This window comes from Camellia sinensis, chromosome 11 (genome assembly GCF_055761805.1).
Source record: "Camellia sinensis isolate YWXY chromosome 11, ASM5576180v1, whole genome shotgun sequence".
Classification (NCBI taxonomy): Eukaryota; Viridiplantae; Streptophyta; class Magnoliopsida; order Ericales; family Theaceae; genus Camellia; species Camellia sinensis.
Genome location: NC_138971.1, coordinates 172,998,205 through 173,070,293, shown reverse-complemented (window position 1 = coordinate 173,070,293; position 72,089 = coordinate 172,998,205). Strand labels below are relative to the sequence as shown.

The following is a 72,089-nucleotide window of genomic DNA, read 5'->3' as shown; positions in this document are numbered from 1 at the left end:
TATGTTAGAGATCCCAAATAATCTACCAAATTTTTTATCAAACCTCTTACATGGGTGTGAGACTCACACACATATGAGTTTGTGTGAGTCCCACACCTATATAAGAAATTTGATAAAAAATTTAATAAATTATTTAAAATCTATAATATTTTTCTTTGTCTTATTAATTAAAGTAACTAATTTTGTTTTGTTTTGTTTTATTTATTATTATTATTTTTTTTATACTTTTAAGTGTTAGTTGTCACTCCATTTATTATGCCCCTAGGACAGAATGTAATGAATGCAAAATTTAATACATACATCCAAAAAAGGAAGAGAAAGTTGTAAATTGCTCTGACTTCTGATATCAGTTTACCAACCGGCAATTTTTGATTTTTTTGTGGGCAATAAATATGCATTAAATACGTCATTTGACATAGATCCAACAACCATACATGTGACCGGGAAGAAAGTCAAAAGAGTAAAAAAAATTAAAAACATAATTTTTAATCAACTCTCTAAATGACCTTATGGTGGTGGGATATTTGTTTCACTTTTTCAAAGTTACTTTATAACTTTTAATTTAAAAAAAAATTATTTTGAATTGTTTGATTAAATTTATTTCAAACAGTTTTTGATTCTAACAGTTTATTTTAACTCAAAAAAACTGATTCTGAGAAGTTGTTCACCTTTTACTTCTGATTATCAGCTTTGTTATGGACATATTAATTTATGGTTATACTCTTAGATTTTTTTATTTTTTATTTTTTTAAAAATAGAAAAAGACCCAAATGGACTATAGATTATTATTATTATTTTTTATGAGAAATGTAGATAAACAAAAAATAAAAATTAATTGAAAAAGTTATTTCACAGCTTATTTAACAAACACTACTCAGCAACTTAAATCTATAATCTAACAGTTACACCAAACAGATTAACAATTTCTGATTAAAGTCATAATCTATAATCTGTTAAGGTATATTTTATAAGTTGTTTTAACAGCTACACCAAACGGGGACAATGTACACTCTGTAATGAGTTTATAATTAAAAAATAAGGTAAACTACTAATAGGTCCTAATAGTTAGACTTAATTCCTATCAAGTCCTATTGAAAATAAATCTTTGTAAAATTATCGCTAAAAATAATTTTTTTGTGATAATTTTTTATATATGTCGTTAAAAATTGATAATTAGTGACTTTTTTTTATCATGATTTTTATAAATTGTCGCTAAAACTTACAATTAGTGACTTTTTTTATGATAATTTTTTTTCGTAAGACTTATTAGACAATAAATTCACTTATTAAGACCTATACGTAAGTACCGCTAAAAAATAAAATGAAATAATTTTAATTTTTTGAATTGTAATTAAAAAATATATATTATAATTAAATAAAAAAATAATATAATTGTAGATGAATATTGTACAATTTTTTTAATGGAGTGTATATTGAAATTTCTCCCATTTTGAACGCAACATACAGTTGACCTTGTATCAGCCGGTAAACAAAAGGATCCAGATGGCGTCGGCACCTTAGTGGATCCTGATTTAGGTCTATTTTTGGCGACTCACTATTATAGTTAAAAAATTAAAAAATTATTAAAAAATCAATTTTTTTATACATTTTTTTTTTGGTCATAAAATGTCAAATTATTATTAAAAAGTTGATTCACGAAACAATTCTTGTTGTTTATGTTGGAAATGGTTATGAAATTTTAGGTAAAATTAGAATTTTTTTTTAAGTTTGGTCTATTTTTTAGGTGGGTTTCGTGCGTCGATTTACGCGGGTCAAAATGGTAACGCGTTCTATGCCGCGTTGTGATTCACGTGATATATTTGGTTGCTCAAAACCATTACCGAGTGAATGGGAAATTGAAACAAAAGTGTACTCCATGGAAATGGAGTTTTGGAGGTTGTAAAATGATTTGTCCCACATTGATTTGGTAGGAGGTTTTGAATGGGTTTATAAGGCTTAGGTTTAGTACTTGGGGTGTACCCCAAAGGGTACCCAAGTGTTTTAGAGGGAGAGGTTATGGGTAAAATGAGCTAGACCCATTGGATCCAAAAATCACCCACACGCGCGCCGCAGCCGTCCGTCTGGGCGCGCGGGTGCGTGGTGTGAGGTTGGGTTGGGCTTGTTCGGCCCAATACTAATATTTTTGGGTCAAAAATATTTGAATTTAATTTTATTTTGTATAAAATAAAATCCAGAATGCAAATAAAATCAGAAATAAACTGGTTTGATTTTACTGTAAACAAGTCTGATTTTTAACATACATCCAAACAGGGCCCTTCCTGTTTTTGTATCTGTTTAATTTATGAACCCAACAGATTCAAATCTGTTTAAATTCAAAACCAACAGGTTTCATACCTGTTCAATTCAAAACCAATAGCCACCTTTACATCTATAAATAGACTAGCTTCCCATTTGGATTTCACTCCAATTTTCGTACTTCATCCTCTGCTATAAATCTCTGCATTTTGCTGCATTTATTTTCTGAAAGAAAGAGTGTGAACACTTAGTGTGTTCGTAAGACAAACAATTTGTAGTGCTGCTATTGTTTGTAGTAGATCATTTCATCATAGGAGATAGACGTCCAAATTCTGAAATCACCGTGGAGAGGACGAATCTGTCTTGAAGACACAGTGTCAAACATTGGACTTGATCAGATTATAATTTGAAAAAATTAAATCAAGTAAGTTATTTAATTTATTTTCAGTCTTTTATTATTTATTTAAATCAGATTTTAATTTTATTTTTGTAACAAAATAAAATCTATTTTTATTTATTTATTTTTATTTTTATTCCGAGTTCGATTTTTGTAATCAAACAAATTCTCTCATTTCCTTTATTTCTTTATATTCTGGTTGTTATTTAGTACACAACATAATTTAATTAATTTAAATACAGTAAAAATTGTCCTACAGTTTAGATTATTGACCAGAATTGTAATGTGTGTTGTAAATTGATTGAGTATTTTGTAGACTTTATAAAATAAGTTTGAGCCACATGTAAAAAAAATTGATTGAGTATTTTGTAGACTTGTTTTGCCAACTCAGCTAAAAATTATTTTTTTGATTTTTTAACTTTTTAAGTCATATGACTTCTCTATTTGTTTTTACATATTTTTGTTAAAAAAAATCAAAAAATTAACTTTTAACTTACTTCTCAAATCAAGCCTTAATAACATTGCTTATTTTGAGAATTTGATTAAAAGTTGACTTTTTAACTTTTTTTTTTAAAAAAATAATATATAAAAAATATGAGAGATGATATGATTCAAAATAAATTAAAAATTAATTTTTTATTTTTTATTATTATTTATTTTTTTAGCTCTTCTCAAAGAGCCCATTATTGGTAGGCGTTCCAATAGTCGAAGAATAATTTTTGGACTTAGGCCTTATTTGGGAATATGTTATTTTAGTAATTTTTTTAATTTTTAGTTAAAATATAAGATTAAAAAAATTAGTATGTTTGAGATGACTTTTTAAATTTTTACGAAAAGATATGTAAAAAATAGAGAGAGAAGAAAATATTTGACTTTTTAATATAAGTTATAAATTTTTTAATTTTTTTAATAATTTTTTATCTTTTAGACTAAATCAATTACTTGCCAAACGAGTCATTAAGTACAACCCGCGAATGATGATGAGTACAACCCGCGAATGATGATGAGTATGACCCTGAATTACTCTGGCACTAATGATAATTCGTGGTGTCCCGTATGTTAAAAAATTAATAATATATTTTTATATAAAATAATATAAATAGTTAAATTTTTTTATGCTAATTATGAAATTATGAAAATAAAAAAGATTAAAATTTACCATTTAAGTTTCACAATTTTATCACAATTTATTTATTATTTTTTAATTTTTCACAAATTTAATCATGTAACTTTCAACCTCCCTTGTTAGAATTACAAACTTAAGTGAGTTCAACCCATGCAACTTGAGTTGACGCTAAAAATTTATAAAGATTAAATAACATAGTTTTTAATTACGTGATGACCTATGCAGAAATTTAAAAATACAAATTAAATTTGAGTAGACTTCAATAGAAACACCAAATAACTTGAGCAACCAAATTAAAATTATATATGTAAATATATAAATTATTCGCTAATTTATTTTTCAAAATAATAAATAAAATTAATTAAATATTAATGAACAAAAGAAAAAACAATATACTTAAGATTTCCAATAAAAATTTTCTTAAAAATATTTTAAAAATACACCTTTTAGAAAGGGATCATCGAATAAGGGGTTGTTTGGAAAGTGTCATATTAACTCACTTTTTTATCTTTTTATATTTTTTGCATCATATCACATCTCTACTTTTCTACACATCTTTTCATAAAAAGTAAAATTATATATTTAATTATCTTTTTTGGATCACATTACATCTATATTTTTCTATACATATTTTCTTAAAAATTAAAAAATATATACTTATTTTGCACTTTCCAATCTACAACTAAGTTGATATTAAAAAAATGGGTTTTTTTTTTAAGATCCCTGGTATTATGATTTTATAGCATAAAGGACACTCAATATTTTTATAATGTCTAAGATCCCTCAACATTAATCCAGAGAAAATTCAACCAGAGAAAATTCAATCCAGAGAAATTCTCTGCTTCAAACCAGAGAAAATTTAATTCAGAGAAATTCAATTCTGTCTAAAATTTACCTCTCATTATAGCCAAAATGAGGTGTACAGTTCTAGAAACCACATTCCTTGGTGGAGAGTGATGGTTCCCAAGGGTTCTGATGAAGTAATGAATGAAAGCAAAAGGAGTGACTGAACTCATTCTGCACTCCAATGCATTCAATACCAAAAGCTTCATTCTCTGAATAACTTTGCTCTCAAAGTTGCATTCCAATTGAAACTCTGAGGGTGGTGGTACTTTGTATTCCTCCATCTTCGTTGCCAAAGACAAGCCCGCCATTGATAACAATTGCATCACCCACCACTTGTCACTCTGCTTTTAATTATAATAACCAACAATCAACCAAAAAACTTTAAAATTCATAATCAAAATTAAAATTGAAATCAAACTTACATCAATAGCTCGCCTCGAAAGAAACCGGTCAAAATGAACCTAGAGAAAATTCAAATTTCTCTGGTCCATTACTCTCTTCACTATTGCACCATTACTCTATTTGTTGCTGCTGTGACCGGAATTATGAGCAACCTCATGACATTTGGGTTCTTCTTCTAACTCAAACATTTAGGTTCTTCTCCTAGAGAAATTTACTCAAACTCAGAGAAAATTACCCTACAACCCAGAGAAATTCACTGAAATCCAAAGAAAACTAGAGAATTTCTCTGGTTTCAACCCAGAGAAAATTCAGTTAAAAAACCAGAGAATTTCTCTGGTTTCAACCCAGAGAAAATTCAGTTCAAATGATCATCTGAAGAGCCACTATCTAATGTTTTTCTTCATCACTCAACTTACTGGTTTCAGTGTTTCGGCCAAAGATCTCTTCAATCATGTTCCCAGTTGACACAAAATCAAAATCTTCAAATGGACTCATTAGGTACCTGGCTTCCCAAAGTTTAGCATCACATGGTTCTATCAAAAAATCGGGGTTCAACCTGTCACTCGACCCATCATCAATCATGAAAAAACCCAGACTCACCAATACACAGGTCGCGGAAGTGCAGATAGAGAATCTGCACCCAATAGAGCTGAGCACCATGTACATGAGTGCGAGGCCGTAGACACGCCGTCGGCCCATACGATTGCCGAGGTATCCGAAGATTAGCTGACCGATGACGGTCCCTAAGAGTGCGATGGCGACCATAGCGGAGGTGATGGCGATGGGGACTAAGTTACGGTGAGAACGGCGGCAATCGATCTGAAGATTAGCTGACCGATGACGCATCTCATCTTCGACCAATCGATCCACAATGTTTAGTTGGGAGAGAGAACCTGGAAGTTGAAGCTGGGAAGAGGAGGGAGGTCGTTGAGGAAGAGGAGGGTTTCTTGGAGCTGCGACGCATCTCATCTTCGACCAATCGATCCACCTCTTCTTTGACTTCGACCAAATTTCTCTGATACATGTTTAGGGACCTTAGACATCAAAAAATAATTTTATGGATCTCTTCCATTACGAAAAGTGGGAGAGGGACCCTAGACTAATTTTCTCTAAAAATTTACTTTTTTATAATGGCATAAATAATTTAAATATGATTTTTTAGAAATTCTTTTTAATTTAAAAATTACAATAAAATATTAAATAGAATAAAAATAAATTTCTTACAAAATAAAAGTATTTGAATAAAAAAATGTAAGAAGAAAATTTAATATGATATTTTCATTTAATCTAAAAATAATTATAGATGAACAATAAATTATCACCTATAACCCTCTCTCTTTTTTTAAAAAAAATAAAAAAAAGTTTAACGAACTATCACTTTTAATAAAACAATTATTGTTTCTTTCTAATTTATTTTAGCAAAAGTAATTGTTTAACAATTTGAACCAATGATATTTTTATTCTTTATTTTAATTTCTTTAATTGACAATTGAGATTAAAGAAAAAATCTAACAAAACCCACCATGTTTGATTAGTACTAAAAGAGTTATATTTTTTTTTGTTAAAAAAATAATTTATGTTAAAAAATATTATTGTTCAAATCCTTATAGTTTAGAAGGATATAATTTTTTTTATAAAATTTAAAACAAAAAAAAAAGAAAAAAATTAAGAGCTATTAATAATTTGAACACATGTATTTAAAACAAATTATATTTAGACCAACAATATTAGGGGCTTTTCCCATATTAGGCCTATTTTGTATCTTAATTCCCAAACTAGGCTAAAGTGCTATTACAAATCGCGCTTTCACTGTTTGGAACCCAAAATGTGCTGAATAGTGAAAGTGCTATTGCAAACCACGCTTTTAATTAAGAAAGCATGGTTGCAAATCACGCTTTTAACATAAAAATTTTTTCTGAAGAAAGCGTGGTTAACCACGCTTTCACTGTGCATATAAATTATTTTTTTTCCTGAAGAAAGCGTGATTGTGAATCACGCTTTCACTGTTCTTATAATTTTGTTAAGAAAACGTGATTCATAATCACGCTTTCACTGTTCATTAATGAAAGCGTGGATTGAAACCACGCTTTTACAACTTATATAAAACACAGAAAAGCCCTCATTTGCAATCACGTTTTTACACTTATTTCCATCTCAGGCAACTCCTCTGCTTGCTCGAGCTCTCCCTCTGCTCTCTGATTCGCACTCTTGTTCTCGCTGTCCCTCTGCTCTCAGACTCTCACTCTGCTCTCACTCTCTGTCTCTGCTCTCTTTCTCACTCTCTCTCCATGGTATGGCATCTATCTCTCTGTGTCTCATTTCAATCTTATTTGTTTATTGTGTTTGTGAATGTGTGGTTTTGAATTTGAAATTAGAAATTAGGGTTATGAAATTATAAATGTGTTAGGGTTTTGAATTATGAAATGTGTGGTTAAATATGTTAGGGTTTGGAATTATGAAATGTGTTAGGGTTTTAAATGTGTGGTTATGTAATTATGAAATCATAAAATGTTAGGGTTTTGAATTGTGAAATCAGAAATTATGATTAGGTTGGTTTATTGTTAATGTTTGGAACAAAATGAAATTATAAATGTGTTAGGGTTTTGAATTGTTAATCAGAATTGTTAATGTTTGGAATTAGGGTTTTGAATTGTAAACTGTTAGGGTTTATGATTATGCTCTATGGTTTTCAGGAATTTTTTTTAATTAAGAATAAAATTATGCGACTTGAAATTCATATAATTCAGAATTGTTAATGTTTGGAATTAGGGTTTTCGATTTGTTGAAATTAGGGTTTGGAATTGGGGTTTTCAATTTGTTGAAATTAGGGTTTTCAATTTGTTGAAATTATTGTATATTTTTTGAAATTAGGGTTTGGAATTCTGTATTGTGAATAAACCAACCTATATTTGTTGAATTGGAAATTTTATAAAATTTCTTGTTAATAAAAGGCATTTTTTTTAATTAAGAATAAAATTATGCGAATTGAAATTCATATAATTCAGAATTGTTAATGTCATATTATGAAATTCATATAATTGAGAATTGAGAATTGAAATTCATATTATCAAATTCATGAATTGAGAATTAAGGTGGATTGGCAATTTCAATTCGAGGTCCACATGCTTACATATATATGATCATTTTATTCCAGAAAATAAGACTGTAAACTGTATGATTGAATTCAAAATCTGAAAATTGAAATGAATCTGAAAAATTCAAAATTTGAGAGTTTTGATAATAAAAAAAAAAAGATCATGTTCTCTTAAAATCAATTTTAAAAAAAGAAATCATGTTCTCTTAAAGTCAATTTTAAAGTCAATTTTATTCAGTATTTTACCTTTATTCAGTGTTTAGAAATTGGATTAAAATCAAGACTAAAATAGTCAATTTATTATTCTCAAACTAATTAAGGGATTAGTGTGAGTGATCTATTCCCTTTTGAATGAATTATTTTGCATTTGATTTTGGTCTAATCTGTTAATAGATATTATCCGTTGCACGTAATTCATGCATTGTGTAAAATTAAAGGATAAAAGTTGATACAATTAGAGCTTCAAGAATCAAATTGATTTGAGACAAGAAGCAAACTGCACAACTAGGGATTCAATTTTCCTTTTATTACAAATGAAAATCATCTACATTTTTTTTAGGGGAAAGATCCGCATCAAACCCAAAAAATTTATACAAATTTTCTCAGTATACATCGCTGCTCTATTAATTTTTTGTTTTTAAATTTAATCTTCAATATCAATTTTTGTTTTTGTTTTTCTTAAATTTTAAGGAAGAAGTCCTAATAATTGGGTTAATTACTTAAAAGTCCTATTGGGAATGTTCATGTTCCATTAAGTTCTCTTTCTTTTTTGTTAACCCATAAAATCTTATTTTAAAAATATTTATTTATATAAAACTCATCTCTTTATTAAAAGAAGAAGGAATTGTGTCAATTCCTTGAGTGTTAGTAGAAAATTATTAGGTGTTACAAGTGCACCACATGACAATATTATCCACTAATCACCAAGCATTATACCTTATGCCCTAATACAAAATTGTAGGCCCCATCCTCCCCATCAATCATAAATATTTTGAAAATCACCTAACCATGCCTCAAAATTATTAGATATTTTCTCTTATTCAAATAGTATTGCTGATATGGAATTTTACTTTCTTTTTTTTTTCAAAACTTACAAATTTCATAATTTTTATTATACACATTTATTTTTAATAAAATATATATTTTTGGAGTCTACACAATGAGATTTAGCAAACATGACCGATATTGAATATAAAATTTCACAAAAATATCTGCCCTTTATTTTTTTAGTTATACAAAACTAACAATTTCTCAGTTTGCGAAATTATCTAATTATGTAATAGAAAACCCAAAATTGTCAAGTCACGTGACTTGGTACACAGTATTTGCTTTTCTCTGTTTTTTCATTCTAGTGACAACTCATACCTTGTTCGTATTTGTGGGATTGTGATACAGAGGCATCTTCCTAAAGCCGTTCATAACCAACTATATAAACGACTAAAGGTGAAGACACAACCTTACAACTCATTTCGCCCTACGAAATTATCATTCATTTGTTTTAAAAAATTAGCATGGCTACACGATTCATGGGAGGGAGTGGGAATCACAAAGGTGGTAGGAACTTGCAAAGGGGTGACAGTTCACGACGAGGAGGGGGAAGCGGACGTGATGATGCTGAAGACAATTCATGGGAGGTTCATGTTTTAGATTATGCTTGTGGTTATCGTGATAGGTTTGGGAAGCGACATTTTTTGATGCCCAAGTATTATCCAGTTCAAGGAGGTTCATGTATGGAGCCAATTGACAATCAAACAGGATATGGTTTATCTGACGCTGCTCGTCTCAAGTGGCCCGCACTATTTATAGAGCGGGTACAGCTGGAAACCTTAAGTCGGGAAAATCAACTTAAGGTGCCAAAAGCACGTTCTGTTGAGATCCAAAAGGAAGATCCTGATAATGTTGATCGACTATGTGAAAGACTACAACGTGAGATTTCTCAAATGCGCCGTAGGTTACTCCGCGATATGCAGCTATACATAGTTAAGAAGGATGCCCAGAAGAACAAAACAGAACCAAATGTTGCGGCTATTAAGGGTATCATTGAGGATCCTGAACTTGTCTCTGACGCTGAGCTTTCGGATTATTCAGACTCTGAACCACCTGTCGATTTAAACGCGAATTAGGTGTTAATGTCTACACTTCGGCAATATTAGGTCATGCATTAATATGTAATGTCTGTGTTAGACTAAGTGTTTCCGTAATGAGTTTGTCAGATTGTCTGCCTAATATTTGTCCGTCTAACTGTTATGTGTATGTGTTGTGTGTTCAGTTCAGGGTGTCCAGGATGTATGTAATATGTGCTCAGTTCATAGTGTCCAGAATGTATTTTTGTGGGAGACTTATGTCTGTATTATCTATGTAACTGAAAACTGTTACATTTGCAACTTCAGTTGTGTTGTTTCATGTCTGTATGAGTATTTAGTAAATTAGTGACTTCGTATATTATGTATTAAGTTTTATTACAAAAATGTTGACAAAATTTATTTTAGGAGCTCTCGCGGTAGCCTTCGTCTTCTTGGCCTACTCCGCAGTGCTCTTTGCGTCTCACCCTTCGTCGTTGCTCGTCGAACTGCACAGTGTGTGAGTGTGCTTCGGACTGTAGAGCATGCATATCACCTTTTAACCCAAAACAAATACGAAAGAATTTTTTTTTTTTTTATAATGAAAACGGGTACAAAACGGTTTTACTAAACTGATTTTCTGAATTACATTCTCACCTTCTAACCCAAAACAAAGACAAAAGAATAAATATATATATTTAAATGAAAACGGCTTTAGTAAAGCCAAAATAATTTTCTGAATAACACCTTCTAACCCAAAATAAAGACAAAAGAAAAAAAATTTTTTACATGAAAACGGCTTTAGTAAAGCCAAAAAAAATTATTAATTACATTATCACCTTCTAACCCAAAAAAAAGACAAAACAAAAAACAAAAAAAATTTACATGAAAACGGCTTTAGTAAAGACAAAAAAAATTTCTGAATTACACATTCTAAACCAAAACAAAGAAAAAAGAAAATAATAATAATAATAACATGAGAACGGCTTTAGTAAAGCCAAAAAAAATTTATGAATTACATTATCACCAAAACAATGACAATAGAAAAAAAAAAATTTAAAATAAAAATAAAATAAAATTTAAATGAACAGTGAAAGCGTGGTTTCAATCCATGCTTGCTGTACTGAACAGTGAACGCATGAATTTTGTAAATGAACATGATTGGCTTAATAATATCTAAATGAACATGATTTTAAAATTCTATATATGAAAAATATTATGCAAAATTAATATATGAAAAGAGGCTTTTCCCATAAAAATTTAAATGATATATAAATTGGCTTAATTCCCAAATGCTTGGTAATTAGTTAAAAATATTATGTAAAATTAATATATAAAGAAGAGGCTTTTCTCATATTATGTAACACAAATTAATATATGAAAATAAGAGGTTTTTCCCATACTATGTAAAATTTCTGAATTACACATTCTAAACCAAAACAAAGACAAAAGAAAAAAAAAATTAACATGAGAACGGCTTTAGTAAAGCCAAATTTTTTTTATGAATTACATTATCACCAAAACAAAGAGAACAGGAAAAAAAACAAAGTATTAAAAAAAAAATGAACAGTGAAAGCGTGGTTTCAATCCACGCTTACTGTAGTGAACAGTGAAAGCGTGGTAACAATCCACGCTTCTTTAGCTGAACAGTTTCAGAAAAAAAAAATTTATATGCACAGTGAACCACGCTTTCTTCAGAAAACGAATTAAACGAGATGCATAGTGAAAGCGTGATTTTTAGAAAAAAATTTTATGTTAAAAGAGTAATTTGTAACCACACTTTCTTAATTAAAAGTGTGGTTTGCAATAACGCTTTCACTATTCACCACATTTTGGGCTTCAAACAGTGAAAGCGCGATTTGTAATAGCGCTTTAGCCTAGTTTGGGAATTCTGTCCAAACTAGGCCTAGTTTGGGAATTAAGATACAAAATAGGCTTAATATGGGAAAAGCCTCACAATATTATGAGACATCATTATGACACGTGAATATTAATCTTATTCTAATTGTAGTAATATAATTTGAAGAAGAATTTAAATTTGAAATTTTATTTTATAATTTAATAAATGATGCAAAATTTAAGGAATAAATATTGATCTCATTCCAATTATAGTAACATAATTTAAGTAAGAATCCAAACTTGAAATTTTATTTTAAGAATATAAAATTAATTTGTAGACTAATCATATTGTTACACGTATTAACAAAAATAAAATAAAATAAAATAAAATAAAATGAGAAAAAAGAATTACAACTTTCAGCCTTAATGAAATTACAGTATTTTACAATTATAATAGTATATAGATATATGGATAAATCATGGAATATATCATTATTTAAAATTTATGTATTACGGAATAAATCATTATAATATTAAATTTAAATTGATGGAATGCTTTCCATATTTAGTGCCCCTTAAATTTGAATTTTGAAATGGATTAGTATATTTTATATTTTTTTATTTTATATATTTTATATACTTTATAGAAAATAGTTTTCAGAAAATTCTATTTTTTTTTGTATTTATTTAATGTTTTCAATGAATTTTTTTAATATTTTATATATATTTTTTAATATTTAGACACACCTAACATAAATACTCTTAAAAAATTTAATATTTGAGATTTTTTAAAAAAAAATACCCTAAATACCATAAAATATGAAAAAAAAAATACGAAAATTCAATATATTTTTCGTATTTTTGTATATTTATTAATTGTTTAAAATATTTTTTCACATATATTTTACTATTTAGATACATCTAAGTAAGGTGCATCTAAAAAGTAAAAAAATTGCTTAAAATTTTTAAAATATTCACTAAATACAAAAAAAGATGAAAAATAAAAAATCCAATTTTCAAAAAACTGAATTCAAAAAACTAAAACCAAATATGTTGAATCATTATTTATTTATTTTTTTGCTTGCATGGGAGCTATAGAGGATTTTTTTAATTATATAAAATCAAAAAATTAGAAATTTTAATTTGAGATATTGAAGCTGCCACAAGACTTATTGTTAGAAACCTTCTTTTACTTATATGATATATAGATAGATAAATGGATTTAATGAGAATTTATATTTGTTTTAGATATTTTTTAACATACAAATTATTATTTTTAGATTTTTTATAAAAATAATTTAATAATCCTATCACTAATCATAGTGTACGGGAGAAGTTGAATAAGGTGTAGCAGTATGTATGGGAGAAGTCAAAAAAGGTTGTGGGTTGGAAGGAGTCAATAAATACTGAGTTTTTTTTAAATAAAAAAATTAATATTAAGATATTGGAGCTCCCACAAAGCTTGTAGGTTAGAAACCTCATTTTCTTTATATAATACTAGCCTATCACCCGTGCTATGCACGTGATAATTACAAATATTTATATTTATTTTAGATTTTTTTTTAATATATAAATTATATTTTTGAAGATTTTTTATAAAAATAATTTAACAATCTTATCACTAACCATAGTGTATGAGATAAGTTAAAAAGGGTACTGCAATAACTATGCACAGATTGTATCTATAATTATTTGTATGAGGTGATTTTAAATGTTGATTAGGAAATTTTGACCAAATCAATAAATGCAGGCATCTGAAAAGACATGTGGATTGGAAAAAGTTAATAAATGCTGATCAGGGGATTTTGACCAAATCAATAAATGCTGAGTTTTTTTTTTTAAAAAAAAAATTTAGAAAATTCAGATTGAGATATTTAAATAAAAGTTAATAAATACTGAAGTTAATAATGCTATCTAACTATCTACAATCACATTTTTCTCATAATAAAAAAAAAATTTGAAAAAAAGAACCATTAAAATAGTAAATAAAAAGATTATTTAGAACTGTTGAACAAACTACAATCACATTTTTCTTTTTGTGAGGGTTTATGTTTATCTAACTTTAATCATATTAAAAAATCAAATTATAAAAAAAAAAAAAAACTTCAATCATACAAATCACAATTTTTTTAATGCTATCTAACTGCAATGACATTTTTTTCATAATAAAAAAAATAATTGAAAAAAATAACCATTAAAATTGTAAATAAAAAAGATTATTTAGAACTATTGAATAAACTACAATCACATTTTTCTTTTTGTGAGTGTTTATATTTATCCAACTTCAATCATATTAAAAAATAAAATTATAAACAAAAGGAGATAATTTCAATCATACAAATCACAATTTTTTTAATACTATCTAATCATCATCAATAATTAAAAAAATCAATCACAAATTAAGTCAATTGATAATTAAAAAGCACAATAATTTATTTTTCAAAAAACATAGTGAGTTAAAAAGATCAATTACAATTTTTTTTTTGGGGTCAAAATACAAACAAATCATCATCAATAATTGGTACATTATGTGACCCTAATGAGTACAAACCATTTTGTTTTTCAAAGAACACAGTGAGTTAAAAATCAAATCACAAATTAAGTGAATTGATAGTTAAAAAACTACAATAATTTTTTTTCAAAAAACACGGTGAGTTAAAAAAATCAATTACAATTTTTTTTTAAAAATACAATCTAATCATTATCAATAATTGGTACTTTAAAAATCAAATCAAATCACAAATATTTTTATGTTTTCTAATTACAATCATTTTTTTTCCATAAATAATTGTAAAGAAAAACCATTAAAATAGTAAATAAAAGATTAAATCACATTAAAAAAAAAAGAACCATTGAACAAACTACAATCATATCACATTTTTCCCATAAAAAAATAAATAAATAAATGAAAAAAAGAACCATTGACTAACTACAATCACATTAAAAAAAAAAGAACCATTGAACTAACTACAATTACATTTTTTTTCTTTGTAAGTGTTTATGTTTATCTAACTTCAATCATATTAAAAAAATTAAAATAGTAAACAAAAAGATTAAATAACATTTAAAAAAAAAATGAACTAACTACAACAATCATATTTAAAAAAAGAGCTATTACACAAACTACAATCACACCACATAATTTTAAATGAAAAAAAAGAGCTATTAAAAAAAAGAACTATTAAGCTAACTACAATCACATTAAAAAAAAAAGAATCATTCCACTAATTATAATCATATTTTTCTCTTTGTGAGGGTTTATATTTATCTAATTTCAATCATATTAAAAAATCAAAAATAAAATTAAAATAGTAAATAAAAAGATTAAATAACATTAAAAAAAAGGAGAAATTGGTCTAGCGTCCCTCTTCCACTTTTCGTAATGGAAGAGATCCATAAAATTATTTTTTGATGTCTAAGGTCCTAAACATATATCAGACAAATTTCAGTCAAACCCACCGCCATTCTTACCCACAACCACCGCCATTCTGATCACCATTTCCATTTCCATTCCTATTCCCACCACCTCTGCTTCGCTTCCAAACCACCGACACAGATTGAGTTTTACCGTCTCTACATTTATATCCTAAAGGCTGTCTCGAAATCGCAACGAAGTCGAAGATGAAGCCGGTGAATGTTGAGTCCGCTCCCGATCTCACTTCTCTTTCCACTGTTACGCGATCCGGAAGATGTGTCGGTGGAAAGGTTTAGAGAGGTTCTCGCGGAGCTTGATCGACGGAGAGAAGCTCTACGGCACAATCACAGTCACCGACGGACAGAGTTCTCAATCCATCCACAACCGATCAAGAGATCATTACGAATCCATCAGCCCGGGCCAAACCGCTTTGCTGACTGGCCCAGCTCGATCCATCTCAGCCTGCGACGGCTTCACCATCGACGTGGTTCTCAAGGATATCTTGTTATAAAGGATCAAGTAAATTTGAAGAGAATGAGTAGATAGTGATATCTTCGGTTTAGTATTTATATAGATTTTTGCTGCTCATTAGGATTTTATTGAGGCAACTAGGGAGCCTGGCATCACATTCTTGGCTGCTAAGTTTGATGCTATACTTGGACTTGGTTTTCAAGAGATATCAGTCTGGTAAGTTGATAAATATTTGTTGTTGATATTTCGATGATTGCTTGATTGTGTAATATTGGAAATTAAGGGAACCTGCTTGATTGGCATGTATGTAACATTTCTCTGGAAACTAAGGATTTTTTTTTTCTTCTCTGTACCTTTTGGTTCAACTGTTGAGATCTAGAAGCCTTGGATGTAAGTAAAAGACCATTTCTTTAACTACAGTCATGATTTTAGTATCAGATTACCCTTGGTATAAGAGTTTCTCTGGAGAGAAATTCTGAAGTCCAGAGAAATTTGGTTAAAACACAAACAAAGAATCTAGAGAAATTCAGAATTTCTCTGAAGAGAAATTCTCTGGATTGAATTTTCTCCATCAACCACTCCTCCAGTCAGTCAATGCATCAGAGAAATTCTATGAAGGATTGGGCTAGAAAAATTCTGAGAAAAATTGGACCAGAGAAATTCAAAATTTCTCTGGACTCAGCCAATGCATTAGAGAAATGTTGAGAAATTCTAGGAAGAATTTGGCCAGAGAGATTCTGAGAATAATACACTATCATAGTCTTTGCTATTTGTGTAACAATGTATGCTTCAGGTAATGCTCTTATCTAATCTTTCATTGCAACTCTATTCATCAATGAAATACCTATTTCACGCTTTTTAATTCTTAAATCAGTTTTGATCGACCATTATTGGCTCGATTGGCTCAACTTATCCATTATTATACTGGTTTTGTTTTTTATCCCCCCCAAATGGTCGTGTATCTTTTACATGGATTGGGTGGGTGATTTCAGAAGAAAAGAATATTGGATTGCTAAAAATGAGAGAAATTAGGGGAAATGAGAAGAAAAGTAGAGAAACTCATCCAGAGAAATTTGGTCCAGAGAAATTTCTCTGAGCCAGAATTTATCTGACCAATTTTCTCTAGACTGAAATTTCTCTGGACCAATTTTCTCTGGACTGAAATTTTTCTGGATCAAGGTTGAGGGACCTTAGACATTATGAAAATATTGTTGATGGATCTTAGACATTATGAAAATATTTGGTGTCCTTTATGCTATAAAATCATAATACCAGGGACCTTAAAAAAAAACCCCTAAAAAAAAACCATTGAACTAACTACAACAATCATATCAAAAAAAGAGCCATTGAACAAACTACAATCAGATCACATTTTTCCCAAAATAAAATAAATAAATGAAAAAAAAAGAACTATTAAACTAAGTACAATCACATTTTAAAAAAAAAAAAATCATTCAACTAATTATAATCACAATTTTCTCTTTGTGAGGGTTTATATTTATCTAACTTCAATCATATTAAAAAAATAAATTATAATTTTTTATTCGCTAGACAAATCACAAATATTTTTATGAGCTATCTAACTATAATATTAAAACAGTAAACAAAAGGAAAAGTCAAGAAGGAGAAAACAAAAAGAAAACTTACTGTTTGCATACGTGGTTACTAAAGTTGAGAGTGTAGAAGTGAGAAGTCAAGAAGGAAAAAACAAAAAGGAGACTCACTGTTTGCAATAGGCATGTGAAAAGTTAAAAAGGGTGTGTGTATTGGAGAAGTTAAAAAGACTTCGAAGAATTTAATAAGTGCTAAGTTTTTTTTTTCAAAAAAAAAATAAAAAAAAATTAACAAATTAAGGTTCAGATATTGAAACTCCCACAAAACTTGTGGGTTACAGATAGATATAAATAAATAGATAGGTATAGGTATAGACATAGATATTTATATTTGTTTTAAATTTTTTTAATATACAAATTATTTGTTTTGGAAAAGGTACTACAATAATTATGAGAGAAGTCAAAAAGTCTTATGGGTTGAGAGAAGTTAATAAATGCTGAGGTTAATTTTTTTGTTTAAAAAAAAAACAACAAATTAGAAAATTAGGATTGGCATATTGAAGCTTCCACAGGCCTTGGAAGTTAAAAACCCCTTTTGCTTAATATATAGTACTAACCTATCACCCGTGCTATGCACGGGATAATTATAGATATTTATATTTGTTTTAGATTTTTTTAAATATATAAATTATGTTTTTTAAGATTTTTTTCTTATCACTAACCACAATGTATTGGGGAAGTTGAAAAGGGTATTGCAGCAACTATACACGAATTGTATCTATAATTATTTGTATGAGGGGATTTTAAAAGTTGATCAGGAGATTTTTACCACATCAATAATTGCAGGCATGTGGAAAGATATGTGGATTGAAAAAAATTAATAAATGCTGATCAGGGGATTTTGACTAAATCAATAAATGCTGAGTTTTTTTTTTAAATAAAAAATTTTAAAAATTTAGATTGGGATATTGAAGCTCCCATAGGTCTTGGGGGTTAAAAACTCCATTTTGCTTGATATATAGTATAGATATAGATAGATAGATAGATATATCTTTTTATTTTTATTTTTGTGTGGTTTCTATTCGGGTATTTTTTTTTCAATTTATTTAAGATGGAGTTGTGGGTATCTTTTTTTTAAAATTTAATTTATCTGTGGTTTTCATTTGTTTTTAATTATTATTATTTATGTAAGTTATGATGTGAGTTAGATATGTGATAGACATGTGAGTTTTATTGATTTAAAGTTTATTTAGATAAACTTTAAAGATTTTTTTTTTTTAGTTTTTTAGTTTTTTTTGTTATGTTATAATATAATATATAAAATATAGGTAGATATCTACAACTTTAATAGAAAATATTATCTGATTTTTTGGGGAAGAGAAAATGAATACAAGTTTTAATATTTTTTTTTTGAAAATTTGTAAGAATGATTAGGAGGAAGAGATTATGAAATATTTTTGTTATTAAATAAATAAATCAGTCAATAGTTTTTTTTAATCTATTTTGTAAATTAAAAATCAATAATTTTGAAAAATTGATTAATTTGTCCCATTAAGTGATTTAAAATTTTGATAGATATACATAAAAAAAAATACATAATTATATTATTAAATCATAATTCAAATTTATATGTTATATCTTTTTGAGATCTATAACTAAATTCTTTTTTTTTTTTTTTTTTTTTTGTATGTAACCATAGTATATGGGAGAAATTGAAAAGGGTGTTGCAATAATTATGAGAGAAGTCAAAAGGAATTGTCGGTTGGGAGAAGTCAATAAATGCTGAGGTTGGGTTGGGAGAAGTTAATAAATGCTGAGTTTTTTTTTTTTTAAATCAAAAAATTAGAAAATTAGGATTAGAATATTGGAGCTCCCACAGGCCTTGGGGTTAAAACCTCATTTTGCTTAATATATAGTATAGATTAGCCTATCCCCGTGCTATGCACGAGAAAATTATAGATATTTATATTTATTTTAAATTTTTTTAATATATAAATTTTGTTTTTTAAAAAAATTTATAAAAATAATTTAACAATCTTATCACTAATCATAGTGTATGAGAGACGTTAAAAAGGGTACTGCAGTAACTATACACGGATTGTATCTACAATTATTTGTATAAGGGGATTTTAAATGTTAATCAGGGGATTTTGACCAAATCAATAAATGCAGGCATGTGGAAAGACATGTAGATTGAAAAAAGTTAATAAATGTTGATTAGGAAATTTTGACCAAATCAATAAATGCTGAGTTTTTCTTCTTCTTTTTTAATAAGAAATTTAGAAAATTCAGATTAGGATATTGAAGTTGGAGTTAAAAACCTCATTTTGCTTAATATATAGTATAGATATAGATATATACATAGATAGATATAGACGGGGCCCTTCAAATATTTAAAAATAAACAAATTATATTAATAATTCTTATAATTTAAGTGATGTGTCCATTCAACTCCCATAATTATAATTTTACTAATTTTAATTTTATTATAATGTTGTCCCTTCATTTTGCGCTTTAATATTTTGAATGGATATATAAGACATACAAAACTAGAATAATCAAAATAGAATTCAAAAAAATGCAAAAAAAATTATAAAATGGGATATTAATTATTAAATTACGTTTGCAAATAGATTAAGAGAGTTAAAAAGTTAAAAGAAAATATTCTTAAACACTTTAATTTTTGGATAAATTATAATAAATTCTCTTAAATTATGACTCATTTGCACTTTAGCACCTGAACTTCAAAACTCAATAGTTAACCTCTTCAAAATATTATCTTATTACAATTAACTCTTTTTGTTAGAATTCTAATTTATATTAAAAAATATTATTGTTCAAATCCTTATAGTTTAGGAGGATATAATTTTTTTTATAAAATTTAAAACAAAAAAATCAAAAAAATTAAGAGCTATTAATAATTTGAATACATGTATTTAAAACAAATTATATTTAGACCAACAATATTATAAGACATCATTATGACACATGTGAATATTAATCTTATTCTAATTGTAGTAATATAATTTGAAAAAAAATTTAAAATTTAAAATTTATTTTATAATTTAATAAATGATGCAAAATTTAAGGAATGAATATTGATCTCATTCCAATTATAGTAACATAATTTAAGTAAGAATCCAAATTTAAAATTTTATTTTAAGAATATAAAATTAATTTATAGACTAATCATATCGTAACACGTATTAACAAAAAAAATAAACAAAATAAAATAAAATGAGAAAAAAGAATTACAACTTTCAACCTTAATGAAATTACAATAGTTTACAATTATAATAGTATATAGATATATGGATAAATCATGTAATATTTCATTATTTAAAATTTATATATTACGGAATAAATCAATATAATATTAAATTCAAATTGATGTAATGCTTTCCATATATAATGCCCCTTAAATTTGAATTTTGAAATAGATTCGTATATTTTATATTTTATATATTTTATATACTTTCCAGAAAATAGTTTTCAGAAAATTCTATTTTTTTTATTTTTCGTATTAATTTAATGTTTTCAATGAATTTTTTTTAATATTTTATACATTTTTTTAAATATTTAGACACACCTAACATAAATACTCTTAAAAAGTATAATATTTGTGATTTTTTTTAAAAAAATACCCTAAATACCAAAAAATATGAAAATTCAATATATTTTTTGTATTTTTGTATATTTATTAATTTTTAAAAATATTTTCTCACATATATTTTACTGTTTAGATACATCTAAGTAAGGTGCATCTAAAAAGTAAAAAAATTGCTTAAAATTTTTAAAATATTCACTTAATACAAAAAAAATACGAAAAACAAAAAATCCAGTTTTCAAAAAACTGAAGTCAAAAAACTAAAACCAAATATGTTGAATCATTATTTATTTATTTTTTTGCTTGAATGAGAGCTATAGAGGATTTTTTTAATTATTTAAAATCAAAAAATTAGAAATTTTAATTTCAGATATTGAAGCTGCCACAAGACTTATTATTAGGAACCTTCTTTTACTTATATAATATATAGATAGATAAATAGATTTAATAAGAGTTAATATTTGTTTTAGATATTTTTTTAATATACAAATTATTTTTTTTAGATTTTTTATAAAAATAATTTAATAATGCCATCACTAATCATAATGTATGATAGAAGTTGAGAGAAGTAAAAAAGTTTTGTGGGTTTGGAGGAGTCAATAAATACTGAGGTTTTTTTTTTAAATAAAAAAAAAATTAATATTAAGATATTGGAGCTCCCACAAAACTTATAGGTTAGAAACTCCACTTTCTTTATATAATATATATAGATAGATAGATAGATAGATATACATGGGGCCCTTCAAATATTTAAAAATAAACAAATTATATTAATAATTCTTATAGTTTAAGTGATGTGTCCATTTAACTCTCATAATTATAATTTTACTAATTTTAATTTTATTATAATGTTGTCCCTTCATTTTGCGCTTTAATATTTTGAATGGATAAGTAAGACATACAAAACTAGAATAATCAGAATTCAAAAAAATGCAAAAAAAATTATAAAATGAGATATTAATTATTAAATTACGTTTGCAAATAGATTAAGAGAGTTAAAAAGTTAAAAAAAATTATTCTTAAACACTTTAATTTTTGGATAAATTATAATAAATTCTCTTAAATTGTGACTCATTTGCACTTTAGCAACTGAACTTCAAAACTCAATAGTTAACCTCTTCAAAATATTATCTTATTACAAATAACTCTTTTTGTTAATATTCTATTAAAATTTACTGAAAATTAGATTAAATTTTAGAATATTAATATCTGTTATTGATTGTTTCACTACAACAAGTTGGGTCATGAATGACGATTTTTTTTTTGTCTCCAAAGAACTAATTTTGTCACTATAGATATTTGTGAGGAAATATTTTCGTCACCAATTTCGTCATTGAATGTTTGTCACTAAAAACCACCGTGACGAAAAATAATTTCGTCACCAATGAAATTACTTCAGTGACGAAATTTTTTGTCACCAATAAAACAAGATTTTGTCGCCAAAAATTCTCATTTTCGTCACCAAATAATTATTCAGTACCATATTTATAATTTTAGTTGACGAATAAATTTGTCACACATGTTGATCATTGATGAGGAAACAATTTCGTCACAGTAAATGTGACAAAATTTATTGTCTCCAAAAGTCAAATGGGTGACGAAATATATTTCATTGCAATAATTTATATACGTGACGAAATTTTTAGTCACCAAACAACAAAATCAATGAAAACTTTCATATATAATTTGCAATAAATTTTGTCACAAAAAATATTTATTAGTGACGAATAATCACTTTGTCATAATAACAAGTACAAATGACGAAACAAATTCGTCACTAAACTTGTTCCATATTTTATATTTCAATTTAAATTATTACTTTACAAATATCCCTGCTCATATCCTAATAGCTTTTTAAATGTACTAAGAAATCCATTAGCTATTATACACCACTCCACAAAAAAATTCACTAAACAATTATATTATAACTCAAAATATATCCATCAAATAACTTTAATAATAATACATTAAGTATAACAAAAAAAAATTATCAAAGCAAATCCCAAAGTGAACTAATGTGGAGTTCACAAAAAAAAAAAAAAAATCAACATTCAATCTTGATTTGCAACTACAACTAAGTATTAGTTCAGTAAAAAAAATAATTCAACACTTGATCTTGATTTGCAAGTATGCTTCCAAATGTCATTAAAAACCAATTTGCAAAGAAAATAAACAAGAAAAACATTAACATATTATCAATTACATTGTATAGACCTCTCTATCCATGTCAATACAAATTGTGTACACAATGAGTCAAACTTAACAACCAGAAGTTTCTTTGTACATAGCAAACTCCTCTTAATCACATCACTAACTTAGAGCAACTCCAACACTGCCTAGCAAAAATACACGAGAGTAAACACATAATTTTGTCTCTACTTTGAAAAAAGTTCATTTCCATGCTGTAACTGTATCCTATGTATTAGTGATAGTCAATTTTCTTGTCTTACTAAATATAACAATAAAAATAATAATAGTAATCAATATAGTATTTGTCAGAAAGTGTTAATAGTCAAACTGCTTATAGTTAAATTAGACTCTCCATACCATTTAGCAACCCACTATAGTCTTAGCAGCACGGACACAAATAAACAATGTCCATGTAGAACACTACTTCAATACCTACACTGGGACACACCTAGAGACTTGAGATACTTCTTGAGTGTGTACATTATTTAAATATACTTTGCAACTTTGGGGCCTCGGCTAACACTTACTCAAACACAAGGCCAACAATCGTAGCCATACGAACAGCCTTATTAAAAGGATGAACATACCCAAAAGCACCCAACCATTTATTCAAATAAATAGATAAAAGAAGAAATGCAAGACACTGGCATCATAGACATGGCTGCCACAACTTAAGTATGCAATGGACATTTTTTAATTATTCCCATGTTTATACGTAATTTTCATTATTCTAATGTTGTCGCCATGTCTATGTCTTGTTTTAGTATTTATATCTATGTTGTGTCATGTTCGTGCCAAGTGTCTGCCTCTTTGCTATCAAGAATCTGTTTCTGAGCACGCATAACTTTATTTTCCTATATGTGATAGGCTGTTACAGAACAAACAAAAGTCCACTCATGATTGCTTGAAAACATTTTTCAAACCTGAGTTTTCAGCCAAAAAAGATTCTCCATCCAGAAAATAAAAGATTATAATGGTCTCTGGTAAACATACAACATCTGCTAAATATATGTAGATCATGCATAAAGAGAAAGATCAGCAATTAATGCAGCTATTGAATTGACCAAAAGTATTTTGAAATGGAATTGCAATTGAGGCAAATATGACTTTCAGAAACGAACCAGAATTCTAGAGAATATGAAGCCTCTAACTTCTTGGCTGAGATCTTCAGTGTGAGGATCTTCAAGAGTTACACCTGCATCTCCAACATCATATTGTTTAAGAATCTATTCCTAACTCAAATCAAAGAACTGAAACATTGTACCTATAGGAATAAGATAAGGACAATATAGATAAGTTAACAAATAACAGATTAAATTCACACATTATGAAGTGAAATATCACAATTTAGAAACGCATAACTTTGTTGGAAAGGCATCAGAAGAAGAGTTGACTGGCATAAATCATTTTAAAGAGAAAAAACAAAAGAAACTCCTCATTAGAGAAACAACAATAGGATATTAGGATAACTTTTTGAGATACTCATGCCACCCATAATTCAACGTCATAGAACTGATTAATAAAAACTACAAGGTATAGTGCATAATTTTAGCTTAGAGTACAATTCATATTTCTATAAATGAAGTGGAAGACAGGTTTCCAACGACACCATCTATGGAGTTTCATAACCGGAAGAGAATGATAGCTAATGGATAGGGCTTATTGTTGTTTGTTTGTGCAATGGGAATAGTTTTTTTTTTTGTTATTGCCTGAGCCATTGGTTGAGATTGCCTTAATCACTGGATCTTGAATTCTAATACATGTTTCAGGTTTGGAGGTGATAATTTCTGTGCGGCCAGGAAAAGGACCTCTACCTGAGAATCATGGGTTCAAGACAGTCAACTCATTCTCAGAGATCTAAGATTTAGGTGTGTTCCCTGTAAGCTTACTTTAACACGACATAGTTCTAATTAATGATGATATACTACATCAATAAACAAATTCCCTTTTGATAAACTTGCCACTTATGTTTTGTTGCTGCACTACTATTTTCAACAACACAAAAAAAGGAGGGGGGATTTCCTTTTCGACTAATGACTTGTCCCGATTTTTTATTTTTTATTTTTGGTTGGCTATGCTTGTTCAATTTCCTATTTAACTCTGGCTATTAACAAGTGAAAACTGGGAAACAATTTTTTACACAAAAAAATGTAAAATGATCAATCTATGTTGAATGGTCTGATGTTCATAATTGAATAAAATATCTCTAAATGGTCCCAAAGTTGGTGGAATGATGGAAAAAAATGGTAGACCTCTTTATCTATGTCAATACGACTGATGGAAAAATGCTACCAACATGGCGAAAAAAAAAAACAAAGCTGGGGGCAAAAATGCTACCAACTGATGAAAGGTGCAAGCAATGATCAAGGCCTATATTTTTATGATGCAGAGAATAAAGGATGTTGTGGGTGATCAAAGAACAAAGGTGGATATATAAACATATGAGATGGATATGTTATGAACACTGTGCTCTCTTGGTTGTGTGTAGATCAATCAATATTGCATGTTGTGTAGACTCTTAATTAATGGTGGCAGTCATTTTCATGATGCAATTTGTTTACCAAACCAGTCAATTTCGATAAGTGCTTGCTTTATTAAGGGTTTTATTATGAGTTATAAACAGACAGTGCCTACAGAAAATTTTAAAAAGAAGAAAAACGTATATAAAAAGAACAAGTAAATACAAGAAAAGAATATGGGAAATTCTAACATACATACCCTTGAAAAGGGTGTACCATATGCACCCCTAGTTGTGCTATTTTTTTTGTTAGTTATGATCAATTTTCTTCTTTAGTTATAAAATTATTTTAGTTATGACTCATGAGTTCTTTAGTTATGTCTCATGTTATGTTTAGTCATGACTTTTTTTTTTTTTTTTTCTTTTTTTTTTTTTTAAGTTATGACTCAAAAAGTATGAAATTATGCCATTTTCTTTTTTAATTATAAGGTGCATATGGTAGGGGTGTGTACCATAGTGTTTCCCCAAATATCAATAACTCACCAATGCTGAGACGCTGCAATCTGACGAGGATGGAATAGACTAACAAGCTGCTCTTTATCCAGGTCCCATACCATAATTGATGAAATTTCACCAGAAGCATACTAGTAGAAGCAGGCATTGAAAAAATGAATGAACAAAAAACGAATGAAAAACTTAAATAAGAAAGAAAAGAAAAAACATATGTATCCTACAGTTTATAAATATTACATCCTGGAAGAGTAAAGCATTTACCAGATTTCCAGACTGCTGCTGCCAATCCACAACAGCATTCACACTTCGTACACTAGGTCTATGACCTTGGATTGAAGAAAATGCAGTTACAAGTTTATGTTTACCCTTTAAAGTGTAATCTTTCCAAACCCGAATATTCCCATCAGCTGTATCACGGGGGAATAGTACAAGTTAGATTCAATTAAAAATAATTTTTAAAAAATCCAGAAAGAATCTTCATAACCACCATGAAACTGATCAAACACAGCATTGCAGAAATTTACATGAGGCAACAAGAAGCAAGTTGCCATCAAGCTCATTCACGAGGCAGAGTTTAGATATTCCTTTGCCAGAATAGTCATGATTGTCAAAACTGTTAAGCAGTGTAGTTTTCTCATAATCCCATATCCTGAAAGGATACAAGTACCAAGCAGTTAATACCAATGTACAAGACAGGAACCAGCACCGTGGTTAACAAATCACTCTAATCGAACTTAGATGCAACTATATAGGCTCAAAATCCCCATCTAGTTAAGCAATCCATGTCATGTCCACGCAACTCACTTCTAAGTATTTTAACAAACTCAGGTCAAGGTCAGATAATCAACAACCAAGGAACAGTGGATAGTTATTCTTGTTCCCAAGTTGAGCAATTTAAAGCACCTTATCTGAAATTGACATCAGACAATTGCAATTGCAGATTCAGAGAAACGAAATTCATAACTGAGAAGGTAATTTGTAAGCAAATTGGGCCGAGCTAGGAAAGTCTTCTTTGGAAGTTGGGCCACGCAATGGGCCGAGATAAGGGCTGGTGTAGCTTGGTCTTAGGCCAAGAAGACATCTCATATTACGGATTTGGGCCAAACTATGGGTTGAGGTGTTTGGGCTTCGCATCTAGACCTTGTCCTTGTTAGTTCAGTCGGAGACTGTTGTAGTTAGCTCGGTCTAAACAGGCAAAACCGAGGTATCTTTGGGGGAAGAATCGAGCTAAAGGATAGCTCTGCAGGGTGTCATCTCAGAGTCAAGACTGACAGTGGTGCTTAAAGTATCACCGAGCCGAAATAACCTGGTTGACCGCAATGTCAGCCGAGGTAAAGATGGCAGGCGAAGTAAAGAAAGTTCTGTAGCAAACCGAGGTAATATCAATGGCGAGAGCCGAGTTGTGTATAGCTCGGCAGGGTGGCATTTCGATAGATCGGCTTTCGATCACACGATCCGAATGGCAGGAGACCGAGATAAGGTAGTTCGGTCAGGAATGTATAACCGAGGTAAAAGGGTTCAACCAGCTCACTTGGCTTGTAGTGATGAGATTCCTAGTAGGACTCTGCTAAGGAGAGTTAGAGTCCTACTGGGATTGTGTAAACCATCTCACTTGGTTGGTAGTGAGTAGGAGTGTGACTCCTAGGAGGACTCTGTTAAGGAGAGTAAAGTCCTACTAGGATTGTGCAAAACCATCTCACTTGGTTGGTAGTGAGTAGGGTGTGTGATTCCTAGGAGGACTCTCATAGAGAGAGTTGGAATCCTACTAGGATTGTGCCAAAGTAAAGTCTATAAAAGCTCATGACCAGACCTATGGACAGGTATCCCAATTCTTACTCTAGAATTCACAGAGCTTTTTGTCTACTTGTCTATTTTGTTGACTTAGGCATCGGAGGGGTTTTCGGCACACACCCGCCGGCTAGCTCATGTTTGTGTTTACAGGGAGTAAAGCGACGACGTTTGGAGGAGCACATACTTGATCAACAGGATTATACGAGAAGATTTATTTTTTTCCCATACAATAACAATTATGTATATCCAGTCAGATTAAAGACCATCAAGATGTTCTAGCTGGTGTGGCATCAGTATAATACAACCATTTGCTAATATCCTAACATACTTTGCCATAATCCTCAATGCATAATTAGGATGCCTACAATAAATTTTACAAACACCCCAATAAAACCAAAAAACATAAGACTCAAATACTTGATTCGTTCAGTTTCATCTGCAGCAATAACGACTGGAGAGAAGGGTTGCACCAAAATTGTTTTGGCACCCGTTTCAAATTTTGTATCCCAACTAGCAATTGGATTGTGCCATTTGTTAATAGTTGATAAGGAAATGTGCCAAAATTATTACAAATTATAAAACAAAAGTTTATCAAGATAATAGAATCAAGACCAATCATTTCAGAGGACTCAACTCCAGAATCCAAGTAGATTATCAAACAAAAATACACAAAATGAATAAATAAATAAAAACAACCAAAGACCAATTATTATGAAGGCCCACAAGAATGCTGGCATTTTGCAATGAGGTCTAGAGCATGTTTTTCACTCTTATCTCTTGTAGCCAGTATTTCTTCAGCATCATCTACTGCTGTAAGCAGTGGCTTTGAAAAGTGACCACAACTCCAATTGTAGATAGTTGATTGTGGAAGAAAACTACGCTCTGAAACCCCAGAACCTCCATGAGAACCCAAAAGTGGATCAGCTAATCCAGTGTCTGGAGTATTCATTAGGTTTGGCCTGAACTCTAGTGAACAAACTCTCCGCAAGTAACTCGGTCGAAGAGGACTAATTGGAGGAGTTCTAAATGTAAGGGGCAAATATCCTGTCAATAAAATCACAAAAGGCAAATTCAAACTTCCAAAAAGTACAAGAATATTACACAAGCAAAAGTAGCAAATTGTAGATTCAAGGGTTTGAATTAGGGTTTGAATTATCCTTCTCGACTTCGTCCTTTTTCCACACCCAACCCATTCCAGATTCAAGATTGCAAATCGCAGTTGCACTTGTAGTATTGAATTCAAATGCTGGCATCTATGGAGGAGGTAATTAAATATCGGCCAATTAGGGAAAACAAAGACAGAAAAACAGAGAAATTGAGTGTGAAAGAGAGGACCCATACCTGAAAAGAGAAAAAATAGATAAATAATCAAATAAGCGACGCCGACGGTGCTGACGATTGCTCAGAGGAGAACGCAGTGACGTCGGGGGCGGCACTGAAGGAGGAGAACAAGCTGAAGGAGGAGAATGGGGGGGGCTGAAGGCGATGTTTTGCAAGAGAGAAATGAAAGGAAAACTGAAGCACCCAAAAACAAAAAAAAGGGGGGGGGGGAGAGGGGATAATTAGTAAGGTTCTTTTTTTCATTCTGTCAATATTTCTCAGTTTTCCTCCAAAATTAATTTTTTCACCAAAAATTTTAAAATATTAAAATTATTGACAACAAAAATATATTTCTCATTAAATAGTTTCAAAATATTTAAAATTATTATTTTTTAAATATTTAAAATTATTTGTGACGAAACTATATTTTTCACTAATAATTTTAGGATAAATTAAAAACACAACCCTTGAGGTTTGTTTGAAATATAAATTGTCCCCTGTGGTTCTAAAAATTACATCACGCCCCCTAAGGTTTTTAATTTCATAATGAATAACCCATTTTATTAATAAAACATCAAATTAATTAATAGTTTTTAATGATGTTAAAATTTTATTTTAATTAATAATTCAGGTAATTTTATTATTATATAGGGTAGTGGTTAAGAATTTTATTTTTTCAGTTAATTCTAATAAATAAAAAATTTTGACAAGGGGGTATTTGTAACTTTTCAAACCACAGGAGACCATCCGTATTTTAAGTAAACTTCAGGGGGTGCATTTGTAATTTACTCATAATTTTATAATTGGTGACAAATTTTTTTTTCACCAAAAATCTCAAAATTTTGGCACCACCCAAAAAATTAGAGGAAAACCTTTAGTGACGAAATTTAATTTTTCCTCACCTAAAAAGAAGTATTTATTGATGAAAATAAATTTTGACACCTAATATTTTTATTTTTTTATTATATGTGACAAAATTTTATAATTCGTCATAGATTATTCTTATTTAGTGATGAAATTTATTTTCTTCACTACTTTTCATCACCATAGATTACTTAAAGAGCTAATTAACTTGTGTTTTGTTCAGAGAGAGAGAGAGGAGAACTGATAAAAAAAAAAGGAAAAAAGGTTAGTAGTTTATTTTTTGGGACATGCACCAATAAATCCCAAATCCTTATCTTCTGACCCATTTAATCCTATTTTTTATATTATAATCCAATTAGTCCCAATCTAACGTTAATGACAACATTACCCGTGTTTGACTCGGTTGACCACCTTCTAGTAAGGGTAATTGAGGAATACTCCAATGTGGATTTGACTAAAATGCCCAAGGTCCTTAATTTGTTGATGTTTGTTCTCCCTCCAAGCATATCGGAAACGAAGAGACGTGGATGCAAATTTGCATAGTATACCGATGTTAATGGCGTAATGTTAGGCGTTGCAATTGAAGATTCGTTATTGGCAATGTGAAATCCTTGTGGATTGGGATAGTAGAATACGAAATTGCATTTTACTCGAAACCCTAACGAATATGCAACCCCCTCCCCTATTCATATGTTAGTAACAGCAAACTGGGTAGCTGTGACACTGATGTGCTTTGAAGCAGCGTTCGGAAAACCTTCGTAATCCGGTGGAAGTGATTGTGGTCGGAAATAATGTCTCTAGGTATGTTAATCGTTGTTTTCGTTAGTGTTTGTGCTGAAATTGTGATGTGTGTATTAGCTGGCGAACTACAGAGTATTGTGCGTTTGATATAGAGTTGTTAGTATAGAGGATTTTGTCAAATGCATGCTTGTTGTGTAGAGTAGTTTGTCAATGTTGTTGGCACGTTATGGGTTCTCAGTTTGTTGGGTTTTGCCGGTTGTGTGGTAATGTTAGTTTGTTCAATGCAAATTTGATGTTAATGGTATTTTATGATCGGGTTTGTCTTGGATTTTTGCTATTTTTGTTGTTGGTGCATATGGTCTTGCATTTGTAGGGGTATTTTGAATGGACTTGTGGGTCTTTTACATTGATCGATATAGTCGCATATTTGAGATTGGGGTCATGTGTTGTGGGGGTTTTTCGTTGGTGTGTGATTAGTCGTCATGGGTTGATGAAGTGTGTTAGACAACATTAAATTCAAAGTAAAGTAATGACACATGTCCTAGTTTTTTTTAATGAATGAACATTATCCGGTTGTAGTCAAAATTATTGTGCGCTGCAATTGTGGTCGGGTTTTGCACGAGTGCGTAATTATGTCGTTGGGTTTGTATGTAATGTAGTTGAAAATAGTGAACTTTCTTCGTTGGCACGGGATACTACATTGGTTTTTATGGTGTTGCATGTAATATGTCACCGATGTGTGGTATGCAATGGGTTGTTTAAATAAAACGTTAGTGTGCCATGTCAATGGTATTTTCATGTTCTACGTTTCTGATGTGCCACGGTGCATGAATGTATGAGCTCTTTTGCGGATCTGTTTGATGGTGGTGTTTGTTGGCGTGGTTTAATTTGGCGGCGCATGCTCACACACCATATTAGTTTGTTCAATGTAAATTTGATGTTAATGGAATTTTGTGATCGGGTTTGTCCTGGATTTTTGCTATTTTTGTTGTTGGTGCATATGGTCCTACATTTGTGGGGGTATTTTGAATGGACTTGTGGGTCTTTTACATTGACCGATATAGTCGCATATTTGAGATTGGGGTCATGTGTTATGGGGGTTTTCCGTTGGTTAGTGATTAGTCGTCATGGGCTAATGAAGTATGTTAGACAACATTCAATTCAAAGTAAAGTAATGACAAATGTCTTAGTTTTTTTAATGAATGAACATTATCCGGTTGTAGTCAAAATTATTGTGCGCTGCAATTGTGGTCGGGTTTTGCACGAGTGTGTATTTATGGGTCGTTGGGTTTGTATGTAATGTAATTCAAAATAGTGAACTTTCTTTGTTGGCACGTAATAATACATTGGTTTTTTATGGTGTTGCATGTAATACGTCACAGATGTGTGGTATGTAATGGGTTGTTTAAATAAAATGTTAGTGTGCCATGTTAATGGTATTTTCATGTTCTACGTTTCTGCTATGCCACGGTGCGTGAATGTATGAGTTCTTTTGCGGATCTGTTTGATGGTGGTGTTTGTTGGCGTGGTTTAATTTGGCGGCGCATGCTCTACTAATGTTCTACTACTGTTGTACCAATGTTATTCATGATTTGATTTGGTGTGTAAATTACTAATGCTCTACTACTGCTGTACTAATCTTATTCATGATTTGGTTTGGTGTGCTAATTACACCTAACATATGTTGCAGGTGGCAGCGGAAATAGGAATGGTAAACGGAACATTGCGACGAGGACATCGCAAACGTCGACACGTCTGGCCGCAAAAAAACAATCAAGGCTGCCATTCAAAAAATAAAAAGTGCCGACTAACAATGTTCGGAAAGCTGATGTTGATCCGGCGAAGTTAATGTACCGGTCGAACATTTCAGGACTGATTAGCATAGTGCTTGAATTACAATTACGTGATGGACAAATTAGACAGCTGCAGAAAACCCCATTTTGGGTTATGATTGATGCTATTCGTGTTCACCAACTTGATCCGAAAGCGTTCAAGAAGTGTGATGCAACCGTCTGTCGAATTATTCAATCTTACAACTCCAAAGATGAGAAATTCCACGTTGGTGGAGCTAAGTTACCATTGAGGAATAACGATATCAGGCTGATATTTGGGGTCCAGTGTGGACATGAGAAGTTGGATTTAGGACAAGGTGGCAAAGGGCCCTCCGATTTCATGCAACGACATTGTCCGAATGTTAGCCGGATATCTTCAAAAGTTATAAATGATTTGCTGGCAGAAGCAATCTGTGGTCGTACAGAGCGTGACGAAGAAAACGTGGTGAAGTTGCTGTGTCTCTATGTTTGTGCGAAGTTATTTTTCGCAACCACCGGCGAGCATATAGGTTGGGCGTTTGTTCGTGTGATTGACGAGCTAGACACATTAAGACAGTATGACTGGATTGCAACGATAAGGAACACGTTGATTGGCTCGCTAAATGAGATGTACCGCAGGCTAGAGAAAGTGACTGGTTGTGTTGTAGCGTTGCTGGTATGTACAATACGAACGTGCCAAATCGCATACATGATCTAATAAAAATAAGATCAAAGTTTGTCATAATCACGTGTATATTTGATGGTGGTTTCATGTTTTGATTTCAGTTTCTAATTTGCGAACATTTGAACATAATCACCCTGGAAAGGCCTAACGTGACTCCACGGTTTTGTCGAAGGAACACTGGAGCAGCTGTGGCGAAACTGAAAGTACTAAATTTGACGGAAGAAGGTTGCATTGAGGTATGGAATAAAATAGTTTCCATGTTTTTAATTTTTTTTTCCCAAATCATACACTGAATTTTTTTTTTTTTTTAAATTTTATGTATCCCCAGGTGCAGTGTGGGAAACTAGTTGGGACAATTAGTGAGTGTCATATTCTGAAACTGGCTGCTGCTACGAATGAGCCAAAAGAATGTGGTAGAAGTAGGATGGATGTGGATCGTGAGGGGAGTAGGGCTGCTGTTGAGACGGATGAAGTGGGCAGTGTGGAGCCTAGTTTCAATTGTTGGCAGGTGGATACACCAAATGCTGGTAACATCAAAATGAAAGGTGTAGATGATTATGAGAATAAGAATACTGGTACACCAACCAGCAAGGTAAAAGTGAGTGGAAAGATAGTGGCAGGTGGGGAAGTGTGGCCGGTCTTGTTCCCGGATCTTCTAGAACTGTCCAACACTCCAGATGGTGAAGCCGTGGGTGAAGAACAAAGGGGGTGAACAATGAGTTGAGATCTTGTAATGTCAGAATTGTTGAGTTGGAGAGCGAAATCAAGAGTAAAGACACACGGGTGCATGAACTGGAGCAGCATGTCGAAATGATGGAGCAACTGCTCGGGAGGTATGCTGGTAATTTGTTTGTAGACTTAAATAGTGTGATTGTGGAAAAGGATTCTGAAATTGATCGACTCAGTAAGGTGGTTGATCGATTAGGATAGTCTTGATGATTTTGAGGTGCACGAGGTGACGCAATGTGTTGTCAACGATGGATCAAATCAGCGAACACCGAGCAACAGTTTTTTAGGTAAAGTGAGTGGTTCTGGCCATATCACGAGTGTCGAAAGTGCACAGCACTCTGCGTATCCTGTAGGCCAATCCAAAGACGGTGACACCACCGAATTAGAGATTGTTGAGCACGACGCTGGGATTGAAGATTTAACGGTTGACATTGACCATGGGAATGTACATTCGACTGTGGCAGTGGTGGAGGGTAGCTGCAGTCCCCGAAATGAGCAGCCAGCGTCAGAGGGCAATGTAAATGTTGGCACAGCTGTCGGTGGCGTGGGTACTGGTTGTGAACACACAAATGCTGCAACAAGTTCTGGGCTGAAAATGACGTCGATGGTCAAACGGGTGAAGACCAAACCAAGACGGGAATTTAGGTTGTCTAACTACAAATATCCTGCCATATTTGGGCGACAACAAGTAAATGCGAATGTGAGACTAGGTAAATCGTTTGAGCCCGGGGTGATTTACAGTGTTGAGGACGTTGTAGTGGAGCGTAAAACTTGGCATGGTTTTGGTATGAACAGAAGGCACATTGTGTGGAACATGTTGAAGGATGAAGATAGGCAACTACTAGAGAGAATGTACAGTTTAGAGGGGGACGAGTAGGTTGTTTGTATGGAATGTTGTACTTTTTGACAGGTACAGTTCTTAATTTGGGTTTATGATGTGTAGGTTAATAGTGTGGGACGGTGGACACAATGGAATACAAGTGCATTTCACAGACATCAAAGATCTGGTGCAGCAGAACTCCATTCATGGGAATGTAAGCTGGTGTCGTATAATTTGCCCTTTAGTTAAATATTTATTTCCATAGGTAAAAACCCCACATAAACATGTAAACATTGTGTCATTCATATCGTGGTTGATGTGGCTGTGACGAAATGACAAATGAATTTAATAACACACCATTACATCTATGTAAATGCATGCAGTCTCAGTTGATGGTGCAAAAATGGTAGTAGCACATACTGGACATTTGTTTACAAAATGTTATTAATAGTGCGCTTGTAATTGTAATAGGTAACATATGGTGTAGGTAATCGATGCATACGCTGCTGTGTTGACTGAAATGCGTAAGACAGTGTCTGCAAGCGCAGAATTTGTGGGCACGACATACGTTTACACTAGTGTGTGTTCGGTATGTAGCACAACTAGCGTTCGTTTACACGAAATCTGAAAATAATATTTTCTGAAATGCAATCTAACACGACTTTGGTGGCTTTGGAAAATTGTGCAGGATATGATGCGGAACAGCAGCGCAATGTCACGAATGAAGTACTTGAACGTACACATGAAGGCTGCGCGAGGGTGCAGATACACACTATTCCCGATCTACAATGTCATCCATTGGACAGTCATGGCACACGATTCAGAAAGTGGGAATTGGAAACATTACAACTCCATGAGGCCAAGACGTGGAGTGCGTGATGAGCATTACAATGAGGCTCTAAAAGTTGTAAGTACAACAACACAAGTAGTAGTTCGTATATGATTTACTGTCGACTTGTACTGGTGGTGCAATGGTAGATTATCATATTGAGTTCTGAATGTGCATGGTTGATGAATTGTAATGTTTGTTGGTTTCAATGTTACACAGTGCGTATCTAAACTAACATGTGAGAAATGAACAGAAACAATGGGTGGCCGACCACCACAACAAGTTTGTGAAACCAAAAGTTACAGCTGACGGCATTGGGGCAGACCTTTTTGATGGGACTTTTGTATCTGTTGTTGATTGTCCGCAACAAGTTCCAGAGTCGTAAGTAATTGTTATATTAGACTGAGTTCACTGTTTTGATGATGTGTTGTGTAAGTGACGTTGGTATTGGTTTTTGTGAGTGCAGGTCGGATTGCGGAATTTTCACATGCTTCATTATCAGGCAGTACATTCGTGGGGCAGAAGTCGATACTACGATGGACAGTCTGACACCAACTGGGCTACGAGCTGCGATGGTGGACATGTTCTTGCGTGACCCGGGCAGAGGACTCCGTAGTAGGACATTGTAAGAGGTGTTCACGTTGCTTATTCCAGAAGGTGGAAGAACGTGGTTACAATGTTGTTTTCTTGGGTTTTAGGGACGTACATATATGTTTTGTTATTCTGTGAGAACAGAACATTAGTAGGGAAATTTTAAATTGGGTAGTTGTCCTATGTTACTTTATTATCATGGCAAATGGTGCACCAACGGTTTAAGCGTTGCTTAGAATTGGTTTTTTTTAGGGACGTAAATGTTGATATTATTTGGTAAGCAATTAAAATAGTTTCTTGGGTTCCATATTAACAGCTTTGAACCTTAGTGCGAGAAAATTATTTCGTACACAGCTACTCGTATGCCATTGTCCTTTTATTATCGTATGGTGGAGATATGATGGTAATGTCGTTAACAATGTGAATTGTATGTTTAGGTTTTCATGTGCATAGGCATGACATTGTTTGTTAATGCCAGATGGTCCTTGGTATGTATATATGGTATGATCTACACAGGAGGTTACATTTTGACAGTGAGCTTGGGAAACCTGTTCTGCCACTATGGAACTAAGCGTGGTTTAAACCATTGCCATTTTAAGTATCATTGTAGGGACAACATTTCATTGTAAACGTAATCTTACATTGCATAACTATTTTTTTAAACACTGGGTTTGTGGTGCATATTGTGTATGACGTATACTGAATTGGAAACATACACCCAAACATTAAAAAACGTTAGCCTTCCGATTATTTGAAACAGTGTGTTTTGGGTGACTGTTTGGTATGATGTTCACAGATATGAAAACAAACGACCCACGTTACTGTTACGGTGAAGCAACATGAAAGTGATGTCGTAATGTAATGACCACGGTGGTTGGGTGTTAAGGGTGCAGTATGTGATTGTTCAACAGTGGCCACCGAAATTAAACCCATAATAGAAAGAGAAGTGTATATTCTACCAATGTGAATAAACCATAACAAAAAGTAAATGAGTGATTATAAAACAATGTCAAAAACATATTGGAAAACAAAAATACGGTAGTCCAACGGAACCCCAGTTTGTGGGGGAAAAAAAATTAAACCACATGGTAGACCGTTTGTAACGACTCTTTACATGTCTTCCTATTGTGATTGCCCAATTTTCCACAACGCCCACAACATATACGTTGCACTACCTCGCCCTTGGACGGAATTCTCTTCCGTTTAGGCCTACCGGGAGGACGCTTGACTGTCATTTGGGTTAAACGTCGGCCTCTCCACTGTTGGAATGGGGTATATAGTTCCGCTATAAGTAGCTCGAAATGTCTCGATGTAGAATCCAGAGTCTATTGAATCGTAAATGTTTCTCCCACTATTACGGAATGCAACTACAGCATGGGAACACGGGAACCCATTAATCTGCCATTGAAAACAGGAACATGTCTGCTTGACGACGTCAACCAACACCGACGAGTGGGAGCGAACCTCATACACATCATCGTTAGCTTGGCTCACACACCATGCCCTGCTGTCGTTATATGCTGCCACCAATTTTTTCTCCATCTTCGGGCATATTACACCAGCCCATTTAGTGCATTTAACTCTGCGCTCCGACATCTGCTCCATGATTTGACCCCTTACCATATCAATCAATCTAGTAATAGAAAGATGACGGGCCTGGCCAATCCAGTTGTTGAAAGATTCGGCGGAGTTTGAGCACATCTCCCCGTAACGTCGGCCACTAAAAAAATGACCAAAGTAAACGTTTATGGAGAGCATAAATGATAACAAAAACATATTATTTTAAATGCGGGGATTAACATATACGCCATAACCCATTAAGAGGAATGTGAAGTACCTGAAATACACATTAGACCAATGTTTTGGGTGCAAGTCTTTCAAAAAATCTTCAATCGCAGCTAGGTTAGACTTCTTCAATACCTCTAACTTCTTATTAAAGCAAGTAACAGTGGGCGCGTAGGCACATTCCCGCAACTTGTGCATCAACCCAATTTTATGCGATGCATTAACATATTTCATTCGACCCCGCAAGTTCATTTGGAGATGCAACAAACAAAATGCATGATGCGCCGAAGGGAAAATTATTGGTATGGAGTGTATTAATCCGACGTGACGGTCAGATACAAAAGTTAATGTCCGCCTGCCCCCAACAACTTCTTTCAAATTACGAAGAAACCATTCCCAATTGGATGAATTCTAGGAATCAACAATAGCAAAGGCTACCGGAAACAATCCTACAACCAAAACATACAACATAAATAGTTTGCCATGAGTAAAATTGTACAACTTCCACACAAAATAAGTACGACACAATTTTAAAAATGAAAGCAAATTACCATTAACTTTGCAAATGAAAGCTAAATGAAGCCATTACCTTGATTGCCGTCTTTAGCAATAGCAGCAAGCAAATTACCTTTGAACCTACCTTTCAAAAAAGTTCCATCCAAAAATAGCAAAGGTCGACATTGATTGAACCCATCTATACAAGCGCGGAATGATATAAAATACCTAACAAACCTCCCGATTTTTTGGTCAAACTCAAGGTTAATGTAACTGTTTGAGTTTTTTTGCATAACGGCATCACTATACCACCTGAGTTGATCGAAGGACGTAGCGTGATCCCCGTACACTTCGCCTCTCGCTTTCTCAACACCCAACCATGCCACCTGATAACTAATGTAGAAACCATACTCATTTTTCAAGTCAAACACGACATCAGTAGGGCGCGTCAATGGCTGATCGCGCACTAGATCCGCAACTACAGCAGACACCAAATCAGACCCCGTACGAGGGTTCCTGCAAGTACGTACAGCAGCCCTGCAAGTATGCACACTATCGAACCTCTTAACACATAACACCCCAGTTGACGGTAACATCCTCGCATGAACTGACCATAAACAATCTGTTGATGCCGCAAACTTGCACACTACTGTAACTCGAACGGAATCATTTTTAATGTACTTGAATTGAAATCCACGTTCAACGGCATACTTACATAGAACTTCATGGAATTCAGTTGCTCCACCATCAAAACATTATCCCATATGAGTAATCCCATACGCCCATTGCGCCGACAAAAACGTCTTCGATCTGTTCAGACAGTATGTTGGTAATAAGTCCATTTGGTCATCCACGCAACCATTCCGACTAGCATCTCGGGAAATTACCCCATCCTCCGTGGAATCCACCACACCAAAATTAACCCCCACAGCAACACTACTTTCCTGAATAAGGACCTCAATGTGTTTTATTCCAAACGACTTAGCAAAGCACAACATGTTTTGAATGTCGTCGTCACTATCCACCTTAAACTTCTTGTACCCGGGAACATCGAACACCAAACACATCGCACCTGGTATTAATCCATCGAACTTTGCACAAATATCATCAACAATCTGTACGAATGACGAATCCTGATGCAATTGAACAAGAACATTGACTAAACCATACGAACACACCAACAATATCCCTCCGCCCATACCTGCGACATATTTGTTCAACCCATTACTATGGCAACATACCCAAGAAAAAACATTACAAAAACACTATTTCTTTCCATAAAATTGCTGTAATTAATCGATGCTACCCCACTGATAGATCACAGACATTGCGTCGGGGGGAGGGAGGGAAAATCCATAAACGAACACACACTCATTTTGAAAATCTTACCCACAGCAGCGTAGACACAGCAATCCAACACCCCCTGCACTGTACAGTTACGGTGCGACAAAAACGACGGGCAACCGGAAAACTAACGCCCACCACCAGGAAAAATGGTGGCCACCGTTTTCTGTCTCCAAAAACCAATGTTGAAAACCAATGTCAATGAAGGAGAACCATGGTAATCAATTATAAATGATGAAAACAATGTTAATCAATAACCACGCAATGTTAAACAACAAAAAAACCAGAGGAAAAATGGCCATCAATGAACATGGTAGAAACCGTTTATGGACAGATTACAGAAATGGCAAAAGAACAATGTTAATAACTAAAAAAACCCCACAAACCATTAACATTGCGTAACCCAATACAAAACATAAACAAATGTTTAACGAAGTAAACATGCAAAGGGTATTGACTGCCAAAAATGGCACTCACCATATTCTGAGCGAAAATGGCACTTATGGTATCCTGACTCTCAATAACAATGAAACAATGGTAATCAATCCCCAAAATTCGGCAACATTACGGAACCAGTACAATGTTTACAGAAACAAACATGGAAAAGGTATAGATGTCAAAACAAATAGAATCAAATCACACCCCTAAAAATCTGCCAATAAAATAGGACTAGATGGTATCACTACAAGAAAAAGCATTTTTGCCGACCATTTTTAGCTACCAAAACTAATTTAGTCGCCAAAAGTCACGGAATTGGCTACCAAAAATAATATTAGTCGGCAAAAGTCAACATTTTAGCTACTAATTTTTTTTAGTAGGGGAATGTTGATTATTGGCTACTAAAAAAAATTTAGTAGCTAAAGATATTATAATTGGCGACTAAAACAATTTTTAGTAGCTAAACATATGACAATTGGCGACTAAATAAAAATTTAGTAGCCGTAGAGGTACCTTTAGCTACAAAATTGTTTGGTAGCCGAATGAAAATAAAAAAATTAATTTTTAATCTTTCCCGACCAAACTTTTGGTCGCCAAATGTCAAGTTTCGGCGACAAAATTTCTTTTAGTCGCTGTATACCTACTTTCGGCTACTAAATTGTTTGGTAGCCGAATGAAAATAAAAAAATTAATTTTTAATCTTTCCCGACCGAACTTTTGGTCGCCAAATGTCAAGTTTCGGTGACAAAATTTCTTTTAGTCGCTGTATACCTACTTTCGGCTACTAAATTGTTTGGTAGCCGAATGAAAATTAAAAAATTAATTTTTAATCTTTCCCGACCAAACTTTTGGTCGCCAAATGTCAAGTTTCGGCGACAAAATTTCTTTTAGTCGCTGTATACCTACTTTCGGCTACTAAATTGTTTGGTAGCCGAATGAAAATAAGAAAATTAATTATTTTTATTTTTATTTTTATTAAGAGGTTGTACACCCACCATCCAAAAATATTAATATCTTATTTTATTTTTATTATCTCAAAATATTAATTTTTTTTAAAAATTAATTATTAAAATAATATGAATTTCTTATTTTGTCCTTTTTTTAAATCCATTAATAATACAAAAAGTACAATTATGACAATTGATATGTCTAAAAAAATATACTATCAAAAGGTAATTTTGAAAAATTAATATTTTTAAAATGTAATAATTGTATTATAAAAAGAAATTAAATTCTGAAAATAGATTATTATTTTTAGATGGAAGAAGTAGTTGGTTTTCATTTGATGGTTGAACACATCTTTTAATAAGTGGGCCCTCACGCGAAAGGTATGCTAAAATGGGCAACTTGTTATTGGCTGTTTGTCGATAGTTTTACATTGCAAAAATTTAAAGGCATAGTTACAGGTCAGTCTGATGAATTTAATTTTTAATAATAAATTTATTATTTTTAAAAAGTACAATTAAACTATTTATACTTTTTACATCATCATATTTCAATAACACTAATAAATTAAGAATAAATCAAAATTCACAAATAAAAGACAAAATATCCCAATTATTTATCATTTTAATAAATTTTTCAATATTATTACCAGTACTAATGAAAAAATCATTTTACAGACACAAAACATATATTTAAAAAGTTTTAAAAAAATTTCATTATCAAAACGAGGACTAAGTGTGTAAAAAAAATTCACTCATGACTTATGAGTAAATAAATCTGATTTGTAAGACTTATTTTTAAATTTATACTTTCTAAATATTTCTAAATTTTGTAATTTTTTTTTCACAAACTGAGTCATAAAACTCCAATAAAGTAAAAAGTATAAACAATAAATAAAATTAAAAAATATTAATTTAACAAGCCTGATCTATTTTTCACATCTCGAAAAAAATTAGCAGCAAATATTTTCACAAAATTTTATCTTAATTTGAAATTCCCTCTCAAATTGGGGATTCCCCCCAAAATTTTGCCCTAACCCTTCTCCGTTTCTCATCTCACTCTCACACACAACTCCTTCTCATTCCTCACTACAAGAAAAGTGGGTATATGAGATGGAACTATTTGCGACGGCACACTTGCCGTCTCAAAAAAATAGAGTATTTGCGACGGAACCATTTGCCGTCTCAAAAAAGCAGAGCATTTGCGACGGCACTATTTGCCGTCTCAAAAAATGAGAGCATTTGCGACGGTATTGAATTATTGTATTTTTTTTTGTATTTTTGGTATTTAGTGAATTTTTAAAAGATTTTTTTTACAAATTTTTAAATTTTTAGGTGCATTTATGTTAGGTGTGTCTAAAAATTTTAAAAAATACTTAAAATATTAAAAAAATTCAGTAAAAACAATATAACATGAAAAACAAGAAGTATAATTTTCTCAAAAGACTTTTTGGAAAACTCTAACCTAGCATAGTGATTGTGGTTTTGAGATAGCTTCATATATATACAGTTACAAAATGGTTTGAATAAATTCAACAGTATTTTTCTGTCGTAAAAGAAATTAAAAAAAAACAATGTCGTCTTACTCTTTTGATATAACATTTCTCTTTTCATTCATTTTTTAATCTTCCTGTCTCTTTGTCTCTATCTCTCTCTCTTCTCTTTATCTCTTTCACTTATCACTCTTATTTCTATGTCTGCCTGTTTGTCTCTCTCATTTTCTCTCTGTGTCTCTCGCCTATCTCTCTTCTCTCTATCTCTCTCATCTGTTTTCTCTCTCTGTGTCTCTCGCCTATCTCTCTTTGTCTATTTCTCTCTTACTATGTTCGTCTTGCTCACTCTCTTACTCTCATCTTCTCTATTTATCGAGCTCCTTCTCGATTTATCGATCCACTATAAGAATATACACTTTTGGCAACCACTTTGTCTATCTCTCTCTCTCGCTCATCACTCTATCTCTGTCTCTCTCTCTCTCTCTCTATCTCTCTTCTTTCTCTGTCTGTTTGTCTATCTGTCTGTGTGTCTTTCGTTCATCTTTCTTCTCTTTATCTCTCTCATTTGTCTTCTCTCTATGTCTCTATTTTTCTGTTCTCTCTCTCGTTCATCTCTTTTTGTTCTCTTTCTATATATCTCTCTCATCACTTGTTTCTCTCTATTTTTCTATATGTCTCTCTCTATCTCTTTCTCTCTCTGTCTCTCTTGTCTGTCTCTCACTCTTCTCTCTCTCTCTTTCTATGTGTCTATCTGTCTGTTTATCTCTCTCTCCCATTGTGTTCACATTGCTCACTCTCTTCCTCATCTCTGTGTCTCTCACTCATCTATCTCTTCTTTCATCTCTTTTCTCATCTCTTTTCTCTCTTTGTCTCTTTCGCTCATCTCTCTTCTCTTTATCTCTCTCCCTCATCTCTCTTCTCTCTATCTTTGTGTCTCTCTGTCTATCACTCTCTTCCTTATCTCTGTGTCTCTCTGTCTATCACTCTCTCTTACCACCCATCTCTTCTATCACCTTCACCATTACTGCAAACACCATTCCACCACCACTATTACTTCTACTGTCGCTACTTCACCTCTACGACTACCATTACTACTACTATCGCCACCACTCTACTACCACCACTACTACTACTGCTACTACTACTACCATTACCTGTCTTTCACCCCTGCCACTCCATTTACACTACCACTAAAATATATATTAGTGAAAAATATTTTTATTCTAGTGAAAAATATTTTTCATTAAAATATATATTACCCCTACTTCTACAAAATAAAAAATAATAATATTTTTTTTCATTAAAATAAAAATGAAACAAATAAATTTTCAATCTTAATAACTAAAAAAAAAAAAAATTAAAAAAAATTCATTAACTACAAAAAATATATATATTTTAACAAAAAATAAATTTATTTAATTATTTTTTTATTTTTATTTTTATTTTTCATCCCCGCCCCTAAATTGATTTCCATTCCCGCTCCCCCCTTTATTTTTTTCCCATTCCCGCTTCCACACCCCCTCCCAAAAAAAAAATCCCTAATGTCAAACCCAAAAAATCCCTAATCTCTTCTCCTCCCCTCTCTCTCTCTCTCTCTCTCTCTCTCTCGATCGATCGACGGCGGGCGGCGGCGGCAGACGAGGGCCAGCCGACAGTAGCCGAAGCGCCAGCCAAGATCAGAGACCTCTTCGACCGTTACTCCGAAAATAGAATCATGACCGTTGATCGCCTTCACAGGTTCTTGATCGAGGTTGAGGGAGAAGATAAAGCCACAAAAGAAGACGCAGAGTCGATCATGGAGTCTCTCAATGAACTCAAACACCTCAATATCTTCCATCGCAAAGGTCTCCATCTCGAAGCCTTCTTTCACTACCTCTTCAGCGACTCTAATCCTCCTCTCTGTAATGGGTCTTGATCCCTCTTTGATTTTAATGATTTAAGTGTAGAGTGGGTTACTGCAAGATTGCAACTGGTTTTGTATCCGGATCGAAAATGCTTTGAATGTGCTCCCTTCGAACTCGCACTCACTAGGTTTGATTTCTGCCTCTCCCCTTCTCTCTTTGATTTTGGTTTTACCCTAATGACAGTGAGTCTTCGCTTTCCTTTTGTAGATCAGTTTATTACTTATTTTAATTAATTTCAATAAATTTCTTGATTTCTAATTTCGTAGTTCGGTTTATTGCATTCCAGTTTATTCCCACTTGAAGGTTTGATGTTTATATAACATTTACTCTTGAGGTTTCAATTTGAAGTCACCTCTATTCTGTTTTATTTGCTTCCTCTGATGAAAATTGAGCTATTTCTTTTGTGTATATCAGTATATGTATGCTTGTGTGTTTTTGTCACTGCTCTAATGCCCTGTTTTGGTTTTTATAGTGAAGTTCTTCATCTTGCTGTTAAATTTGTGGTGAGTATATACATTTTTATGTACTTGGTTAAGTATATACATTTATGTATGTATTTAGGGTATTCATGTATATATGTTTTTTTGGTGTTTTTGCATCTTTGTTTTGATTTCCTGTTTTGGGTTATTGGGTTTTTATGTCGTATCTGTAATGGAGGTTTCAATTTAATGAAATTCAAAGATAAGTCAGATTTGTTGAGCAGAGTTGTTGACTGTCTTTGACAATAGGTTTCAATTGTTCTTGCGATCATAAATAAATGTGGTCTCTATCACTTTGTGTTTGATTGCCCTTACTATTGCGATCTCGAGTTACTTAATCCCCAACCCATTTTGTCTCCGTACCCATTGCTTCTCTTTCTCTTATTCTAATCTTCCTTTTCAGTCCAGGGCTTCACACCCATTAAGTGTTTACGGTACAAAAGAGTTTGATTGCAATCCGAATAAACTTTCACTTTCTTTTGGATCGCCATCTTCATTGATCTTCCGTATCTGAGATTTGATCAGCAAAAAGGTATGTAATTCTCTTTCTTTCTCTGTTTCTGACAATGTAATGTGTCCTAAATATGCTCTAGAGAAGAGAAAAAAATGAAATAAAATAGAGAAGTGAAGAAGAAGATTTTGTTGCATAAATCACTCTGATAAGCTTGATTTTTTGGCTGAATAAAGGAACAAAAATTTAATACTACTTTGTTGGATTTCAAGTTGTTTTAGTGCCAGTGTTCTAACTATCTCAAGGTTTGATCACTATACTTGGTAATCTTTTAAGCATTGATAACAGATGCCTAATGATTGAGCTAGGACTTGAGCATGTCTAAAATTGAATGGATTAACCCAGAAAAGTAGGGGGAGAGCTTGAAGTCGATCCTTTCTTGATATGTCCACATGAGTACTTTGCTCATCTTGCAGTATTATGTTAAAGAAAAGATGGGAGGTGGAGTGGAGGATGCTTCACATAGATATTGAATTATAAATTTTAGATGATATCTGTAAGTAGATTTAGTTTTCTGGGTTATATTACCAAACACATTGTTCTTTAATGTTTCATAGACTTAAGTGCATCATTGTATTACCATCATTTTGCAGACCGACACTGTTGTCCTCTATGTGTGTCGACTTCTGTTTTCTCGTGGAAGGTAACTCTGGCTGGGTCTTGAATTTCATTCCTTTCATGTAGCTGGTGTTTTGAACTGCTGAAGAGGTACTAAACGATGAGACTTTTTAGTTATATTCTAGAATATACTTACATTGTTTTAACTTTTAAGAATTATCTTATTCTTCAAATTTGGGAGAGAGATTTTACATGTAGTACGTTCAAGGCTGAATGGTGGAGAAATGATGGATTCACATTCCTCCTCTCTTGGACAATGCTTGCGTCTAAAATAAATTATTCATTTTATTAAGTAATAAGAGGTTGTCGCCGGATGCAATGGCAAGTACTACTTGCCCCAGCATTGTGGTTCAAGTTCGAGTCATAGAATCAGGAGGAAGATTGTGGAATTTAGACCTAACTATAAGGGTTAATTCTGATATCTGGGCCTTTGGCGAGGACGGTAGGGGATAAGGGGAAAGATTGTAATGATATTGAGTCATGCTAAGTGTGTTGAATTCTACATTGAAAGTCTACATGTGAGGTCTTGGGATATAATTGGGGACTACGAACCCAACTGATATCATAGGTTGGCCCTTTTATGTGAGAATCAAGGTTGTTGTTATTATTAAACACCACTCTATGCGTGTTTGTGCTTTATGTTTAGTTTAGTTTATGTTTTTGTCTACTTCTCTCTCCACCTGCCAGATGGGAACACATGAGGGAGGGTGTTAGCTTATTTACATTGATGGACTCATTCTGAATAGTTTAAGATTTTTGGACAATTGGTTATCTAGCAAAATGTAACCAATCCATAGTCCATTGGTAAAGTTTGTGGCATCTTGCAGATAGGTGTCAAAGACTTAACTGTTCAGTGCAAGCCACAATTAAAGCCTGAATTGACGCATTTACATATTATCATTAAAAAATGGTACAAATATCTCTTACCACGATGAGTTTTACATTTGGTTTTTGAGAATTAAATCCATAGGAGGCTGTTCTGATTTATGGAATTTTACTTTCACTCAGCTGTTTGCCAAAACTGATTTGCTGTTTGTGCTCATGGCGCTAGGTACAATGTTTTGTTATAACTAAAACTTTTCAAATGCTTGTTTGGAATTTGATGGTGGACATCATCAATATGTCAATCTGCAGGACTGCAATTGTCCTTGCCACTGCTATCCCCCTTGCTCTGTTTGTTGTCTGGAATGCTGTTATTCTCGGATCAATCACAAGTTTTGAAATAGGCTCTGATAAGATTATTGATCCCTTACAACAATTGCAATCTGCCAACCGAGTTGTTGGGGTAAGTAATTCCATGTACAAGAATTGGAATTTTGGGTGGACAAGTTGACCGATGGTAAATGGAATATTCATCTGAATATTATATCACTTATTTGTGATAAAAAAAATCAAATAATAAATACATTACTTAAATGGAATATTCATCTGAAGTCATTTGGAAGTCATTTTTGGAAGTCATTTTTAACTACTTGATACAAAATTTGGAAGTCATTTTTTCCTATTTTTAACATTCTCCATCTGCTATATTATCAGCTTCACCTTCAAGTCCAATATTGCATGTTGAAAGATCATACCATGTTGATGAACCATGTGTGGTGCTCCAACAATTGCAATTAGAGTCTATAGGTATGGTTTTATTACTTTTGTTGTAATATTACCTTTTAAAATTCTTTATGTTAGTGGCAGTTCTATTAGTTTGAAATCGTGAACTTAAATTTTGTGCATATCCTGATTGAGAGTGAAGCATGGGAATGTGGTAAGAAAATTAAAAAAAATTTAATCGTATCTTTCAAAATGGTGGTGCCTATCAAAAATGGGAAAACGTTTTCTAATGGTGGGCATCTATGAAACATTGACAGCTGCAGTAATGTATCCCGGAAAAAAACTTGATGGCTGCAGTAAAGTTACCTTGTACAGTGAAGTTAAGAATATGGGCACATGATATAAAAAGTCCCTGTGACCCACTTGATGGTGAAAGGTGTCGCCTAACCATACCACATGCTGTCCTTTGCAGGTATGGTTAAATTATTGGATCTAATATAACTTTGTTGAGTATGAAGGAACCTGCATCACAGGGTAGTGCTCTGCTGGCTGATGAAGAAGCTAGTTTCTGGTGAGGCAGGTAATGTCTCTAATTTGAGGGTACTTGTGTTTTTCTATGCCTGATGTTGCTTGGGACCACTTCATTAATGAGTTTTGTGCTGCTTAGATTTTTTGTCCACTTTTAGCTTTGTTGGTTTTACCTATTATTGTGCGAGGGGTAGACTCATTAGAGTATGTCATTATGGAGAGAAACAAGTTGGTTCTTATGCATTGGAGTATGTCATCGTTTTTCTTACAAGAATTAATTTTTTACTTTGTCAGGAAAGAAGAAGAAAAAGAAGAAACCCCGGTTGCCTTTGAATGGTATATTTGCTGTTTTGTTGTATATCCCTTGAGACATCTCTCAGAGTTAGTTTGTTGGGATTTGGGGAATATATATATTTGTCTCAGTTAATTAGCTTTGTTAGCCTTCATGATGCTGACATCATTCTGTTTCACACTTTGGATGCATTTCAGCTGCGGAGATGCAGTGGAAAATGTCTCAAGACCTTGCTGCTGAGAACTATATGATGCCTAGGCCCTGCTGCTTATAATCCGCATTTTTTACACCTTCAAAATATTTTGTAAATGACATTTGATGTAGAATTTTTTGTACAGAGGACATCTTTTTTGTATGATTTTGTGTTTGTATGGAATTGTTATTTTGGGTTGGATTGTATTTGATTTGTATAGAATTTGATGTTAAAAGATCAAATTTTTGTATTGTTGAAACGAAATAGAAATAGATATATGTATTATTTTGTTTAAATACAGGGTGCAGGTTGCACGAAATAAATACAGGTTGTGAATAAATTAATTATAATAAAAAAAACACTAAATAAAGTTTTTGGAAATTAAATGTTTAGTAGCGAAAAAAAAAAAGTGAATTTATGAGTGACTAACCAATTGGTAGCTAAAAAGGAAATCAATATTTTTAGTGACTAAATATTTGGTAGCCATAAAGAATCCAAAGATTTTTGGTGACTAAAAATTTAGTAGATAAAAATAAATGAAGACTTTCGGCTACCAAATGGTTAGTAGCCAAAAGTTTAATAAAATGAAAAATAATATTTTTGGCGACTAAATTCTTTAGTCCCTAAATGTAGTAATGTTGTGACTAAAATTTATTCCCGACAAAAAGTTTTAGTCACTGAAAATTTAATTTATTTTATTTGAACACTTTTGGCGACTAAATATTTAGTCGCCAAAATATACCCTTTCCCGACTACTCAGAGTTTGGTAGCCGAATGTTCACTTTTGGTGACTAATATTTTAGTCGCCAAAAGATAACCTTTGCCGACTAACCAAAGTTTAGTAGCCAAAACGTTCACTTTCAGCGACCAAAAATAGTTTAGTCGCCAATACTATCGCCGACAGGGTATAGGCGACTAGTTTGGCGACAAAATATTTTAGTCACTAATTGTTTCGGCGACCAAAAATGGGGGCATTTCCTGTAGTGTATAGAAAAAAAACGTACAGGACCAAATGGTTTAACTTTTCTGTAGATAGGATTTATGGGTAATTTTTCCTTATTTTTTTTCATTACCGCCCAATATGTCAAAATTTTCCCTCCAAAATTAGTGACAAAATAATTTCCTCACTAAAAAGTCTCAAAATATTAAAAATTATTAGTGACAAAAATATATTTCTCACCAAATGGTCATAAAATATTTAAAATAAAGTTTCTCACAAAATATATATATAAAATTATTAGTGACGAAAATATATTCCTCACTAATAATTTTATAATTGGTGACAAATTTTTTTCTCACCAAAAGTCTCAAAATTTTGGCGCCATCCAAAAAAAATTAGCGGGAAAACTTTCGGTGACAAAACTTAATTTTTCCTCACCTAAAAAGAAGTATTTGTTGACGAAAATAAATTTCGTCACCTATTATTTTTATTTTTTTATTATATGTGACAAAATTTTATAATTCGTCACGAATTATTCTTATTTAGTATTGAAATTTATTTTCTTCACTACTTTTCGTCATCATAGGTTACTTTTGTTGTAGTGTTTTAGAATAATATACTCTTGTGCAATCGAAATCATCAGATAAGGGCATTATTGCTCGAAAAATTTATTAAATGTGTCATATGATTTACATATTATTTGATTTTTTTGTGAATTCTTAAGAGGATCCTAATAAAAAGGGTTAACTGTAATAAGAAAATACTTTCAGGGGATTAATTGTTGAGTTTTTAAATTTAGGGGAGCAAAATGTAAATGGGTTATAGTTTAAGAGAATTTACTGTAATTTACCCTTAATTTTTTTTCTCATATTTTAGTTAATTTTTTTTTTAAAAAAAAACAATTCCTAAACAAATCCTTAAGGTCTCGTTTGTTTGGCGGATTAAGTTGGAGGTGGTTTGGATATAACTTATTTTTTTATTTATTACGAAAAGAAATACATAAAAGTAAAGAGGTGATATTACATAAATAAGTCAATAAGCTAATAAGCAATTTATTTGGCTTGTTGCGAAACTCAATTTAAGTGAAAAGATTATTAGTATAGGAATATTATGTTATAGTTTTAATATAAAGCGTGTTTGTTTATTAGTGTGGTGATATTAATTAATTGTGATTAAATCTATAAATTACGTAAAAGGCATTATTAGAAGATAATTTTGTTCGTTTTATAAAATGAGAGGCAAAATGGTCTTTTAACTATAAATCTATAAACTATCTAGGCCAAATCTAATTGATCACCCTGACTCTCCTAAGGTTATGTTTGTTTACAGACTTGGGTGGTCGGATTGAATTGCTATGATTGTGGGTTCCATCCACAACGTGTTTGGTGATGATTTGGGAGGGGAAATTGATAGTGCGAGGGGCTTAGTAATCCCCCTCAGTAGGAGGATTAGCTTGGCTGTGTTTTAGGTGGGATTAGGAAAATAATAAACGGATTGAGTCTATTTTATATGATTTTTTTTTACCAAGTGCACTTGTTTGTTTTAGTTTTTTTTAATATAAAATAATTTATTTATTTATTTTATATAAAAATAATTTAACAGTCTTGCCACTAACCATCTCCCACATTATCATCCAAACAAACATATTTTTATTTAATCCCCTCACTAACCATTCTTTTACTAATAATCCTATCCAACTTAATCCGCCAAACAAGCGTGGCCTAAGGGTTCAATACCAATACAGAGGTTATGGATTCAACTCTCCTAAAAGGAAAGTTGAATTAAGAGGTAAGCACTTAGTGGTTTTGTTGATACCAAAAAATAATTTTCTATTGATTATGACTTGTTAATTGACAAAGTCTCATTTAATTAATTGTGAATTGTCGATTATGACAAAATCTAATCTCATTAATCGTGACATGTCAATTTTAACCTTTCAATTCAGATTATGTTCATTTTTAAAGGTTTACTATTGCCATGTTTTATTATTATTACTACGATTACTATTTTTGTGCAGGTAAATATCCCTCAAACGAGGGGTGTTCGCGATTCGGTTGCGGCTGGAAACCTCTAATCTGCTATCCATCCGCTGAATGGTCAGATTGAAAAAAGTTAATCCGCATCCATCCGCCGAATTGATAGATGCAGATTGAAAGGACTAGCGAATTAGCGGATGGATGCAAATCGGTTTGGCGGTTTAAACTTTTACAAATTTTGAACATAATACAATAACTTGTCAATATTTTTTTTAGATAATAATCTAACTCAATATAATCAAAAAATTATCAAGTAAATTTTTAAATACCAATAATAAATATACATAAGAAAATCATGCATTATCAAAACTATTTCATTATTTTTTTTTATTGAAAAACTATTAAATTTGATTTTTTTTTCAAAAAAATGACAAAATTAAGTATTATATTTTCTACACAAAAATATCAAATATCAACTATTGCCATTTGATAAAAAAGGTTTCTAAATTGAAAAAAATTTGAAAATACAACAGAATATCTATTTTTTTTTTCAATTGAAAAGGCAAACAGAATATCTAAACAAATTGAAAATACAATCTCTTACAAATTACTAGGGGTGCTCGCAGTTTGACGATTTGGTTACGATCAAAAGAATTTCTAATTTGTCATATGTTCAAAACTAAACGGATTGAAAAAAATCAATCTGCAACTGTCCGCTTGTTATCACGCATCCGTCCAATAAGCGACGGTTTGGTTCAATTCGATCAATTTAAATGGATCAAAATATCCGTTACTCACTTCTATCTCAAATCATCTGGTGGATCATGACATCACAAAAGGATAATGTGCATCAAAAGTCGTGGCTGTTGTGGTTGATGGGAGTTTAGATAAGAAAATGGTGTGAAAGTTAACGAAGGATACATAGCAACAACTCTGCAAATAGTATCGAGTGGACTAGTGCGTGGTGCAACGTGGGGCACAAATGAGGAGTTTGGGTTTGTTTGGTTTGTGTCTTAAAATATAATTTTGGAGAATTTTTTTAAAATTTTGTTTAGTTTAAATTTTTTAAAAAGAAATTTCAAAATCACATTTTCTCTTATAGATCAAATAATCATTTTTTCTCTTTCCTATTTCCTTTTTAAATACTTTTTCTCTCACACACATCTAATCAATTATAATAAAATATCAAATTATCCAAACTCTCAAACTCCAAAACTACTTTGAAAATATACAATCAAACAAATTTAAAAAAAAAAATCTATACTCTCTTTTCAATTTTTTTTTTTTTTAAAAAAAAAATTGTCTCAAAACACAAATCAAACACATAGTGTAACTTTCATTAATTGTGCATATCGATTAAAAAACTATTTAGTGCAGTTATTTGAAGTTGAAAGTCTATAAATTGGCCGGAAGAAGATGATCAGAGGGATCAACAAATCAACAACATAAAAATAATTAGTTTTTAGACTTAGGTTTTGTTTGGGAACAAGTTTTTTTAGTAATTTTTTAGCTTTTTAGTTAAAATATGAGGTAAAAAAAATTTAATATGTTTGGAATGATTTTTTTGATTTTTTACAAAAAGATGTGTAAAAAATAGAGAGAAAAGAGAATATTTGAATTTTTGCTATAAGTTATAGGCTTTTTGATTTTTTTAGTAACTTTTTAACTTTTAAGCTAAAACAATAACATGCCAAACAAGGCCTTAGCGTTTATTTAAGACTAGTTCATCAATTTAAGAGTATTTCTCTATAATTTGCGACTCTTATAATTTTAGATAATTTCACCTTGAATTGTCTATATTTATTTTGTTACTTTTTTTTGTTGACTGTAATTTTATTCCAAAAAAATAATTGTACTTTCAAAGTATTTGAATAAAAAACATAGTTGCTTAATTGCTCTTGTTTGATTGTTTACTTTGTTTACTTCATCTCTCTTGTCGATTGTAATTTTGTTATAAAGTTCTCATTCTTTTGAGGTATTTGAATTAAAAGTACAGTCGCTTGATTACTCTTATTTGATTGTTTGTTTTAAATTATTTCTTGATCCTGCCAATTTGGTATTAGCATAATTTTTAGGAAAATTCTATTTCCGCACACTTACTTACCTCTGTCCACACACTTAATGATTTATTTTTTTATTACAGTCTTGACCTAAAAAAAAATTACTATAGTATTCCTTATCTTCTCCACCAAAACCTTAATTTCTTAACCTTAACCCTAGCTACCGCCCACCGCTATTGCCGCCTCCATTACAGTTTTGGAAATCTGAGTTTATTTCAATCTCTTGATCTCAACACTAACCAATTGAGTGGGAATTTTCCTAATACATTGTTTATATATTTGTTTTTAAGAACTTTTTACTATTGTTTTCAAGAGCTTTTTATTACAGTTTTGTTTTCACTATTGAAAAGGCTATTTACAATATGCCATTTTTACTGTTTCACTTCTTCTTCTTCTTCTTCTTCTTCTTCTTCTTTTTCTTCTTCTTTTTGTTTCTTGCGTGGCTATCTCATACATGCACATTTTCACTACTATACAGGAATTCTATTCTCAACGAAAAAACATCCAAAAACAAAGGATCTAGTGGTGAATATTCTTTCAATTCAATTTTTTTTTTCTTGGTGAGTGAATTTTTGGATTGATTTGTCAATATCTTTATAGTAATGTATTATTTGTTTGCTCGTGTGTCCCGATTTATACATATGTTTCATTTTTGCAGCCAGAAGATTTTTTCACTAGTCCATTGCCGGAATGCTTGAAGAACTGCTCTTCACCAACTAGATAATGAGGGTTGGTTTAGGGTTTTAATGTTAAAGACAAGGATATTTATAACAAAAAAAGGTTGTGCATTGAGTAAAATTACTACATTCAAATTAGTCGGTGTGTATTAAGAGAGGATGTGGAGTGAGATATTTTGGTGTGTGAAAATAGAATTACCCTAATTTTTAGGATAAATTACACTAACTACTACCCTTGAGATTTGGTCCGATTACATCCTACCTCTTGACGCTATAGAAATTACATTCTCACTCTTGTGATTAATAGTCTCATTTCACAAATCTCTCTACTTATATAAAAGACAACAACTCCTAGTAAAAAAATAGAATAAATACTTTGAAAAAAAAATAAAGCAAAGGAAAGAAAAAAAATAGAAGAAATAAAGCAAAGCAATAAAAGAGCAAATATATCTTTCCGATGTAGCGAAAAAAAGAAAGAGCAAATATATGAATTCAATACATTTTTAATGTCAATGTTAATTCCGTTTAAATAATTACAATGATAAGATATTAGTGTAATTTTTAAAATATAAAGAATGATATATATTAAATCTAAATTTCAAGAGGAATAAGTGTAATTTATCCTAATTGTTACTAACAATTTTGTAAGGGTGGAGAGATCATAGATCCTAATTTCACAATTAACTTTCATTGATAGAAATAATAATAATAATAAATTCTATAAATCCATAGGAATAGACTAGCAATCCATACCACTCCTTTACAACCAAACATGGTACACGCGAAGTCCGCGGATTACCGAAACTCCCATTCAAGCATGGCGTGATGATGCTGTGTTGACTTTCATAGCTATAAAGGATATTTTTGTAATTTCATATAAATTAAGCGGCCCGGATAAAAGCAACACGCTTTTCCCATATCGTCTTGGAATTTGGATTTTCGCATTCGAGAATAATGGCACTTGTATAAATTTCTCTCTCTCTCTCTCTCTCTCTCTCTCGCCCGGCAGTCTCTGCAATCTCTCACTCGTACAACTCGAGTTTACTCTCTCTCTCTAAAATATTCAAATCGACCGAAGAACTTCTTTAAAATCTTCTCGCAGACTCAGGTAATTCTTCTCTCTGTCTCTCTATACGTATATGGGTGCATTTATATACATACGTATATATTAGATGTGACATTGAAGTTTGTTTGTTTGTTTGTATTTTTTTTTTTTTTTTTTGGATCGAATGCGAAGAGAATAAATTAGTTGATTTTTGTTAAGAATTTAAGCTTAGATGATTTCGTAACAATGCTTCGAAAACGATCTGTGGTGATCAGGAGGAAACGTAGGTTGGTGGAGGTCGTAAATTGGTAGAGAGATATAGGGGCATTCTTGTCATTTTGAGAGCATTGTGGTGTGAACTATGAAGTCACGTCGTAGAAAGTTTTGAATTGAATTTCGTAAAAAATAATACTCGAACGCCAACGACTTTTGATCGAATTTTATAATCAAAGAAGTTGAGAGAGAAAATAATAAAAAAATGAAATTATTTTTGTACAGGGTCAAGACTATACTCATGGTTATCAAAATGACGATTCAGATCGTAATAGGGTTTTAAATTTAGAGGAATTTTAAAGCGATTACGGTCTTAATCATAAAATTATATAGAATCACAATAAAATTCTAATTGATCTTACTAAAACTTTTTATTGTTATTTATTTTTTGTGTGAATGTATATTATGTATATGTATGTAAGAAATTTGACTATAAATTCATTTTATAAATATTTCTTTTAATTTATAATAACATAAAAGATACTTTATATCAAATAAAATCATTTTTCTTTAATGATTTTAAATTATTTTTTTTATTTTATATTAAAAGTAAGATCTTATGAGACTCTTGATCCGATTTTACTATCTAATCCACAAGCTCCTTCCATCGATCCTATCTAGAATCCCAATTTTAACAACATTGATGGTACTGTTTGGGCTTTGAGGCGGATTCATTTTAACAATTTAAAATTGAAACAATTCATTTTTTTATAACACTAGTGGGTGACACACGCAATACATGTGTAATTTAAATAAATAAGCATAAAAACAAATAATAAAAAAATTAATCTCGTAATATGTATGTTGTCTAAATGGTAAGAATGTTCTTAATGAAATTCAAGGTCTTGGATTCAAATTTGAATAATATTTTTTTTTATTTTAAGATAGAAAAATTTGCCACGCGACAAAAGAAGAAGCCACCATACTATTAGACACCAAGCCATGTGTTCACAAATATAATAGTATAGATAATTATTTTGGTATGGTCATTTAAAAAAAAAATTACAAATTTTTACTAATTTGATTGTATACCTTATATAATCATAATGGTATTTAGGATAAATTACAAATACATTTTCTAAGATTTATTTAAAATATAAATTGTCTTATGTAATTTTGAAAATTACATCTTATTTTTTCAAATTTCTAACCACATAACAAATTATCTATTTTATTAATAAATTATGAAGTCAATTAACAATTTTTAATGATATCAAAAATATATTTTAATTAATAATTTTGATAATTTTATTGTTGTGTAGAAAAATAAGATGAATTTTTATTTTTTCTTTTAAATCAAAAATTTTGACGAGGAGTATTTGTGATTTCTAGAACTTTTTAAATAAAGGGTTGTTTGGGGTGTTCTAAATGAGTGTACTTTTTGATTTTTTGAACTAAAAAGTTGAGGAAAAAATATGGTTATTTAGGATAATTTTTTGAATTTTTACGAAAAAATGTATATGAAAAATTTGTATAAATTTGTGTATAGGAGAAGCTTTGGCAGAGTAGGCAGTACGGTGGGCAGAGTAGTATATAGGAGAAGCTTGCCCCCTTTTCGGACATTGAATTGGACAATACTATTCGGCCCGTGGGGGCCCACAACGGGTTCCGTTTTGTTAATCGGAACCGTTCAATGTGTAGAACTCGTTAAGTACTATATGCTTGTAAAACATCACGTTAATTGGATATCGATAGTTATCTGATCGAATTAGTTTTTGTCAACCGTGAACTATAACATCATCATTTTTTATACAAAACTGATTTGATCATTTAGTTAGCGATATCCGATTAACGTGATTTTTAATAAACATATATTACTTGACGAGTTCTACACATTGAATGGTTCAGATTATCAAAACAGGACCCGTGATGGGCCCCCACGGGCTGAACAATACCATCATGTTTGCTTCTCCGCTTGTTCCCTTTGTACAAATGGTGAGCAACTAAAATACAACTCACGTGACATGTGAGTCGTACTTTTTTTTGTAAAATTAATTTTTTTATATTTTTTTTGATAAATAGTAATAATTTTTTAACTTTTTAATTTTTTTAAAGTATGCCAAATCAGTCCTAAATTTCAGGGCTATATTTATAATTTACTCTAATAATTAACAATGGGTTACGTTAAAATTAAAAAAAATCAAATCAAATAAATTATTAGAGGCAAAAGGCATTCCTGGAATCCTGGTAAAACAAAAATTGTGACAGCATAGACGTAGAATTTATATCCTATAGGATCAAAGATAGATACTAAGGTCAAGTTTGGCTATCTTAAATAAATACATATTTTTTATCTTTTATCTTTTTTCATCACATCATCTCTTTATTTTTCTGCACATTTTTTTATAAAAAGACAAAAAGTGCACTTATTTAGGTCATCTCAAACAATCCCTAATAATAATAATAGGATTATTTAGGGACCCAAAATAATTTACTCAATTTTTTTAAAAAATTTTCATATGAGTGAAATTTACACACATATGGATTTGTGTGGGTTCCATATCCATGTGGGTTCCATATCCATGTGAAAAGTTTAGTAGAAAATTTGGTAGATTATTTAGGGTTTATAGCATTTTTCATAATAATATAAAAATATAAATTGTATAGATATTTGCATTTTATTGTCTATGGTCCTATTTGACAAGTTGAATTTTAGTTTTTTTCTAATTAAAATTCGCAAAAGAACAACATAGGCTAAAATAATTAATAAGACAAAATATCATATCAAACTTATAATCATTTCACTTTGAATAATGTTATATGTATCAATTAATGTATTAACTAGTATATTAATAGATGATATGACATAATTTTAGAAGCTTTGGGTATTTATAATTTGTATAATAGGTGAGTGCAGTAACAATGAAATAACACTAGTTGGTACGCTAGTGTGTACATTAATTGGTGCATATAGTACTGCTGTTTCATTTTTTCTCTTACAAACATCGCATTCAACTATAAAAACTATCTTCCCAAATACAAAAATTTTAACCTACTTAAATAGCCAAAAATTAAAATAATCTACTAAAATAGCAACTTTTCAAACACCAGGGCGGAGGGAAAGATCATCTAGGGGGTCACGTGCCACCTGGGTTTTGGATTTTCTTTCTTCTTCTTTTTTTTCAAACATAAAGAAAATATTTTAAATAGTTTTTTTAAAAAATATTATAAATGTCAATGACATTTTTAAAATTATAAGAACAATAGTGATTGTTTTGATTGAAAATAAAAAGACTACGATATTATTATCTGTGAAAATTTCAATATAATGGTGATGTCTATCATTGTTGACATGCAAACCTAATCTCAATGAAAATATAGAATTTATTAAATTGTTAGTTATAGTTGATATGTAGGGATCATCATTCATGTGTTTCTTTACTATTGGTTGGTGATGTCGCATGTCAATGATGACCTGATATGACTATTATATTTAATTTTTACGCATATTTTGTATAAAAAATTACGTTATCATTATATAATTTATTTTAAAACTTTATATCCATGACTTTTTTTAATATTATCTATGATACACTAATTACAAATAATATTATTATTTTTTTTATCTTTCTTGAAGTCAATCGTAAAAATTTATGCGAAATATTTTTGTAAAAATTTTTACTATTATAATTAATAAGTACCCCTCTAATTTAATTTTTTGCTCTGCCTCTAATTTAATTTGATATGTTCTAACTTTTTTTTTTATCTAATTTATTTATGCAAACATCCACTATATATATAACGTGGTGTTAGTGACCTCGTATTTCTGTTATCCGACTTCGGTAGGCAACTCATATTAAATTTTGAAGGATATATTAAGGGTAGTTTAATATTGGCTAATATAATTAATTTTTTAGTTTGAGATTTTTTTAGGTTCATTTAGTTTTTATTTTGAGATTTTTTTTTTATTTTTGTAAGAAAAAAAATATAATGATTATAAAAAAAATAATATTTTATTTTATTAATTTATATAACTTATTTTATCTTTTTGTGATTTTTTAATTTTAAAATCTTAGCCAAACGAGAACTAATTAAAATTCCATTTCTCATTCTTCGGCAGATCACCTTCAGGCCATAGACACCTTCAGGCTATACAGTAGGTAATTTTGTGGGTTATATATAGGACAAGAAACTATATGATGTACCCAAAAATTAGTGGAGACAAAGCCCCTAATTTCCCTGTGAGCAATTTTTTTGGCCCTCAAAACGCTATTTGTTTTTCTTTTTGATAGCGAGGATATTCAGGGATTTGCTCAGACTATAAGTTGTATAAGTAGTTTTCTGTTCTACACATACCACGCAGGTCATAGGGATCCAAGAAGGTCAATCTCTTTTATGTGATTTGAACTCGTGACTGAATTCTCTTGTCACGATTTAACTTGTCACTCAACTGGCACTTTTGGAGCTGGTTATTTGAACAATCTTTCTTTTACGCTCAAATAGTTGACGGCTTTTCTATAGTAAAGTGCCTATATAAATCGGCTATTGCTGTTTTATGACAGGTTTTAATATCAGATTAGGACTTTAATTAGCCATTTAGATTGAAGTAAGGAATTTCAGATTTCAGAACTAGATCATTTTTTTTTATGAATTTAGGAAACACCATCCTTTTCTTATACATGCCTTGAATAATGTTTTACAGTGAACGTTTCAAAATCTGAATCTTATTACTAAAGTTAGAGATCAAATACATTTTTTTTTTTCTTTTGAAAGTTGTAAAAATTGTGTCTAACTTTGTGTAGGTCCATATTTTCGCCAGTATTGAGGGATTGTTTGGGATGTTCTAAATAAGTATATTTTTTAACTTTTTATAAAAAAAATATGTATAAAAGTAAAGAGGAGATGTTGATTGATGTGACTTAAAAAAGATAAAAAGATAAAAAAGTGTGGACTTATTTAGTCTTTCCAAACAAGGCCTAACTATGTAGCCATCTTTAAAATAAAATTCTTAGTTAAGCTTCTCTTGTCTTTTTGATAACATGTTTATCACCTCATATGTATGGAGTGGGCTTTGATATCTTTTCTATGTTTTTTTTGATTTAGATGTATTGAGCTTGGAATCTAATATAGACATGGTGATCATATGATGCAGGCAGTAAATTGAGAATTTTGTTTCTGGTGCAAAATGGCTTCAAATGTTACAGTACAATGTCCAACGCCCATGAAGGCTACTTCTAATGGTGTCTTCCAGGGCGATGACCCCCTTAACTTTGCACTTCCGCTTGCGATTTTACAGATATGCCTAGTGGTTGTTGTCACCCGAGCGCTTGCTTTTCTTCTACGGCCTTTAAGACAGCCTCGCGTTATTGCTGAGATTATTGTAAGTCTGCTATGTCCTCTCCTTTAATTTCTTTTGTTTAATCTATTGCATTTTCCTTTCCCTTTCCTTACCATGATTGTGCGTCATGGTATAGTTTAGGTAAAGCTATGGAGATTAAATTTTGAATTACTGTAGGATTTGGAAACACTTACATCTGTGTATTAATGTTTATTATGGTTGCAGATTATCCATTAAGAAAGTGTCACAATATGAAGGTCTTTAGGAGAATTGACCCTGTTATGTTGGAAGTTCAAATCTTAATATTTTATTGCTTAAGCAAATCAAATAACTTCCGAATGTTTCCTTAGTTTAACCATCAATGCTGATCTGAAAACCAAGGACATTTCTTGGAAGTTCTTTGATCATGACACTGGTTAAAATTGGACTCCATAAAAAATGTTCTACTACAATGGAGTTCTTTGATCACTAGCTTTTTCTTTTCTTCCCCATTGCAAAAAAGTAAATAATAATAATAATAATAATTTACAGTTGAAGGAATGGAGATTAAGATACTTGTCAGTTCGCCGGATTACAATATACATAATATAATGCAATTATGGTCCTGTATTTTATGTTGCGGCCCTATATATTTGCAAGGTACTTGAGGAGAATTAACCTATATTATCAATTTTGGCAGGGCGGAATTTTGCTAGGTCCATCAGCTCTGGGTCGCAACCAAGCTTATCTGCATAAAGTTTTTCCACCGAAGAGCTACACGGTACTAGATACCCTAGCCAATCTTGGTCTCCTCTTCTTCATGTTCCTTGTAGGTTTAGAGTTAGACCCAAGGTCCCTTCGTCGAACTGGAAAGAAAGCATTGAGCATTGCCTGTGCCGGAATTAGCCTTCCTTTCGCTCTAGGAATCGGGGCATCTTTTGTCCTCCGAGGAACTATTTCCAAAGGCGTAAATGAAGCCCCATTTCTCGTATTCATGGGGGTTGCCCTCTCTATCACTGCCTTTCCTGTCTTGGCTCGTATCCTTGCTGAACTCAAGCTTTTAACTACTGATGTTGGTAGAATGGCCATGTCTGCTGCAGCGGTCAATGACGTGGCTGCTTGGATTCTACTTGCTCTCGCAATTGCCCTCTCCAGCACTGGTCACTCTCCTCTAATTTCGTTGTGGGTTTTTTTGTGCGGTTGCGCATTTGTCGTTTGTTGTATATTCATTGTCCCATGGGTATTCAAATGGATGGCACAACGTTGCCCCGAGGGTGAACCAATGGATGAAATGTACGTGTGTGCGACCCTAGCCACTGTTTTGGCAGCAGGTTTTGTCACTGATTCAATTGGAATTCATGCCCTCTTTGGTGCTTTTGTGATTGGAGTTTTAGTCCCAAAGGACGGGCCATTTGCAGGTGTTCTTGTGGAAAAGGTTGAGGATCTTGTATCCGGCCTACTCCTTCCTCTCTACTTCGTGTCAAGTGGATTGAAGACCAATGTAGCCACCATTCAAGGGGCTCAGTCATGGGGTCTTCTCGCTTTAGTCATATGCACAGCCTGTTTTGGGAAAATTGTAGGCACTATTGCAATCTCTCTTATGTGCAGAGTGCCTTTCCAGGAGGCTGTGGCTCTCGGGTTCTTGATGAACACTAAAGGCCTAGTCGAGCTCATTGTCCTCAACATTGGGAAAGACAGAGGGGTAAGTAAGATTGAGCTCAATTATTAATTAGTTTTTATTTTGAATTTGAATGATCTCAATTTTGATTGTGTTACATTGTTGATTTTTGCAGGTGTTGAACGATCAAACATTTGCCATTATGGTTCTGATGGCTCTCTTCACAACCTTCATCACAACACCATTAGTTATGGCTGTGTATAAGCCCGCGAAAAGGATGGGAAAAGCTGAGTACAAGCACAGGACAGTTCAGAGGAAATACCCAAATACTCAACTCCGAATACTGGCCTGTTTCCACAGCGCAGGGAATCTCCCAACCTTGATTAATCTCATCGAGGGGTCTCGTGGGACCGAGAAAAAGGAAGGACTATGTGTGTATGCAATGCACCTTATGGAGCTCTCTGAGAGATCATCTGCTATTCTAATGGTCCACAAGGTAAGAAAGAATGGACTGCCCTTTTGGAACAAGGGACAGCAATCTGGTACCAACCAAACTGTCGTTGCTTTCGAGGCTTTTAGGCAGCTGAGCCGTGTTTCTGTTCGACCCATGACAGCAATCTCACCAATGAACAGCATGCACGAGGACATATGTGCTAGTGCAAATAGCAAAAGGGCAGCCATTATAATTCTCCCATTTCACAAACATCAAAGGCTGGATGGGCAGTTGGAGACAACTAGGACCGATTTTCGTCATGTCAATCGCCGCGTTCTTGTGCACGCTCCGTGTTCAGTTGGCATATTAGTAGATCGCGGGCTTGGTGGAAGGACTCAAATATCTGCAAGTAATTTTGATTCCTCAATAACAGTCTTATTCTTCGGAGGCAATGATGATCGTGAAGCGCTTGCTTATGGTGCTAGAATGGCTGAGCACCCTGGCATTAATCTTCGGGTTATTCGATTCTCAGTAGACCCTAAAGTTATTGGAGAGATTGTGAGGATTGACATGGATGACAACAATGCCATTGAAGCAAGGTCAGAAGATGAAGAATTTATTTCTGAATTTAAGCAAAAAGTATCAAAGGACGGTTCAATCAAGTATGAAGAGAGGATTGTGAGTAGTGCTGCAGAAACAGTTGAAATCATTCGTGAGAATTGTCGTTGTAGTCTGATTTTGGTTGGACGAATGCCGGAGGGTCAATTAGTTTCAACTTTGACTGGGAGGAGTGAATGCCCCGAGTTGGGACCAGTAGGTAGCTTGTTGATTTCGCCGGATTTGTCCATAACAGCATCAGTGTTGGTGGTGCAACAATACCATAGCCAGTTGTCCCTGCCTTCATTGGCTTCGCTGAAGGAGGAAGAAGAAGAAGAGTTGCCTGAGAGAGATTCTGATACAAATTGATTTGCTTTTGATTGCTGGGATATTTGTTTTTTACATGTGAATTTTTTTTTTTTTTTTTTCCAATTTCAAATTATTGATTCTCCCTCTAAGATCTTGCGCAACACGGGTTTTATGCTAGAAGCATGTTTTATATATACAAGGGGGAGTTTCAGTTATTCAATATAGCGTTTATTTTCTTTTCTTTAACATGTCATCATATATGCATTGTGTTGTGTTTCTTTTTGGATTCGCAAATATTTGATAGAATAGAAGTTGGTGATTTGTTCGGATAATTTTTCGAAGGGAAAATTGCTAAAACTATAGCTATTGTAGTAATTATTCAATATTCTCATAGCACCAATTCAAACGGAAGTACTAAATAATTTTTCATTTTCAAGAACTAATCGTCTTTAATATTGAGAAAAACATAGGGGTAAGATTGAGCTCAGTTAGAATTTTTGAGCTTATCGTGTCTGTTTGATCCATGCCAACACACATGAACAGCACGGAAGATGTACAATTATTAAGAAGATGACACGCGGACAATGCATGAGTATGTCTGTTATATTATAATACAATAATATAACATATAATAATTTGAAGTTGTTCCATTCCACAAGCATCGGAGATCACACGAACTGACTGTCAGGGCAGCTCTAGTGGTGAAAAAGATTTGCAGAAGAAGAATTTCTTGCTGAATTTAAGCAGAATTTTTTTTGAAGAAGATCTCAATGAGTATGAAGAGAAAAAATAGAGAATAATGCCGCAGAAATATTGGAAGAATAGGTGTGATAGAGAGTTTGGATCCAACTGATTTGGCTTTTGTTAGTTGAAGTCGACAAATTATTTCATTCTGGGCAGTTTTAGGTTCTTTTTGGCAATTACTTGTCATTTTTGTTTGGCTGCAAACAACTGTTTAGCTTTTACCAATGTTGTTACAAGTTGGATTTGAAGTTTCATTTTTTTTTTTTTTTTGGGGGGGGGGGTTCAAATAAATTGAATTTGTTGGGGAAATATGATAATAGATCAACCTCAAGACTTCCGAAATAATTTTTTTTTTTTTTTAAAAAATACCCCAAATAAAGGGAGATGTTTGCTAAATTTTTGTTGATGACATTGTAAGGTTTTTGTTTTTGAAAATAAAAATTTATTTGGTATATTGTTTTGATTTTTAAAAAAATGAAATTATTTTGAAAATTTTTTAAAACAAAAAAAATGAGTGTTTTCACTTATTTTCAAAATAAATTTTTACTCTTTTCTTCACTTGTGGCTGCGAGTGCCAATTGCCACCACCACCAACCACTGCTGGCCATTGACAACCCTTCGCCGAGCTCCAACTATACCTTCTGATGGACTTCAACAATTAAACTCATACTTTGGCTACCTATTCTGGGGTGTTTGTTTCAGCTTTTCAGAGTCAACTTATAACTTTTAGCTTTGAAAAAGTTATTTTGGACTGTTTGGTTAAACTTATTTCAAACAGCTTCTGATTCTAACAGCTTATTTTAACTCAAAAAAGCTGATTCTGATAAGCTGCTCACCCGTTGCTTCTGATTATGAGATTATGTTGTGGACATGTTAATTTATGGTTATATTCTTAAATTTTTTTATTTTTTATTTTTTTAAAAATAGAAAAAGACTCAAATGGACTATAGATTATTATTATTATTTTTTATGAGAAATGTAAACAAACAAAAAATAAAAATTAATTGAAAAAGCTATTTCACAGCTTATTTAACAAACACTACTCAGCAACTTAAATCTATAATCCAACAGTTACACCAAACAGATTAACAACTTCTGATTAAAGTCATAATCTATAATGTGTTAAGCTATAATCTATAAACAGTTTTAACAGTTACACCAAATAGAGCCTCTGACGACCAATTCCAGCCAGTGGCAAAGGTATAGAGAGTCCAAGGGGGTCACGTGCCCCCAAGTTTTGAAAAAAAAATTTTGTTGTAAATATAAAGAAAATATTTTAAATAAAAATTTATAAAAATATTATTTAGAGTGAAATATTAATGACATTTTTAAAATTATAAGAACAATAATTGTTATTTTGATTAAAATTAAAGAGACTACGATAAATTATATAATTATTTATGAAAATTTCAATATAATTGTGATATCTATCATTATTGACATGTAAACATAATTAATCTCAATGAAGATATATAATTTATTAGATTGTTAGCTATATTTAACATGTGAGATTCATCATCCATGTGTTTCTTTACTTTAGTTAGTGATATTACATATTAATGATGGTGATATTACTATTATATTGAATTTTTACTTAAATTTTGTATAAGAAATTATTTTATCATTATATAATTTATTTTAAAACTTATATCCATGACTTTTTTATTTTTACTTTTTATATTGACCATGATACACTTATTACATATAATATTAATTTTTTAAATTTTTTTTTGTTAAAGTCAATCGTAAAAATTCATATGAAATATTTTTATAAAAATTTTCAATGTTATAATCGATAAGTACCCTCTCTATAATTGATAAAAACTCCGTCATTGACTGCAGCCACCCCCATGTGACCATCCCTCCACTATCCACCCACCACTAACCATAACCTTTGACAACTCACTGAAATATATATATATATATATATTTTTCAAAATTTTTGTACACATCAAATAAAGATTTTTTTTTAAAAAAAAATTTAACAAAAAAAACTCCATTTTTTTTTTATAAATAAAAAATTAACAATGTTAACAAACCACACGTCAACGAATTAACTCATTTCCTCACAAAAAGCCATCTTTATATTGATTTCATCTTTTTAAACAAACATTGATTACCATGTGGTTGAAATTGAACTTGCTTTATGCAGCATTTTTTGAATCAAGATTGATTCTATTATGACGATCTCTTGGAAATTTCTTGGATGATTGGTAGAAAGTTGTTTCCAACACTCCCCTCTAGTGGAAGCATGGCATCCTCACATAACCTTGACATGATTGGTTGACGAGTGCAGCAGACTTTCATTGACATTTCCATGACTTGGATTGGTATATTGTAACTATTGTTTCATTGACATTTATCTATGACTTGGGTTGTATATTTTGAATCTATTGTTATTGATAGTGTTGATCTTGAGAAGGACTGAGTACTAATTATTCAATTGTGAATTTAATGTTGAGAAGGATTGAGTATTAATCATTCGATTGTAAATTCAGGGATTGACTTCCCTTCAGTTTATTGTTGGGCTCGTGGGGTTCATTACGAGTCCCACTTCGACAATCTGAATCATTGAATGTGTAGAAGTCATTGAATATTATGTACTTACAAAAAATCATTTTGATCGGATATCGATAGCTACGTGATCAAATCAGTTTTGTAAAAAAAAAAAGACGATGAAAAAATAAATAATTAACAGAAATCTGATCCAATGAGATAGCCATCGATATCCGATCAATGTAATTTTTTACAGACATAATGTGCTCGATGAATTTTACACATTGAATAATTCAAATTATTAAAGTGAAATCCGTGATACACCTTCATAAGCTCAACAGTACCTCCAATTCGATCATGGACCGGAGGAACCTCAGCCCGTGAATTTAATTTTGAGTTAACATGTAGAATTGTAAAAGTAAGAATATTTTGGTATTTTAATATTTGCGATCTATATTCCTTTCCGTTAAGATGCCAACAAATTGCCTCTCTCCAAGTCAACAAATTGCCTCTCTCCACTTACATGTAAATTTTTCTTCTCTTGTATTTATTTGGAGATTATTTTTTTTTTATTTTTTTGTGTGTGGAATTATTGGCTTGTTGATTTTATTGTATAATTGTCCGTGTTAATAGACTTTCTTGTATATAATAATGCAATTATTATAATATTTATAAATGATCTCTTTGAATTTTTAAAAATACATATAATTAAACGTAAAATATATAAATTGACTTCTTTTCTAACACGAAAACATTATTGTAATTTTTAAGAATAATACTATGAATACTAATACTCTTACTAAAAATATAAGAGTTTAAATATGATTGATTGTCAAAAAAAATAATGATACGTAAATATCTAATAATATTTAGACATGTATATTTTTACAACAACACTTGACATTTGTTAAACATATTATTAAAAATGATTTTTTAAAGGTGATAAATTAGGAATATTTACCAATAAATCTCATATCAGAAACAACTATACCAATCAATTCCACTTTTGAAATGTTTATCGAAAAAGTCTTACTGGTGGGGAGGTTTAGATCTATGTGACCCTATTTTCCAAGTTTGGTAATGAGCCATGGACAATTATGCCCTTTCTTATTTGACTGGCTTATTTTTGATGGGATCACCTTCATTTTTGGTAAGTTGAATGTTACAATGATACACATTTCCACCATCGGCTGTTAGGGTTTTGGGGTTTTGGGGAGGAGTGTTAGTGTATGGTCTGTGTGACGTCGCAAAAAGGGTACAATTTTCGATCATCCAATTCGCCGTTATGCAGGTATGTATTCTTTTTTTGTAATAATGCAAAGCTGTTTTGTTTTGTTAGTAGTATCAGTTTTTGTGATGGGCTTGTTTGTGTCCATGTTGGGGTGGGATATGTGATGTGTTTAGGGTGTAATGTTTTTTGTTTTCAAAGTGGTTGTGTCGGTGTGTGATGTGTTACGGTTTGTCGACGGTACGGTTTTACGTCAATGGATTGGAGAGTCTGTGTGTGTGGGGGAGGTGTGAGGGGGCTGAATGGGTGGGATTCGTGTAATTTGTTGGTAAGGGATGTGTGTGACAGGTTGATTTCGGGTTTAAGGGAGTCGGAGGAGATGTGTGCCAGCGTGTGGTCTGGGTTGTGTTTTTTTATGTTATGTTAAATATATACAGGGGATGGACACGCTTGTCATGTTGGTTTGTTGTTACGGTAATACGAATGCCGCAGTCAATTTGCAAGCCCCGTTTCGTTACCATGATCTGGTGAATCGTGCGTGTGGAAATTTTTCTGGGTTGACATCTGAGAATGTGAGTTTGTTTTTCGAAATGCCAGGTTACAATAACTTCACATTACAGAATGATGTTGATATGGAGAACATGGTCTCACTTGAGCGGTCTTTTCGCCTACAATGTGTTGATGTCATCATTTAATTGCGATACGTTGAAGATGTCGATGACATTGATAGGCCGCCTCACAATGCACAAATTGTCCCATGTTAGACGTATGGGGATGTTGTCAAGATGGACGTCGACGATGAACAAGATTTGTTAGCCAATTTTTGTCCTTATGTAGACAAGGTTTTTTTTGTCTGCTTCGTGGGCTAATGGGATTCAACATGTTAGGCAAAGTTTTGAGGGGGGAGTTGTTGAGTTCCGAACGGTTCTTTGCAAGTATGTAGTTGAGTATGGATTTTGGTTCAAATATGTGAAGAATGATTCTGTTCGAATTACAGCGATATGCATGATGAGGAAATCCAAAGGTTGTATGTGGTCTATACACGCACGTGTCTTACATGGCCATGGATTTTTTTACCTTCGTAAATGGAATAGCGAGCATATTTGTGGTGTTGCTGTGAGGACGCCCAATAATTCGAGGGCTGAGTTTGATTTAGTGTGTGATGTTATATCCGAGAGGGTATGGGACAAACCACTCACATAGTTTACCGATGTTGTCTACGACTAGAAGAAAGATTACGGATTAGAGGTTAGTCACCGAGTCGCATGGTTAGGTGTTGAGAAAGCTCGTGGAGAAATGTTTGGTGCACACTCCATTTCGTTTGACCAATTACGGTGGTACAGTAACGTAGCTATGAACAACAATCCGGGAAGGTATATCAACATTGACTACGGCAAGCAAAACAATCGTTTCATAAGGTATTTCATATCATTCAAAGCATGTATTTATGGGTTCAACCATTGTAGACTGTTACTTTTTTTGGATGGAATGTTTCTGAAAGGGAAATTCAAAGGGAACTTGTTAGCCGCTACTTCAAAAGATGGTAACCAAGGTATGTTTTCTTTTACTATGTTGTCTTACACTATTTCTCTTCATTGTTTAATTTCATATACACTTTTTGGTGTGTTTCCGCACATTTGAGGAGTGGGGAGGGCTATTATGCGTGTGTTTTGTGACATGACTTTTTTTTAGGGAGGGGTTGTATGTTTCTGCCACCCGATTGTGTGGTCCTCCATTAAATTAGTTAATATTTTAATCGACATTGTTTTTTTTTTCTTAATGAAAAACAAAAAAAAAAATAGAGTTGTTTTCGTTAGCTTTCACAATCGTTGATTCGGAGAACACCGCCAACTGGTCTTGGTTTTTGGGACACCTAAAGAATGTGGTGAATAGACATAGAACACTTATGTTCGTCTCAGACCGACATACTAGATTGCTAAAATCAATACCCATCGCATTCCCCACCGCCCATCATGTATTCTGCTTATAACATTTACAACGAAACTTGCAAGACAAAATGTGATACGTGCACAGTTCGTACCGAGCTGGGTTGTTGGCTAAATTTCAAGCGTGCGCATATGCTCCAACTGTGGCTGCATTCAACTATAGTTTAGGGGAGTTCATGAAATCCTGTCGTAACGTAGCACGGGCATTTTTGAAAGATTTTCCCTCGAAATATTGGACGAATGCTTATTTCCGGTAAGTACTTGTAATCCATGTTATTCATGCCTACATCATATTTAATTTGCTTTCCACTATAACTTTTTGTCGCTTGTACGTTGTTCATTGTTTTAAACATAATGTTTGTGTTTTTATCCAATAGTGGTGCACGTTACGGCGAAATAAGTTCTAATGCAATAGAGTCATTTAACTCATGTATACGGGATGCACAACACCTTCCAATAACTCAAATGGTAGACAGTATTTGGACTCAGATTATGAGGCAAATGGCCAAACGTCGGCGTAAGACAGAAGCATGGCATGGTGTTGTCTGCACGAAGATTGAAGCTCGTTTGGTTAAAGCGTACAACAAAGGCAAATTGTGGCTTGTGAGCCAATCAAACAATGAGGTTTACAAGGTTTACTCTTTCCCATCAGTGATGGTTGATGTTGGGAGGTGTACATGCTCATGTTTCCAGTGGAAAATCAAAGGTTTCCCGTGCTCGCATGCAGTTGTTGTTATCCATAACAGTGGTAAAAACTTGTATAATTTCGTTGATTCGTACTATCATGTGACAGAGTACCACTGTTCATATGCATACAACATAATCCCAATTCCAATCGTTGAGAAACTGCCATTTAACATGGATGACTTTGTCATACAACCACCGATTGTCAAAAGACCACCGGGCAGGCCCAAGAAGAAACAGATGCTTTTTAGGGGGGAACAAGTTCATCAAATTCGGTGTAGTCGGTGCCTACATATGGGGAACCATAATAGGAAGACATGCAAGGAACCAATCTAGCATTCAAGGCAGCCATAAAGTTTCTGAAGATTTATTTGCAGATTTGAAATTCTTTTAGCATAAATAAGGGAATGCATCAAATACACCCATTCAGACATGTATGATGATTACATTTCTCGTACTGATCAATTTCAATTTCTATTTCAACATTTGTAAATTTGCATGTTTCCTTTCAAGCTTATTCTACCATTTAACACGATTTTTTATGCGTTCACACGCTTCATACATTTTGCGGGGGCGATGGGGAAACTGATACACTGTGACATTGGTGCAACTTTCGAACTATTCTGCAAACCCACCCTTCCACAAAAATCGCAACACACATTACCACATCCAACACTGTATTGCCGAATGTTTTGTTTCTTCCAATACTAACACCAACACCGTCACGCAACTGTTTCATGGTATGTGTGTCTATCCCTTTTATGTATTTAACATAACATCAAAAACACAGCCCAAACCACATGCTGACACTCACCTCTGCCGACTCCCT

General features: G+C 32.1%; 3 protein-coding genes and 1 long non-coding RNA gene across 7 annotated transcripts; 2 read left to right on the top strand and 2 right to left on the bottom strand.

The window, feature by feature from the left end:
• Nucleotides 1-37,617: 37,617 nt before the first annotated feature.
• LOC145802879 (uncharacterized) lies at nucleotides 37,618-38,445 on the bottom strand. Its single transcript, XM_082895681.1, has 2 exons — nucleotides 38,246-38,445; nucleotides 37,618-38,128 (listed from the first exon to the last, which is right to left on the bottom strand). Exons 1-2 carry the CDS (start codon nucleotides 38,443-38,445, stop codon nucleotides 37,618-37,620), a joined length of 711 nt encoding a protein of 236 aa, XP_082751807.1.
• A 159-nt stretch (nucleotides 38,446-38,604) lies between these two features.
• On the bottom strand, nucleotides 38,605-39,284 carry LOC145802878 (uncharacterized). The gene is made up of 2 exons (XM_082895680.1): nucleotides 38,783-39,284; nucleotides 38,605-38,642 (listed from the first exon to the last, which is right to left on the bottom strand). The coding sequence occupies exons 1-2, from the start codon at nucleotides 39,282-39,284 to the stop codon at nucleotides 38,605-38,607; spliced, it is 540 nt and encodes a 179-aa protein (XP_082751806.1).
• Nucleotides 39,285-48,290: 9,006 nt separating this feature from the next.
• Nucleotides 48,291-49,219, top strand: LOC145803352 (uncharacterized). Its single transcript, XR_014345458.1, has 2 exons — nucleotides 48,291-48,828; nucleotides 48,982-49,219. It is a non-coding gene; the product is annotated as an uncharacterized LOC145803352 (long non-coding RNA).
• A 6,160-nt stretch (nucleotides 49,220-55,379) lies between these two features.
• On the top strand, nucleotides 55,380-64,382 carry LOC114316425 (cation/H(+) antiporter 18). 4 transcript variants are annotated; one of them, XM_082896160.1, is made up of 5 exons: nucleotides 55,557-55,738; nucleotides 60,009-60,048; nucleotides 61,041-61,268; nucleotides 61,906-62,907; nucleotides 62,999-64,382. In XM_082896160.1, the coding sequence occupies exons 3-5, from the start codon at nucleotides 61,074-61,076 to the stop codon at nucleotides 64,220-64,222; spliced, it is 2,421 nt and encodes an 806-aa protein (XP_082752286.1). In that variant the 5' UTR covers nucleotides 55,557-55,738; nucleotides 60,009-60,048; nucleotides 61,041-61,073; the 3' UTR covers nucleotides 64,223-64,382. The 4 variants fall into 4 exon arrangements, with proteins under 4 accessions (XP_028118884.2, XP_082752286.1, XP_082752287.1 ...); XM_082896161.1 differs by having other exon boundaries at nucleotides 60,009-60,129; XM_028263083.2 differs by lacking the exon at nucleotides 60,009-60,048 and having other exon boundaries at nucleotides 55,380-55,738.
• Nucleotides 64,383-72,089: the final 7,707 nt, after the last annotated feature.

Bases quoted from the DNA above. Each gene is read 5' to 3' on its own strand.
- LOC145802878 (XM_082895680.1), bottom strand. From the start codon at position 39,284: ATGTTACCGTCAACTGGGGTGTTATGTGTTAAGAGGTTCGATAGTGTG. The intron at 38,643-38,782 runs GTAATGGCTTCA...TTTTGGTTGTAG, and splicing joins TGCTAAAGACGGCAATCAAG to GATTGTTTCCGGTAGCCTTT.
- LOC145802879 (XM_082895681.1), bottom strand. From the start codon at position 38,445: ATGAACTTGCGGGGTCGAATGAAATATGTTAATGCATCGCATAAAATT. The intron at 38,129-38,245 runs GTACTTCACATT...TCATTTTTTTAG, and splicing joins TGGTCTAATGTGTATTTCAG to TGGCCGACGTTACGGGGAGA.
- LOC114316425 (XM_028263083.2), top strand. From the start codon at position 61,074: ATGGCTTCAAATGTTACAGTACAATGTCCAACGCCCATGAAGGCTACT. The intron at 61,269-61,905 runs GTAAGTCTGCTA...CAATTTTGGCAG, and splicing joins GCGTTATTGCTGAGATTATT to GGCGGAATTTTGCTAGGTCC. The intron at 62,908-62,998 runs GTAAGTAAGATT...TGATTTTTGCAG, and splicing joins ACATTGGGAAAGACAGAGGG to GTGTTGAACGATCAAACATT.